Source organism: Chionomys nivalis, chromosome 13, assembly GCF_950005125.1.
Source record: "Chionomys nivalis chromosome 13, mChiNiv1.1, whole genome shotgun sequence".
In the NCBI taxonomy this organism is placed as follows: Eukaryota; Metazoa; Chordata; class Mammalia; order Rodentia; family Cricetidae; genus Chionomys; species Chionomys nivalis.
This window is the reverse complement of record NC_080098.1, coordinates 63906487-63978575: the sequence shown is the minus strand read 5'-3', so window position 1 is coordinate 63978575 and position 72089 is coordinate 63906487. Positions and strand designations below refer to the sequence as shown.

General features: G+C 42.7%; 1 protein-coding gene across 2 annotated transcripts; it reads left to right on the top strand.

The window, feature by feature from the left end:
* The first annotated feature begins 13734 nt into the window (after positions 1 to 13734).
* Ptpdc1 (protein tyrosine phosphatase domain containing 1) lies at positions 13735 to 67140 on the top strand. Of its 2 annotated transcripts, XM_057788125.1 has the most exons (10): positions 13735 to 13876; positions 30607 to 30699; positions 48869 to 49040; positions 51380 to 51460; positions 51670 to 51788; positions 53700 to 53837; positions 56478 to 57727; positions 60948 to 61133; positions 63673 to 63783; positions 65142 to 67140. In XM_057788125.1, the coding sequence occupies exons 2-10, from the start codon at positions 30693 to 30695 to the stop codon at positions 65259 to 65261; spliced, it is 2184 nt and encodes a 727-aa protein (XP_057644108.1). In that variant the 5' UTR covers positions 13735 to 13876; positions 30607 to 30692; the 3' UTR covers positions 65262 to 67140. The 2 variants fall into 2 exon arrangements, with proteins under 2 accessions (XP_057644108.1, XP_057644106.1); XM_057788123.1 differs by lacking the exons at positions 13735 to 13876; positions 30607 to 30699 and adding an exon at positions 48216 to 48441.
* Positions 67141 to 72089: the final 4949 nt, after the last annotated feature.

Here is a 72089-nt window from a genome sequence, read left to right as displayed (position 1 = left end):
CTCCACCTTAGTTTTTGGGACAGGGTGTCTCACTGAACCTGGAAGTTGCCGTTTTAGACAGATTGACTGGCTGCCAGTCTTGTCCCTCGACTTCTGGGGTTATAGATGTGTTCCATGGCACCTGGCTCTTATGTGGGTGCTGAGGATGTGAACTCAGGACCTCCCGTTACTGACTGAGTCATCTCCCAAACCCTGGAGTAGAATCTAACGTTAATCCAGTGAACACCATTTAACCTTCAGTCTGTCATTGCTTCTCATTGCCCAGACATAGTATGGAGAAGATTTGAGGGGAAGGATTTGGGTCCCCAAGTCACTGCATGGTGACCGCCCCCTCAGACCAGCAATACACACACACCAGACAAGCATGTAACTGAAACAAAAACCACGAGTTTAGCTGCAGGAGCCAGGTTTATTTGTCAAAGCTGCCAGTACTATGCTACCCACTGGTAATGAACCAGCCTTTCAAAGTTGCCAATTGAGCAACGTGGGGTGTGAGTTTAGACACCAGAGGGGATGTGAGCTTGGGGTATGACTTTAGACACATGTAAGTGTGAGGATAGGCTGACAGAAGTAGTGCTTCTGGGAGGGAGGAGGAAAGAGGGAAGAGGGATAGGAAAGCTGGAGAGAGGGGAAGAGTCAGAGACAGGTCTGAAACACACTAGGGACACAGCACGGCGATGAGTGACTTTAGGGGAGAGGTAGATGCTGCACCGCCCGCCTGGAGCAGTTCCAAGTGCTGCAGAGGACGGGACACAATGCTCACTGAGCTGAGGACAGGGAAATTAGGGCATTGAGAAGACGGGAAACTTTAGGACAAAGAAACTCGTATTTCACAGAAAGAGGTCTAGAAATTGCCGAACGACTCGTGGCTTCTTTGTCAGAGCAGTTCCTCCAAGGAGGTAGGACGGAGGGCGTTAAAGTCCGGGGACCTGATAACATGTGGCAACAGGCAGAAAGTCACAAGTTAGGGTCATGCTTAGAAGCAGCTCAAAATTTCCTAGGATATGAGTTGCTCTGGAGTCCCTTTAAAACTAAAATTATGAACCAGGTGGTGGTGGCGCACACCTTTAATTCTAGCACTTGAGAAGCAGAGGCAGGTGAATCTCTGAGTTCGTGGTCTACAGAGTGAGTTCCATGACGGCCAAGACTATACAGAGATACCCTGTCTTGAAAAACAAACAAAATAAGCAGAACAAAACAACAAAATTGGGCTGGAGAAATGGCTCAGTGGTTAAGAGCACTGACTGCTCTTCCAGAGGTCCTGAGTTCAATTCCCAGCAACCACATGGTTGCTCACAGCCATCTATAATGAGACCCAGCGCCCCCTTCTGGCATTCAGGCACACATGGAAGGAATGTTGTACACATAATAAATAAATAAATCTTTAAAAAAATTGTGACACTTACATCAAACATTGAAAGAATCAAATTGTTCTGTAGATAAACTACCTATAGCCAGCCCACTGGAATAGTCTCTAAATAATATAACAATGTTTAGAACCGAATTCCATAGAGTTTAAAGAGCCAATATCCAGTTGCAAATTACCAGGTATGCAGAGAAACAAGAAAATATGATATGTAACTGGGCCAAACAACAAGTTATTGAAAACAGATTGAAAAAAATAGCAGAGAAAATAAAATTAGCAGACAGGAACACTAAAGCAACTAATGAAAATCGTGTAAAGTAGAAAATATTGAAAAGACTCAAGCAGAACTTGTTGGGGTGAAAACTTATTTCATAAAATAGCTATCCCCCCAAAATGCTACAAAGAAGAAAAACAGGAACAAACCCCACATTTTAAAAGTAGTTCAGTAGACTTGGTCCTGCAGAAATGATCCAGTGGTCAAGAGCACTATGTCTTTCAAAGGACTAGGATTGGGTATCTTGCATCCATTTGCTGGCTCAAAACCATCAAATCCAGTTTCAGAGGTTCCAACACCCTCTTCTGGCCTTAATGGGTATTGCATACACTTAGTGTATGGATTTGCAGGCAGGCAAAACATAAAAGAAAAGTAACTCTTTAAAAGATTATTTTAAAAAACAGGAGACTCAAATCTAACTACACAGAGAATCACAGTACATGGAGGTGGTTTAAACACTCGCACTAAAAGGCAAAAATAGAAATTGCATAGATAGTTAGGCAAAACTTAACTATGTGCTTTCTATGACAAACTCTGTTGAATAAAAATCATATTTGTGGAGCATGGAGGTGTAGGCCTTGTATGAGAAGTCCTAGGTTCAATCCCAGCAAATCAAACTACATACACCAAAACACATACATAAATGAAATTAGGGATGCCACAGCAGTGCTTAGGAAGGAGCTTAGCACATTGAATGACTTTCTAGGAAAAGATAAAAACATCTGAAACCAATGCTCCGTGCTTTTATGAGCAGACTAGGAAAATAAAAAGAGAGGGAGAAAGAGAACATGAAGTCTAAACAAAGTAAAGGAAGGAAACAAGAAAGAACAGAGCAAAGGGCTGGGGATGGGGTCAGCGGGGGAGTCCTTGCAGAGACCCAGGCTTGAGCCTGAGCCCTGGAGGACAGGAATGAAGAGAGCAAAGCAACAAAACCTCGGAAGAGTGGGAATCTAGTGCTGTAGCTATCTGTTTGTGGACATTGAAACAAGTCAGGCTTCAGTTCTCCCTCAGTCAACTGTAAGGAGCACGTCCAAAGGCCCACATCGGGGGAGAGAAGGCAGCTGAGTGGCAGCTGGTATGGCAAAAGCCTAACTCACCTGCTTAAGCTACTTTGCCTTCCAAGATTGCCAGGCTGGTTTCCTGCACACCACAAGAGTTGTGATTGCTGGTTTAATTGCCAGCTTGTCATCAATGGGGGATTGGTCTAGTTGCCGTAAGTGAAGACACAGCCAGAAAGTGGGCAGCGTCATTCCTTGGTTTGGGGCTTTGGACTGTATAAAAGTGGAGAAAGGCCAGGTGGTGGTGGCGCATGCCTTTAATCCCAGCACTCGGGAGGCAGAGGCAGGTGGATCTCTGTGAGTCTGAGGCCAGCCTGGTCTACAAGAGCTAGTGCCAGGACAGGCTCCAAAGCTACAGAGAAACCCTGTCTCAAAAAACTTAAAAAAAAAAAAGTGGAGAAAGGTAGCTGAAATCTAAACGTGCATGTTTTTATTTCTTTTTGCTCTTGGCTGTAGATATGACTAGTTGATTTGGGGTTCTTGCCTTGACTTCCTGCGATGATACATAATGACCTGGAACTGAGAACTAAAATTCAACCCTTTCTCCTCAAAACTGCTTTCCGTCATAAAGCTTGCGTCTTTCCACAGCAATAGAAATGAAACTATGATATTATTTGATGAAAGATTGCTGCTACACCCACCCAACATTATGAGTAAGTTGGTAGACAATGCCATTTGATGATAGCAAGCTTTAGTCACATGGCCACCTCATGTTTTAGATTTAAGGCGTGCAGCCCCTATGGAGATCCAGCAGCAAGTCAAAAGAGTTTCCAAAAACTACGTGCTCCATAAGCCCATGATGGAGGAGGGTCTATGTGTTACTTTCATTGGTTAATAAAGAAACTGGCTTGGCCCTGATAGGACAGAAAATTAGGTAGGCGGAGTAGACAGAACAGAATTCTGGGAGAAAGAAGCAGATTCAAGCAGTTGCCATAGCTCTCCTCTCCGAGATGAAAGCAGGCTAGAATCCTTCTCGGTAAGCCACGACCTCGTGGTGTTACACAGAATAATAGAAATGGGTTAATCAAGATATGAGAGTTAGCCAAGAAGAGGCTAGATATAACAGGCCAAGCAGTGTTTAAAAGAATACAGTTTTCGTGTTGTTATTTCGGGGCATAAGCTAGCCAGGCGGCTGGGAGCCGGGTAGGACAAACAGCAGGCCTGCCCGCAGCTCCTACTACAAGCCCAGGACAGTGACTGTCCTGTGAGTGTCCTGCTTAGTGTCGGAGGCTCACAATGGTTCCACTTGGCACCAACACATCAACCACCACCATTTCTGCTGCATCACAGGCCCAGGGGCAGGTGTGAGCCCTGTTTTCGCTCTCCAAGAGATCTCTTGCTGCCAACTCAATCAGGCTTTCTATTCTGAACGACCCACACCGCCAGAGCCTGGAACACCAAGAAAGTGTTCTGCTCTGACTGCCCTTATCCAGGTCTTTCATCCGGCTATTTCAAAGTGTCTTTTCCACATTAATTAAGTGATGAATTAATCAACAAAGTCATTGCCTAATTGGCTTTCATTTCTGGAAGCTCTTTCATAAATGTCAGGAAAAAATGACATTTTCAACATTTAAAAATACATTCTGCAGCCCCAAGTGCTGAACTACAGAAGGTGACTTCCTGCTAGGCTAGATCAGAGTGAAGGGGTAGGGATGTGAGAGACAGAGGGAGGGTTTCTGGACTTGTGGCAGAATGCCACTGTTTGGAGTGGGCATCATCTGCTCTCTGGTTTGGTTCCAATAGGTACATCCAGCCGGCTGATCATGGAGGTCAGTTTCCCTGATCCTTATCTATGAAGTGGATGTACATCTAGCATTTTGGAAGAAACTAAATAATTATGAAGTAAAAACACATTATAAACTGCAAAGTGTAATATGATCCTTTCAGGATGGACATTTAACTCAGGCTAGGGAACAACTTCCTGGAAGAACCAGTGACTATGGGACATTGTTAAGGATGTACGAAGGAAAGGTGCATCTAGACAAAAGAGGAGCCTGGCAAGGGCAAGAGAGGCCATGGTTTGTCTGGCAAAGTGACCAAAGTTTGCAGGACTAGGTTTAGGGACTGAGGGAAGTGGGGCTGGGAAGAGCTCATGAGCAAGACCACGAAGCCCCTGGATACCGTTCTAAGGGATTTAGATTTGTTATGGAAAATAAAAAAAAACCTTTGAAGGGTGTGTGGCATGATCAGCTTCATATTTAGAAAGTTTGCTTGTGTGTTAGATTAGACTAGACGCAATCAAGACCAGGCAGAGGGCTTGCACAGGCTGGTATAGTGACCTCCGCAGGGGCAGAGACAGGGCAATTGGAACAAAACTGGGGAAGACCATGTTAACTCAAATGGCTCTGATGTGCAAGTCAGGTGGTCAGAAAGCAGAGAGGAAAACGACCCGCAGGGCCTTAATGACATTAAGGGATCACCAGCAGTGGCTAAATGTACTCAGTTAGAAGAGGCACTATGGGGTTAAGGGACTGAGTTCCAGAATGTTAAAACGGTTTACACTCTGCCTTGGGAGGTACCTGTGAGATAGGTAGAAGTATCTAACAGGCTTAAATATAGAGTTCTGGAGTGCTAGAGACCTCAGGTGGATAAATATAAAAGTATATTATTGAGATAATTGATTTAACACTAGTATGAAAGATACTTTATATCCAAGGGCCAGGGAGATGGCTTAATCAGTGAACTGCTTGTCACACAAACATGCGACCTGAGTTCAGATCCCCAGAACACATAAATAGTATCTGTAATCCCAGCAACATTGGGATTTCCAGGTTTTAAATAACTTCTGTTCTTTACTGTTTTCCCATGGTTGAGTAGGGATCAAGAGAGTTAACGTGGTCCAGAGGCCTTCATGACTTCATGCTGGAGACCTTAGCCTGACTCTCTGCATGGCTTTCTTCCTCATGTCCACTCTTGTCTTCCATTTGGGGCTCCTTCCCGTGCCCCAAATTACTCAGTTTTGTCTTTTCTAATTGCTTCTTTATTATGATCACAAAATGTTGGTATGCAAATCGACATCAAGAACAGAAAAGAGGTTGGCCCTTTCCCTTCTCTTGGATCTTAGTCTCTGTCTCTATGATATAAAGGTTGAACACGATTAGGGTTAGACTCCTTAGTCTAGCTTGGATTTGCAATGGATTCTCAATGATATGAATGGGGGACCAGAAACTTACAGATTTTTCTAATTAAAAGACAAGGCAAGGAATATTCTTTATTCCTACTTACCGGGCTCATTTTTATTTATTTATTTATTTATTTATTTATTTATTTATTTATTTATTTATTTATTTTTGGTTTTTCAAGACAGGGCTTCTCTGTGTAGCTTTGGAGCCTGTCCTGGAGCTTGCTTTGTAGACCAGGTTGGCCTCGAATTCATAGAGAGCCACCTGACTCTGACTCCCAGTACTGGGATTAAAGGCGCGCCCCCACTGCCCAGTTACCAGGCTCGTTTTTAGAAGAGGAAATAATGCCAGAAGCAACTACACCTACATAAAAGAGAAACTAAGGAGATTTACAAGGTTAACTGCAAAAACAATGTATTTCCTTTTAAACAAAACCATATCAGATTATTAACAAAGATAATATAGTTATGAAAAAGAAGGTATAAATTTTGACATATGTTGTTCAAAATATGGGTGCCTAAGGATGCAGGGGCTCAATGGTATTGACTGCATACTTCACACTGCTGAGATAGCCTCTAAGGCCTGTTGGTGTAATATGTGTACTGGCAGACACAAGCCACAAGATGGTGCTGTTCTCAGAAAAGAATGCAGGTGATTTAAGAAGGAAATCATACAGCTCTGTGTTGTTCAGATAGAATATCTTTCTTTGAGGAACTCGGTCCTGGATTTCTCAAGTTCTTAAGAACATCGTACATTAATGTCGTTATTCCTTTGGCCTGGAATCTTTCTCACTCTCTCCTCCATCCTTCCCCGTTCTAACCCACGATTACTTTATCACCTGGAATACCATTTTCCCCGAGGATCTCGCCTCCCTGGATTAGGTTTGTTCTCGCAGCATCACTGCCAGAACACCTAGTCCTCAGCTATTATGTATACATATATATGACATATACATACATAACATGTTTAGAGAGAGACAGAGCCTCACTATTAATGGCTCTGGCTGTCCTGGAACTCACTATGTAGACCAGGCTGACCTCGAACTCACAGAGATCCACCTGCCTCTGCCTCCGAAGTGCTGGGACCACATGCATGTGCTACCACACCCAACCACTATGCTGTACTTAAGAAACTTTTTTCATTAAAATATTTATATTTTATCTTATGCATATGGCTGTTTGGCCTACATGTGTGTTTGTGCACACCACTTTGCATGTCCGGTGCTCTCGGAGGTCACAAGAGGGTGTCAGATCACCTGAAACTGGAGTTTCAGACAATTGTGAGTCACCAAGTGGGTGCTGGGAATCAAACCCAGGTCCTCTGGAAGAGTAGCCAATACTTTTAATCACTGAACCATCTCTCCAGCCCCTACTTACAGGATTTCTGGCTTCTCAACTCATAAATAAAGAGCCACATTGATAGTTTTTGTAGTTCAAATCTACCAACCAGCCCGAGTGTGATAACCTCTGATGATGTTTGCTCCCTCCTCTGGGCTTCAGAAGTCACTTTGCGACCCCTGTTTATAAGGACGCAGACCCTGCACCCACTCTAGCAGAGACCTCAGTATGCCTAGGAGCCTCCTTCCCCACCTCACTGTCCCTTCCCTGGGAGAGCTGTTGCTGTCCCTCAGCGAGTTAGGAATCAGAAATTCTTCATTCTCAACCTCCATAGCAGGGCGTCCTGAAAGATCTGGAACTACTGAACGAGAGCCTGTGAGGCCGTCTGCTGACACTATTCGGTTATGTACCATTCATTTGCGTATTAATTTCAGGTGCATATTTTCTCTCAATCTCTAGAAATAAGGCACTGAAGATAATAATTCTTTGAGATGTTCATATGACGCATGGTGATTATATTCACCTCACTTGCCCTCCCCTCCCCCCTGATCCGCTCCCACTTTCTCTCTCCACCCAACTTCATGCTCTTTTTTTTTTAACACCTTATCAAATCCAATCTGTGATGCCCATATACACTTGGGTATGGAGACACCAACTGGAGCATGGCCAACCAATCAGAGGTCAAGCCGTAAGTGAGACGGACTGCCCCTCCCCAGAAGCTGTCAGCTGTCGTAAGTCTTCAGTGAGATGTAGGGGCTCACGAATCCCGTCCTTCTCCATGCTGGCAGGTTCGCAGGCTTGAACTTGTGCAGGTGAGCACAGCTGTGAGTTCTGTCACGTCCTGAAGACACTCCAGCTCTGGTCCTCCCCAGCCTCTGGCTCTTACAATCTTTCCGCCTCCTCTTTTGCTATGGTCCCGTGACTAAAACATGACGCCATTAAGAATCTTAGAACTGGGGAGATAGCTGAGCTGGTACAGTGTTTGCCTGCCAGCGTGAGGAACCTGAGTTCCATCCCTAGGGCTCTCATTAAAAGCAAGCAAACAAAAACAACCTGGTGGCGCACACTGGTAGAACCAGCACTGGAGAAGTGGGGACAGGTGCAGCCCTGGGGCTCACTGGCTAGCCAGCCTGGTCTAATTGGCCAGTGAGAGATCTTATCTTAAAACAACAAGAACAACATGGCAGATGGTATCTGGGGAACAGTCACTGAGGTTATCCTCTACCCTCCCCATGTGTGAGCACACACACGCGTGTATACACACACACACATACACACACACATCTCAGTATCAACTGAGCTAGAAAGGACCTAAGAAATGATATAAAAATCTTGTGAAAACTAGAACCAGAGAAAGAGAAAGACTTGCTCCAGTCCTAAGATTTAACAAGAAAAGCAAGGAGTATTTATTGGTTTTCTGAGACTGCGTAAATTATTGCAAATTTAGAGGCTTAGAACAGTGATCACTCATTAGCGCATGGTTCTTCCATCAAGGTCTGACTTAGGCAAATCAAAATGTCAGGGAGGTCATTTCCACCTGGAGGCTTCCAAGCTCATGCTGACTGCAGGATTCGCTTCCTTCCACTTGGAGGTTGAAGGTCCTGTTTTCTTGCTGGGTTTTAGGCAAGGATTGCTCTCAACTCTTCAGGGCCAGGGCAAAAATAGCAACAGACTCTCTTTTGTTCTTTGAACCCCCATCTAGCCAGAGATCTCCCTACCTTTGAAAGTTTCAGATGATTATGTCAGGCTTGCCCTGATAATTTCTTCCTCCTTCCCTCCCTTCATTCCTTTCCTTCTTTCTTTTACAAAATATATCTTTACTTATTTTTTTATATTTATTTATTATGTATACAATATTCTGTCTGCAGGCCAGAAGAGGGCACCAGAACCCATTACAGATGGCTGTGAGTCACCATGTGGTTGCTGGGAATTGAACTCAGGACCTTTGGAAGAACAAGCAATACTCTTAACCTCTGAGCCATCTCTCCAGCCTATCTTAACTTATTTTTATTGTGTGAATGTTTTGCCTGTTTTGTCTGTTTGCTGCTTGTGGGTCTGGTCCCTGTAAAGGTCAGTAAAGGGCACCAGATCCCCTGAACAGGACCTTACAAGAGTGTGAGCCACTATATGGGTGCTGGGGATCAAGCGTGGGTTCTCTGCAAGAGCAATCAGGTCTCTTAACCACTGAGCCATCTCTCCAGCCCTCTAGTCACTCTCTCTCTCTCTCTCTCTCTCTCTCTCTCTCTCTCTCTCTCTCTCTCTTTCTTGGTTTTTGGAGACAAGGTTTCTCTGCAGCTTTGGAGCCAGTCCTAGAACCAGTTCTTGTAGACCAGGCTGGTCTCGAACTCACAGAGATCCACCTGCCTCTGCCTCACGAGTGCTGGGATTAAAGGCGTGCACCACCACCGCCTGGCTTAGTTTCTCTTTCTTAACATTAATTGTGCCCTGTCACATTTACTGCCGTAGAAATGATAATGAATTCAGCCAGATTCATAGTCCCGAGGATTATGTAGGATGTAAACGTGGAAGTGGTGGGTGGGACATCTCGGGAGACGGAACCCTGCCTACTACCCAAGGGCTCTGTGGGTGTAGCGTCAGCTTTATCAGAGAGCAGCTGGACGACGCATTAATCCCCGAATTGATGTCTCATTTGTAGGATAAGAATAAATATCTCACGGGGTCTTGTAAGTGTCAGTGAGAAGATGGGTAGGAACAGGATAAAATGCAGAAACAGCAGCACGGCTGAGGAAATGAACAGCACTCCGTCTGCTGCCTTTCTTCTCAGGGGTCGGAACTGACGGCAGTCAAGGAGGTTAATGCGCTCCCTCTGGCTCATGCCTGCTCACATGATCTGTGGGTCTGGGTCTCGTCCACTTCAGAAGATAAACATCCACTTGAAATGCCCTGAGTATACTAATGATGATAGAGTAACTGAAGATCTGCTAGGTGATCTGTGGACATTTAAGATGCCATAATGGAATATTGAGAATCGACTTGGACACTGTAGTCACTCAGTTCAGGGTTTTAATCCTTCATTTCTCCCCTTATTAACCATGCCACTTTGGGTCCTTCTGTCTCTCTAAGCTTCTGCTCACGTGTAAAATGGACATGATGAGCATGGTGCTGCGTACAGTTCCAGCTGCTCCAGAGCTGAGGCTGGGGGTCAAGTAAGCCCATGAGCTACATATTAGCCTAGGCAACACTGATGGGATGGGAAACAGAGAAGGGAGGGAGAAAGGGTGAGGATAAAAAGTTAACTAGAGAGAGCATGGCAATTAAGAGGTCTTGCTCTTCTTGTAGAAGAGCAGACTGGAGTTTGGTTGCCAGGGCCCATGCCAGGCAGCCCCCAACTCCAGCTCAGGATCTGCAGCCCTCTTCCGGTGTACATATGAGTATATACACACTGGCAGGAACACAGATGCAAGTAAGCCTTTTTGAGACAGGGTTCTCTTGTAGCCCCAGCTGTTCTAGAACCCACTCCGTAGGCCAGGCTGGCCTCGAACTCAGAGTTCTACTTGCCTCTGCATCCTGTGTGCTGGGATTAAAACCATGTGCCACCACTGCCTGGCAAGAAAAATGTTTTATTGCTTTGATATTAAACATTTTATTTTGGTTTCTGTTCAATGACATAAAACTACATTGAGATGGCATTTACAGAAGCTCAGTAACAATTACATACTGAAAAATACTATATACTGAAGGGCATTTTTCCACTGGAATATAAAATCTCAGTAGATAGTATCCCAAGGTAAGCTTTAAAAGTAAAATTGCTGGGTGGTGGTGCACGCCTTTAATCCCAGCACTTGGGAGGCAGAGGCAGGTGGATCTATGAGTTCGAGGCTAGCCTGGTCTACAGAGTGAGTTCCAGGATAGCCAGGGCTGTTACACAGAAAAACCCTGTCTTGAAAAAACAAACAAGTCTCCTCCGTGCCACCAAGCATGGTGACAACTCACAAAAGCTATACCCCCAAAGTACCTGACATGATTTGCAGTCAACTCTACAGAGCAGAACGTCTGTTCTTGCCAGTAGTCCTTACTGCTTATAGAACCATGAGGGTCCTTGTGGGTCCTGTAAAAATTTTCTGATATTCACTTCCTGGGTCTTTATAAACCTCCGTCTAGGATGCTTCGATTTGTAAGAAAATTGCTGCTACACACAGCGCATTTAAACACTTCTCATCTCCTAGCCCACTGTTTTCTCTTATTCTAGCAAATAATGTGATTGGCCGACCTGGTCATTTACCCATCCATCAGCAGGGAGCACAGGGCATCATACTGCCACATAAGCCTGCACACAAGGATCCTCCCAAAAGCAAGGGAGAGAGAGAATGGATGCTAGTGGCCACAGAGTACAAACTCTGCAGGACAACGTACAAACGCTGTGACAGCATACTGCCTGCCCCTCGGTTTGCTCTCCTGTCCTCTTCCTTACACCCATGAGTCAGATATGCTATCCTTTGGTAATACCTCAGCTCGGTATTGGACTACCATCTTCTTCCTAACTAGATCCTTTCAAGTCTGCATGGAGATTTAGCTGTTATTGCTCCCTAGCAAGTCTTCTCCGACAAGTCTCTCTTCTTCCTCTCTCAAATGGATTCCTTCTCGTCTATACAACCCATATACAAACAATCTCTACATGTTCATATTATCTGTATACTTGTTGGTCTTCTCAAAGGCTAATTGTTGATTTTCTAATGTAGCATAAGTATGTAATAGGTACTGCTTATTAAAGCATAAAGGCAGTCCTGCTTCTTTTTTATTGTTTTTATTGAGCTACACTTTTTTCCCCACTCCACTTCCTTCCTTCCCTCTCCCCTTTTACCCTCCCTGTCTCCTACACTCCTGTTTCTTCTTGGAAGGCAGCTATGCTCACCACTATACCACCAACGCCGTTCCTGTTTCTTCTTAAAAACCCTAAATATAGACACTATTTGTGACCTTGGATAGTAATAAGAAACACCAAATCAATTTCAATTCTCACTTTCCATTTGACCAAAAATGTTTATTTTTCAAATACTGCATTGATAATTTAATGTGAAAAATCTTTTTTGTATTATATGTTTATATAAGACCTGTTTCCTAGGCTACAAGGTGATACATTTTTTTTCCCTTATGCTGTTTGTTGATATTTTGTTTTGTTTTTCAAGACAGGGCTTGTCTGTGTAGTCTGGCTGAACTAGAACTCACTCTGTAGACCAGGCTGGCCTTGAACTGATGGGGATCTGCCTGTCTCTGCCTCCCAAGTGCTGGGACTAAAGGTGTGTGGCACTATCGCCTGGTGTTGTTGATTCTTATTAACTTTAGACAGAGTGAACTTTGTTAACTGTGTATACAGAATTATATTCCTTAGGTTTATGTGTTTGCAACACCGTACAACTAATTCAAAGCAGACCAGTCATTTCGGACACCTAAAGCCCTCTACGTTCTAGTTTATCACCGTTCACATCCATCAGTGTCATGTGCTCCACAAACCCAGTGATGGCATGAAATAGGAAAATGTATGTCAAGAAAAATGTATGTAAAATATCCCCAGCACAGGGCACCACGGAGCAAACACTTGCCAACAAACTGGTCTGCACTGGAAAGACTGATTTCTACTGAGCTGTACGAGTTAATAGGACTTCTTGCAGAGTTTGACACCAAAGATGGAGCAGAAGCTGCCAGATGCCTATTCAGATTCATCCTTCCGTCTTTGGGTATGGGATTTTCTTCAGCACACTAAAGGGCCCAGCAAAGATATTTCTCAACTACACGAGGCCGTGTTACTGAGTCTGAGTATATGAGATCTCTAATATGGTTAAGTTATTGGGTGGGCTTTTAGCAAAGTCCTTCTTTATTAAAATAAAGGCATCGTGTTTTATTTCCCTCACCTTCCCTCCACCCAACCTCCATCCTTTCCTCAGAGAGGATAAGGGAAGACTAATTTTTTAAGGGTGACAAAGTAGAACGTTTGGATCCTTGGGTAGAGCCAATTCTCTCTCTCTCTCTCTCTCTCTCTCTCTCTCTCTCTCTCTCTCTCTCTCTCTCTCTCTCTCTCATTCAACTTCCCCTATTAGTACAGTACTAGAGCAGATATTTAAACTGTCATTGTACAAGACAATACTTCTACTATATTTCTTTTGCACATTAAAAACATCAGATGCATAATACAGGCTTTTCTTCGCTGGGAGCTGCCGCGGAGCACATGGCTCTGTCTGCGAAGCCCCAGGGCTTTCCTCCTTCCTCACCTGCGACTTTGAATGGCGCTATGGGGAGTCGCTGCCCCTATGTTGCAGGCTGGCAGCCGTTCCCCCTTAAGATCCTCCGCGCACAAGCCTAAGCGGACCGCGAGACCACACGGCCCCAGACAGGCCTCCCAGCCGCGCGCCAGGTTCGAAACCCCTCGGAGCCATCCCGCGCGTCACGGGTCGCCTCGAGCCGCCATTGGCTGGCGAGTGTCACGTGCACAGAGTGGCTCCGGCTATTGGCTGGCGGGCCGGGCGCGCGCAAGGCAGCACCGGTGATGCGGCGTCATCGGATGCCAGGCCGCCGAGTGGCCCGTGCGCGCGCCGGAGGGAGACGTTGTGTGGCGCGCCCGGCGGGGAGTCTGTCCCGCTGCTAGCGGCGCGGCGCGGCGCGGCGCGGCGCGGCGCGGCGGGGAGGCCGGGCCCGGCCTTAGACGTGCGAGACCGACCGGCCGGCTCCTGGGCTCCGAAGCCGGAGAGCGAGCGCGCCAAGAGGTTCGGAACCTGCAGCCAGTTAGGCGCCCGCCGAGCGGCCCCCAGACGGATGTCCTAAGGCGGCGGGTGATGGAGGGAGGCGTGTAGTAGGCGCATCCCTAGGGGCGGGGCGGGGTTCAGGGCCACCGGGCTGAGGGCGCCCCTCCGTCCAGCTCAGAGGGGCGACGCTCCGATGTCTCGTGAGCAGCGGGATGCCTGGGTGCTTTAGTTGAAAATCTCTTGATTAGCAAATATCCGTAACTAATTTTTCATTAAAAAAAAATACACCAAGCAAGACAGTCACAAGCTGGTATCAGACGACCACTTTGTGATCCTTAATTCAGACCTAATTCTGCTAGTAAATGAGTCCCTTGACCTTGTCCAAGTCACTTTTCTCTCTGACGTGCATTCTCAACATTGATAATGATGCCCCTGTTCGTGTGTGTGGTGTGTGTATGTGTGTGTGAAGTCTTATATAACCCAGGGTTTGTGGCCTTTCAGAGGACCACAGCATAGATACACAGCACCTGTGGTATTAAATTTTAATGGAAAAGAAAATATAATAAAGAAAGGCCCCGGGGATAGGCTGGGGGGGATTGAGAAACAGTACTTTAGGGACATAGCTGATCAAATATTCCGCAAGTGCTGTCTATGCTAATGAACACGAACTATCATTTATTGACTTAGAGCTGAAAGAACCTGAGAAGCCATTATCATGGGCATTTTAGAATTTTGTGTCCATGTAGACATCCATGTATACCCACTCCTCACCCCCACCCTGCACTCAGCACAATCTTTTTTAACAACAAAATCATTCTAGTTTTTTATTTTCGTTTTTCTCTGAGAGAATGGAAGGCTTGGGTGACTTGCCACAATCCGAGCTAGTAACTAAAAGAAATAGGATTTAAACACGAATGTATATCTCCAAACCGCTCACCCAGAATCATGTGGTTTCTAGATCCCCTGTGCGGCTGTAGCCAAGTACCTGTGACCTTTTAAACAGCATGGATACCCAGGCATTGCCGAAAACCTAGGACCAGCATGGAATTTGCCTGATATCTCATAGACGATTCCCGTTTGGTAACCCATAGTCCATTTTAGCAATAACTAATTACTCACCTGATCCCAATGCTTTCACAGGGTTGTGTCCTGGAGACTCAAATTTCCCATCTCAAGCACTGCTTCTATTTTCTCTTCAAGAGGATGGGTTTCTTCAGAAGAAAATCCTTCATTGGTGAAATCCAAGGGTTATGGTAGAGCATTGTTGAATAGCTCTCCTCTTGAAGAAAACCCTGACAATTTGAATTTGCGTTCTCACTTGTTACACGATCTCCCTTGAGTGTTACTCAATATATTTTTAAAAACAAACAACAAAAAAACAAACAAAAAACCAGGCTCAAGGTGCTTATTGTAAAGTCACTGTGAATCACAGACCCTACGAAGAAGAGTTTGAAAACCACAGTTTACCCATAAGGCCACCAGTCTAACAAGATGACGTCATGGTCTTTATATTGCTTTATCTTTGTTAGTGACGTCTCTCATACCACATAAGTTATTCACGTCCAAAAAAATTTAGAAAATTCTCAGAGATGAGCTTGAACATCACAATTCCAAATCTGAAAAACAAATTGAAATTATTCTGAGGATAAACTTCAAATCACTGTTCTCTCTCTCTCTCTCTCTCTCTCTCTCTTTCTCTCTCTTTTTTTTTTTTTTTTTTTGGTTTTTCGAGACAGGGTTTCTCTGTGGTTTTGGAGCCTGTCCTGGAACTAGCTCTTGTAGACCAGGCTGGTCTCGAACTCACAGAGATCTGCCTGCCTCTGCCTCCCAAGTGCTGGGATTAAAGGCGTGCGCCACCACCGCCCGGCCCACTGTTCTCTTAAAAGCACATTTCAACCCTTTTTCCAAACCCAAACCTGCCCCCATGTCCAAAGTTCTCTGTCCCCCCTCAGTTCTGAAGGAAGCAGTATGGAGGGAGGCTATTGCGAAGAGTGCTAGAGAGAGTTTGGGAGTGCAGATTACTCTTTGAAAGACTGAGTTCAAACCCTTTGTGCAAGTACTCAGAGCACTGTGACCCAGGTGAATGGTATCTCAGAAAATGGTAGTTATGTTAGGTAAGGACTTTCTGAGTGACACAGCCAGGTTCTGGCTGCTACAAAACACTGTCTCTGGTTTGGATTTTTCTGAAAATGGGTAAGCATGAGTCTCTAGACCAGCCTTCCCGTCTGAATGCTGTAATGTTTATATAGCAAAGGGAGCTGACCACCACAGATAAAGAGAAAACCCACAATCACAGGGAGGAAATGATGTCTGAGTTATTTCTGTTAATTATAGTTCAAGTAACATTGTTCTGCGCACACCTGTTCCACCTTGTGATTAGGACATTATCCCGACAACCAACTTGCTTCACATATATATAAATTCAGAACATTCTTTCATCAAGAAATTTTGAGTACTTACTGCATACTAGATATGATAATGGTGTAAGTGTACCTACTACAGAATTCCATAGTAAATTCCTGTGTATTTAAGAAGGACTCTGATGTTGTCTGCTTGTGGAAACAATTTGCATTTCAATTCATAGCTTTGCAAAGCCAGCCCTTGGTAGTTTTATTTATTTATTTATATTTATTTTTAATACCTGGTTCTAGAGATTTTAGGGATTAATTGCCTGTTCTTTTAAAAAAATTGTGTTGTGGCTCTGTATTTTATTTTGTTTCCAATACTGCTTCCTAAGAAGTATGAAGTATAATATAATCATATTTTGTAAATAAGATGTTTTTCTTCAAAGATAAAATATATAGTTAAACTTAGAAAACATCAGTAATCAGAAAAGAGCATAAAAAATCTATAACCCATTCTTAATCTTTTGGTATGTATTTGTCCACTCTTTTTTGTTTTGTTTTGTTTTGTTTGTTTTTGTTTTTTGAGACAGGGTTTCTCTGTGTAGCCCTGGCTGTTCTGGAACTCCTTCTGTAGACCAGGCTGGCCTGGAACTCATAGAAATCCCCCTACCTTTGCCTCCCAAGTGCCTCCTGAGTCCCACCACCACCTGACCCACTCTTCCACCTGTGATATGTAGAATTGAGAACATACTCTGTATTATATGTGTAAACTGTGTTACTGTTATTATTGCGGTATGTACGTAGAAGTGTGGGTCCACACATCATGGTGCACGTGTGATTAGAAAACAACATCTAGGAGTTGTTTCTCTCCTTCCCTGCTGGGATCCAGGGTGGAACTTAGGTTAGCAGGCTTCAGAGACAACCACTCTTACACCACTGAGCCATCTTGCCAGCCTGTGTATTATGTTTTGTGACATATTTTTAGTCTGATGAGAAATGGTAAATAAGTATGTTCTTTGCTCACATGACTCCAGTGTTTTGTTGCTAGAACTGGGACTAGAAGAATCCTGTTAATAAGTTACTGCACAGGACAAATTCAGAAGCCTAAACTGCTGACCCAGGACCAAAAACCTCTGCGGTTTTTCTTTCACTAATTTTTGTTCTATTTCCACTTTTCTAGTCCCAGGACAGCGCGAGTCTGTTGGCAGTGTCCCTGAAGGAAGACTTAGTCAGAAGTATAGTCAGCCCCGGAGTGTTCTTGCAAATGTAGTTGGTTCTGCTAGACATTCTTGAATCTGGAAGCATCCTGTTTATTTAAAAGGTGCTCCTATAGCTAAAGCTAGGAAGAGGTGGGCTTTATAAGTAGAAAAAGAAAAGCAAGGAGTGGAACCCAGATTGGTCGTTAGAGGTAGCTGCAGATTTAAGATGGGATTTTCTGTGTATGTCATTTCAGACAAACCAAATGCCTTCTGATTGGCTGCTGTTAACCTTCTGTTTGGAAGACTGGTTCTTTACAAGTTTTGTTTTTTGTTTTTTTATTTTGGTAACCTAACCGTTTGGGCTGGGCCTGGCCTAGTGGGCCTAGTACAAGAGCACACTCTAAAACATTGATTTCGTGCAGTTTTTAATCTACCACTCTCATTATGCAAATTGGATGTGTATACGTAGAATATATTATTATTTTCTTCAACCACACTTCCACGCTAAGAACCAAATCCAGGGCTTGGGGCCTGTTAGACAAGTACTCTGTCAGTGAGCCATACTCCCAGCCACTAAATATTTTAACCTATCTAATGGATGGTCTTTGAATATCTACAGATATCCAGGCCATCATGAGCTTTTGAAGAAAGGGGACTAAACTAACTTTGATAAATTATTTCAATCATCTTAACAAAATAATAAAACTAAACAAATGATACTGTATAAAATGTAGAAACATAAGGAAAGGAGCATTTTTCCCCTCCTTTTTTTGTGTGTGTGTGTGTGTGTGTGTGTGTGTGTGATTTCCCGAGTGGTTTATTGAGCACAGGTGTTGAGTATGGGGTAGTGTCAGACTGCCCCATTTCCATAGTAACCAACAGGCTTGGTTACAAGCTACAAGTTGTCCCTTCATCTGTGTGAATTAGTAATCTACATTTAAAAGGAGAACTGGCTTTTCCAAACATTAAGTAACTTTGTATCAGAGTCGTGACTTAAAAAACACAAAAGTTAAATTCACAGGTTAAAAACAGCAATCCTGACCTCTGCCCTGAGATGTCAGGTCTGAACCTCATCTAAATTATTTAAGCAGGCAGCACCCTTTTGGAGAGTAAAGGTAGGGGAGCCTGCCTGCTTCTATATAGGTATCCTCTATAGTGTCTTTGGCATTTGAGGGTTCAGCCCCAGACTGGGTACCATAACTTAGGAGGTGACACAGGGCAGGGCCAAGCCCCGCAGCCAGCGCAAATGAAGAAAAATGGCCCTACCTGCCATTTTCAAGCTCTGGCAGCTCTCAGGTGTTTCCTGCCTGTCCAGCCCCTGCTGTGGCTAGATTGCAGGTCTTGGGCCTGAGTTTATGGTTACTGCAGACCGGCTGCTGCTTAGCACCAAGCCCTTGTTCTCAGTCCTCAGTGACCTCAGTCTGGGGGTAACAGGGAAGGAGGGTTAGATCTCAGGATCAGTTGTTGCCCCTCAGCACACAGAAGAAGCCAGAGAGGTACAGACAGCATGGATGTGGTCTTGCTGGACAAAAGACAGGCAGGGCACAAGTGAGGACTGTGTCCGGCTGCTAAAGCATGGACTGCTGCATGACAAGGCCCTTTCCTGTGCACATTTATGTTTACCTTCTATTGTACATTGATTTTTCATATCTTAGCATAATAGTATGCCTTAGTAATATAGTAATATAGTATTCTGCACTATAATATAATATATATACTAAATACCAGCACATACCTTTCCCAACTCCTCTTATATGAGGTTTCCTATATGCTGATTGTCCTAATTAGATAATTTATCATTACTGTTGTCATTTCCTGAATGCTTCTCTTTTTTCTGGCTCTTTGAGTCAGTGGCCTATTTGAATGCTACCTTCTCTATGTCCTATTGAACACTATTAATGGGCTGCTGTGTCTTTCTGTCCAGTAGCTGAGTGAGTTTTAGTCATGAGAGTCTAGCTTGTAAAAGTCCTATCACGCCATCATCTTAGCCTGCCTGACTGTGCTAGGCAGGGACTGTACAGAGGCACCGACTGTAGTTCAGTATTTGCTTTCCTGTGTGCAGAAGCTGTTTAAAAACAGACGCTAAGGGCCTCAGGGGAGGGCCTTGCTTCTGTGCTCTCCGCTCGTTCCTGATGCACATGGGAAAAGTATTCTCATTTAGGGCCTTCTCTCTTATCTGATGCAAATGATTATGGGATTCAAACTATGGAAAGCAGAATGCTACTTACGATGTGTGGAATTTCAAAGGGTAATGCCCATAATGATTTAAATTGGTATAAACATATGAAGGATAATTCTACTTTTAGCCCATACCTCCCATTTCTGTATTCTTAGTGATTATTATTAAATCGTGTAGACCTTCTTGACAGATAAACTCCTCAAGTTAATGAACACAAAAATAAAATTGAACTATTTTTCTCTATATTAAAATTTAGACTTCTAAATGTTTACTTTTAGAAAATTAACTTTTCTGGGTGATATCAAATTGCAGGATAAAATATTCTTCTATTGTTTAAATTAAGATGAAAGATTGAGGAGATGGCTTTATTGTTGTAAGATTATTTTATTCTTTTGACTTTTTTGGGGGTACCACCCAGCTCCCAAATAAATCACTCCTTCGGAGTCTTATTCTTTCTTAAAGTCTCCCAGCCAGTTTTTCTTAACTTAAATCATCCCATCTACCTTTTGCTTCTGTGTTTTTTCCTTTTCTTACTTCTGTGTATCTTACTTTCACTCTTACTCCATGACTGGCTGGGTGGCTGGGTGACTGGGTGGCTGGCTGGCTGGCTGGCTGGCCTCTAATGTTCTCCTCTCCTTGTTCCCTTGTTCCTCTTTCTTTAGATTTCTCCTTCTGCTTATCCTCTCTAGCTGCCAGCCCCACCATCCTTGCTCCTGTTTTGCTTTTGGTCATTCAGCGCTTTATTAGACCATCAGGTGTTTTAAGGCAAAGAATCACAGCTTTACAGAGTCAAACAAATGCAGTATAAACAAAAGTCACACATCTTAAAATTGTATTCCCCAGCACTTTGTAGGTAAAGAACTTTAGTAATCTTGGTGCTCCTACAGCAGGAGGGGAGGTGGAGATAAGCAAATCATGGTAGCTCACAGATCGGCTAATCTGGCATAATTTAGCAGTAAACAAAAGACTGTCTCAAACAAGGTAGAAGGCAAGGAACTTTACTTGAGTTCGTCTTCTGACTTCCACTCATGATTTTTGTGGTGCCTATTAAGGGCTCAAGTATTTATAAGATTGAATTGGTTTATGTGTGCCTGTATCATGGTCTTTTCTCTCTGAACATGTGCTAGTTTGTGTCTGCCCCTTTTGATCTATGGTTGTGTATGTGCTGTTCTCATACTTTGGAAAAATATACCTGCACAATGACATAATTTTATGTTATCTAAAGTTGAAAAAGTGCAGAGTGGCCTGCCTTTATTCCAGTGTGTGAGGGGTTGTGGCTGCTGTCCAGTGATGGCAGTGTTGCACTGCTATTCTGTCCCCGGCCTGTGCAGCCCAGTCATCAGGAGTGCTCTCATTGGGCCTCCGTTCCTTTGGCATTCTTGTCTGCTAGAGTTTTGAGCCCTTCTCTTCTTTGTAGCACTACAAGATGATCTGGGATCATCTTCTGCTCTAGCCCTAAAACAAGTCATCTCAACAAGGGTCCCTTTGTTGGAGAATGGTATTAGGAACCAGGTTTGCTCTGATGTGCTCATCACAGTTTCACTGCTTTCAGGTAACTGTCTGCAGAGTTATAAAATATATGTATACATACTAACTTGTATAAATGTAGATGCCTGTATAGTACTGATCTCCTCTTATTTGTGGTCTTGCTTTCCATGCCTTCAGTTATCTAGTTAACCATAGTTTGAAAATATGAAGTGGAAAATTCCAGAAATAAAGTATTGTAAGCTTTAGATTGCATTCCATTCTTAACGACATGCAATCTTGCACCCTTCCACACTCTCCTGCCCTGGACATGAGTCATCCCTTTGTCCAGTGTACCCATGCTGTGACTGCTACCCACTTATTAGTCACTATTCATAGGCTGTCACAATGCTTGTGTTCACTTATATAGCAATACTTGCGTACTTTGTGTAGCAGTCTAATGACTGTATCACAGTTCCTGTGTCCTTCACCTCACTTCATTCAATCATGTAGGCATTGTATCATCTCACATAGTAGATTGAATATAAGAAGACATTTTGAGACAGCTACTTAACTAACTTAATATACTTAGCAGCATATTGTTAAATTATATTTTATTAGCTATTGATAATCTTTTATTCTGCCTATTTTTTTTACAGTAGTCTATAGTAAATGTGTATGTATTAAAAAGAGCAGTGGGCATCTGTAGTTGTTACTGTGCATGGTTTCAGGCATTCACTGAGGAGCCTTGAGACACATCCTTACAGTAAGGTGGGACTGTTCTATTAAGCTTACCAGGAATTCCCCACAGTGGGCCAGACTAATGCAGACATGATCCACTTCTTCCTGTTTACCTGGAACTTCTAGTCCATAGTCTCTGTTGCTGCTACATCTCTTCACCGATATTTCCTATCTCGGTGTACATGAACCATATGGGACTGCTAACTTGACCTCCATAAGAAACACAGCCTCACCATGGCGCTAAGAGACAAAATAGTTTCCTGGTCCTGAAAATAATCCTGTGTCGTAACTCAGCTTCCGTCCTGAAAACCCTGGCAGAAACTGTCTACTTTTCTGTCCACATAGTTTTTGTCTTTTCCAGAAAGTCTATAAATGTATTTATATGATGTATAGCTTTCTCAGACTAGAGTTTCCACTTAGCACAGTCCCAGAACACATGTAGGATGAGAGACAGCTCTCTTGTGGATCTACCCATGTTCCACTTAGCACAGTCCCAGAACACATGTAGAGATGAGAGACAGCTCTCTTGTGGATCTACCCATGTTCCACTTAGCACGGTCCCAGAACACACGTAGGATGAGAGACAGCTCTCTTGTGGATCTACCCATGTTCCACTTAGCACGGTCCCAGAACACATGTAGGATGAGAGACAGCTCTCTTGTGGATCTGCCCATGTTGCTCAGATGAACAACTCTTCCATTTTGGTCACAGAACAGCATTCCTAGTACGATGTGACATCGTGGCTGCCCTGGCTTTGTGTCGTCATAAACAATGACATAAGCAGTGACATCGCAGCTGCCCTGGCTTTGTGTCGTCATAGGCAGTGCTGCTGTGATGGCTCACGGGCAGGTGCTGATGGAGTCTTCACATCAGCTGGGAACAGGGTTTCTGGACCATGCGCAGCTCTGTTAGGCACTGCTGAGCGCTCCTCATTTTATTTCACCACCAGTAAAGGAGTGTTCTAATTACTCTCAATATTTGCCAGCGTTTGATGGAGTTATTGCTGAGCTGATTTGTACACTTTAACTTTTATATTGTCATTATACTGTGTGCACATGTGCACGCCATGGCATGTATGCAGAGGCAGAGGATAACTAGAAGTCCGTCTCCTTCCATGCGTCAGCTCTGATTGGATGTGTTGTCAGGCTTATGCAGCATGTGCTTCTGTCTGCCAAGCCATGTCGACAGCCAGGACCTTTTGTTTGTTTGTTTCTCACTTTAACCATGCTAATGTTTAGTTGTATATCATGATTTATTTTTCCCCTCCCCTATATGGAGTGTACTACCAAATACTTGTCTAAATGTTCCTGATGTAAACAATCATTATACTGCAACTTGATTTTACCTTTTAACTTGTTACAACCAAATTTCCAGGTCATTATGTATCAGTCTGATTAAAAATGTAACTTACTTGTATTCTGTGAGTATTGCATGCAATACTTTTAAAAAAAAGTTTTTAAATTATTTTTTAAAACACAATCTTTTCTCATTTTACATACCAATCCCAGTTCCCACTCCCTCCATCTTCTCCATACTCCTCCTCCCATCCCCACATCCACTCCTCAAAGAGGGTAAGGCTTCCCATGGAGAATCAACAAAGTCTAGCATACTTTGAGGCAGGACCAGTGTCCTCCCCTCTATATCTAGGCTAAGCAAGGTATCCCTCCAAAGAGAATAGACTTCAAAAAGCCAGTTTCAAGCAGTAGGGATAAATCCTGGTCCCACTGCCAGTGGCTGCACAGTCTACCCCAGCCATATAACTGTCACCCACATTCAGAGGGCCTGTGCTGGTTATCCCGCTGTTCCCACTAGCTCAGGTAAGCTGTTTCACTGGGTATCCCCATCATGATCTTGACCCCTTTGCTCATATTATTGCTCCTCCCTTTCTTCGACTGATCTTTTGGCTTTTCTGTGGGTCTCTGCATCTGCTTCCATCAGTTGCTGGAGAAAGGTTCTATGATGGCAAGGTAGTCATCAGTCTGACTACAGGGCAAGGCCAGTTTGGGCACTCTCTCCACTATTGCTTAGGGTCTTAGCTGGGGTCATCATTGTGGATTCCTGGGAATTTCCCTAGTGCCAGATTTCTTGCTAGCCCCATTGTGGCCCCCTCAATCAAGATATCTCTTTCCTTGCTCTCCCTCTCTGTCCTTCCCCCATCTTGACCATCCCATTCCCTCATGTTCTCCTTTCTCCTCTTTTTCTCCCTTCCTCCTCCCATTTGCTCTCCCTTCTCCCCCGACCCCTACACTCCTAATTTTCTCAGGATGTCTTGTCTATTTCCTCTCCCCAGGGGGATCCATGTATGCTTCTCTTTAGGGTTCTCCTTGTTACCTAGCTTTTCTGGGGTTGTGGACTATAGGCTGGTTATCCTTTGCTTTACATCTATCTGCCTGCCTTGCCCTTCCAAGTGCTGGGATTGAAGGTATGTGCCACCGCCGCTGGCTTGAGTACCATTTTTTTTTTATGAATTATAAGTCATTAACTTCTTCATGGTTGCATTCTGGACTGAACTCCTCTGCTTGACATGTGTTGTTCCTTCATGTTCATATGCTTTCTGTCCTCCAGCTACCTTGTGAAGATAGTTGGCCTACTCCTGCTCCTTGTTCTGTGTGCTTGCTTTTAAGAAAAGGTTTATATTTATCTTCGTGTGTGTGTGTGTGTGCACGTGTGTACCTGCCTGCCAGTCAGTCTGTGTCTTTTAGTTTGTCACATGTGTGCAGGTGCTTGTGGAAGCCAGAAGAGGGCATTGGATTCTCGGAAACTGTAGCTACAGGCAGCTGTGAGCTACTGATGGAGCAGGGAACTGAACTTGGGTTAGTGGGAAGAGCAGAAGGCTCTGTGGCCCCCAGAGTGTGCTTATTCTCTTGAAAATTTCTGCAACCCTTTACCTTGTTCTGGAAGAAGGAAAGGCTAGTAAATGAGCTCAGCTTAAACCAGATGTCCTGTGTGTCCTGCTGTGGAAGGTCTAACTCATTCTGGGAATCCCTAGGAGCACATTCCTGACATGTTTTAAGTCACTTGAAATGCATTTCACATATTCCCTTGTCAAGAATTAAATGGGTAAAAAGTCTCCGTATCCTTTCTAGTCTAGAAATGAGCAGTCAGAAGAAAAGCAAATAACAAAGCATGCTGAGCTTTTCATGATGAACAGTAGGTGATTGAAAAAAGCTGAAAAGTCACAACGTGTGTGAAGATATGCATATATAGATATATAGTTAAGTGTTATAGTATCATATATCAAAATATATTAAAAGGGATATCTGAATAATGAACATGATAGCAATTCACATAATGATGTTCAAAGAGACATGGTATCTGGTACTTGACCAAAAAAGTAGCCCATGTTTTGAGCAGTCTGGTTTTATTGACATCAGTCTGATAGCAATTTCCTAATTTCAGGCAATTTGGTTTAAGATAGAAACTCAATAAGAACATTAATACCCAAATCTCACCCAGGAATATTAGCCAGCTTCCTGATTTAGTTGAAGATATGGGGCTTCTCAGTATATTTCATGATATTATGAGAATTGGCTTAGAAACTGTAAAATATGTTTAATGTTGACAGCTGAAGAAAGCCAGGCAGCAGTCCTCCGTGACAAACTCTTTAAATGTAAATCTGTTAGGTGTGTGTAGACTTCTTGCCTGCTACAGTGGTTCTGAATATGTGAGCACCACGGAGCCAGTTAGAGGCTCTCAGCTCCTGACCTTCTGAGTCTGAAGTGAGGGTGGATGCAAGCATTGGGTTTTTATAACATTTAACCAGTTTCTTTTTACTTATGATACTAGAAACTGTGTAAGACAAATGCTGAACCATAGTCCCCAGCCCAGCAGCTCATTCTGATGTGTGCTGAGCTGGGAGTTGTCTGTCTTGATGATCTCAGAAGTGTTTGTGCCTTAATTTGAGATTGGCTCCGACCTGGAGGATAACTTGCCAGGTGCAGATACTAGCAGGAAAAGGGAGTGTGGAACAGCTTCAGCTATGGCTACCAGTTTACCTCATTTGTCTTGTCCTGAAGTATTGTCTGCAGAGTATGACTTGAGCAGCATAGTTCTTTAAAGGGTGAAATAGGGTTTCTGGAGTGTTATTTTTCTGTGCTGTGTGACTTGCCGCCTGGGAGCCTTGCAGTCTTCCCTAAGGTGTAGTTAAAGTGTGAGATCACAGAAGCCAGTGAAGTTAGTAGCAAACTGCCAGATAGATTGTCTTTTTAAGATGGCCTTCAGGGGGCTTGAGAAATGGCTCAGAGGTTGAGAGCATTGCCTGCTCTTCCAAAGGTCCTGAGTTCAATTCCCAGCAACCACATGGTGGCTCACAACCATCTGTAATGAGGTCTGGTGCCCTCTTCTGGCCTGCAGGCATACACACAGACAGAATATTGTATACGTAATAAATAAATAAATATATATATATATAAAAAAAAGGTGGCCTTCAGCCCCCTCTCTGAGGACTGTAGATAGGGCTGTTTTCATAGTGCCTGAGCCTACCCAGACCTAGGTAAACCTTTACTCAGCCCTACAAGATAAGGAGAAATGAGTAAAATATGTAATTTGGCATTTAGTGTGGGGGCAGATCCTAGCAAGGAGGAAATATGGGCTGAAACTGAGAGGAAAGCAGATCCAGTCCCTCGAGGAATTAGAACACAAATTTGTCAGATAAAAGATTTACAAGAAATTAGAAACTTGAATATGTTCAGGAAAGCATCATAAAACATCTTGTATTTGCATTGTTCTGCCACACAATTATATGCTTTCAGGGCCACTGAGACAAGTAAGGCGTGGTTATACAGTTCCTGCTTTATAGATGGAAAATGGAGATTCAAGTAGTGGAGCGTGTTCCCATTACTGGATGTTCACTGTGCACTCACCTAATCCTGAGTCCTTGTTATGTGCTAGGTTCCAGCGTAGGTTCTAGAAATTCGGATGTTGGCAAAGCAGATCCTCCTCAGAAAATGTATTTCTATGAGTTTACATTATAGAAGAGGAAAAGCAGACAATAAACAGGATAAATTATTAGTATTCTAGAGTATTTTTTTACCATGATCCTATTGAGAAATATTGTAATTTGGGATGATTTAAATTTTAAGGTGGCTGTGTGAAGGGTTTTTGGAAATAGAGTGACATGCTAGGCATGGTAGCATATGCTTGTGATACTAGTATTTGGGAGATGGAGCTAGAGGGTCAGGAGTTCAAGGTCACTGTCAGCTCTATGAGAGTTACAATTAGGAGTTGCCTTGGGTCTCAGAAGAGACTTTAGACTTAGATATTAAGCAGTGTTGAGAATATGAAAGATTATGGGAACTTTTGATGTTGGACTAAATACATTTTGAGTTATGATATGGTCAGCAACCTAGGGGGTGGCGCAGGGAGTGGACTATGGTGGTTTGAATGAGAACGTCCTGCATAGACTCAGATGTTTGAATCCTAGGTCCCCAGCTGTTCTGTCTACTCCACCTATCTAAATCCTGCCCTATCAAAAAGCCAAGGCAATTTCTTTATTAACTAATGAAAGTAACAAATAGACAGTTGACCCTCCTCCATCACTTCCATTTGAGCACCATAATATTTATGTGACTTGAATAAATTCATTTACATTCTTGAGCATCTGTGATTGTTGTCTAGAATCTTACCATACTGACTGACAGTGTAGCCCATAAGAGTGAACACAGACCTCACACATCAGAATGACAAGAGTGTAATATGTGAGTGTTGTGCTCCTCCAGAACTCAGACACCTTGGAAGTGGGAACAAGAAGGGATCTGCCCTTCCTCAGGTACCCAGGGTCATCCTGATGCATTCCCAAGTGGAGTGCTTGAGCTGGAAGCATGAAGGAAAGGTTATAGCACTTGCTCAGTGCAAAGTCTCTCGAAGAAATATGCAAAACACCATTGCCTCCACAGCACAGAAGAGAGCTGAGGTTCCTGAGTGTCTCCCAGCCTGGTCTCTGTGAAGTGAACTGATTATGAAGTAGAAAATTACTTCCTGACTGTTGTGACCGTGTGAGTAATAGTTTGGCGCTGTACTCAAGTTTTAAGTAGTAGGTACTAATTAGTGAAATGTGTGACTAATTCCAACAGTTGAGTCATGTGGGGGGGGGCGGGTTAGGGATGAAAAAACTGTGGGACAGAGTGAGCAAAACCTTTGTCATTGAGTCAGGAAGTTACATAAGAGTAAAATGTCAGGATTAAAATCGAAACTCTCCTGTCCTGCAGCTAGGCACACGAGTAGGTGAGCTGTGAATGGAGCTGGCGTGTTCTTAAGACTTCTTGGAAGCTCAGCTGTCACCATTAGCAGGACAATTAGACAGGTAATGCTGAGAGCCGCTGACAGACTATTTTAAGGAAGGAGCAAAATGACGATAGCCTAGGAAGGGAATGGAAAAAAATTACAGTATTGATTTGCAAAGTGAAATACCAAGCATCTCCTTTGTGTCAGGCATTGCTTTAGACACGTTTACACATGCACGCACACACAGTCTTTCTCTTCCTTACAACCTCTGAAAGTACACACATAATCATTCTGCAACAGAAATCAAAGCTCAGACTAGTTCATATAGATGGCAATTGAATAAGATTTAAACACAGAACTCTGACTCGATAGTATATTTAAATCTTGATATTTTTGATCAGCAATTATGCATAACTATACTGTATTTCTATGCAAAGAAGCATACAGTAGATAATATTTCAGAGATCTCAGATTTGAGTTTCAGAGATGAGTGGAGAGACTTCTGCTCCTAACACATAAATAAGGCAGATGTGTATTCTTAACTAAAATATTGGACAACTTTATAAAAAATGATTGGAAAGCAGGCAGCCCATGGCTTTGTCTCTTAGAGATGTAAACATGGTGACTTTAAGGTTGCACCAGCTGCCTCCCTGGGGACAGTTCCAGACTTGGGCTTAGAGAGGGACCAGGTCTTCCCAGAGATACATAGAGGGCTGACTCAGTGGAGCCAAAGTAGCTAGGATTTGCATAGTTAAGGTCTCCCAGAGAGGGGAGGGACACCCCACCCGAGAAGGTCTTCAGCTTTGCTGAACTGCAGTTTGGTGAGTACTGATCTGTATAAACCATCTGAGACCAGGAAAATACAAGTTGGGGAACTTGCCCCAAGTAGTTCTGCTCTGTCAGCTAGAATGGGAAGGCCTCTGGACACCTGGGGGCAAACCTATAGAAAAGGTTAGCCTTAGCAGTACATCTAAACTAGCCCAAAGCCAAGGCCAAGAAGGGGCAGCCCCAACAAACATTTCAAAGAAAAGTTCCTTTTTAGGAATAATAAATTCTTTAATAAGAAAAAGTCAAGATCTGTTGGAAAACTAACCAGGATTTCTTTGAGGAAGGTGGATGAGAAGGGACTCAAAGTGGGAAAACAAGGAGGAAGATTACAGGTGTTTGGGCGGCAAGGAAAGCTTAAATTTGTAAAGCAGTGAAACTCAGGCACCAGATTCCCAGGTAAGGGCAGATTGAGAAAGGATTCTGCATAGTGTACTGTAGGCTTATCAGATACAAGCAGAACTGACTTTCTGTTGTCAGACATTGAAGGCTGTATACTCTGTTTCTTGCATTGACTTATTATTTCATATCTCAGACCTGTGAGAATTGACAGTATAACTCCCATAATTAGACAGGCTTTCTATTCTTGTACACTATTTGTTTGTTCTGGTGGAGGCTTTTTGCAGTGAGAGGGTTTGAACCCAGCCTCCAGCGTGCTAGGCTAGTGCACTGAACCAAACTGTATCCCCAGCCTTGATCCCCTGTATCAAAAGAGCTGTGCACTGCCAGAACTCAGCTTGTAGTGCTGCACAGCAGGCAAGAGTGTTGGTTGGTTTGTTGGTTGGTTGGGGATTTTTGCTCATTTTGAGATAGTGCCTCATTTCATAGCCTCAAATTTGAGATCCTCCTCTCTGGCCTCCCTTGTGTGGTTGGCTCTTTTCGACACCACACATGTAACCACGATGACAGCCAGAGACATGTAACTAGCACCCTGAATATATGGAGAATGGAGATTGTGCTTAAGAAGTCACTATGATGGAAAATATTGCATTCTAAAAGGCAAGAACACCCCCTTCTTCCTGCTAGAATATTTTCTCTTCCCAAGGAATCAAAATGTACCCAAGTGTGTGACTGTGAGTAAAAAAAACTGGGCACAGAAATCAGATATGGGCAGTTTTTCATTTTCATTTTTGTGTGAATTTTCAGTATAAATTCAGGAACATAAAACATTAAGTCTAATTGTGACAAAGAAAAGCTTTCAGCAGTTTAACATAACAATTGTAAGCAGAAATGTAAGAATTTCTCTACGATACCAGTATCTAGGTTTGTCTTTAGTTGTTTTGGTATCTGTGTGATGTGTGTGCTCTGAGAGTGCAGACGTGTGCATGTCAGGGCACATGGGGAGGGCAAAGGACAACCTTGGCTAGAAAAAGTTATTACAGTAGCCTTTTTTTTTTTTTTTTTTGAGTCAGGGTCTATATACCCCTGGCTGTCCTAGAACTTACAGAATTCCAGAACTCAGACTGGCTTCAAACTCACAGAGATCTGCCTGCCTCTGCCTCCCCAGTGCTGGAATTAAAGGTGTGCACCACCACCCAACTTTAGTTTACCCTTCTTTGTACTAAGTTTTCCAATAGTACATCTGGGGATGTGGGTCAGTAGTGGAGTACTGAGTTCAGTCACACAGAGAAGGAAGAGAAGAAGAAAGGGCCACATAGTTAATGGCTGCCACATTGGGCAGCAGGTGTCTGACATGATTAGTTTAGCAATAAACATTTTTTCAAAAAATTTGATTAGTTCAGCAATAATCTTTTTTTTTTTTTTTTCATTTTCCAGCAGACAACTATGGCTGCAGGAGTCTTGCCGCAGAATGAAAAGCCATTTCCACTTTGGTGAATAACAGTGGGTATGCCGCTGCAAACATGGATGGTAATAATCTCTTTAGTGTACTTTGTGTCTCTGTGGAAATTAATGCTTAATAAAAGTGATTATGTGAAAGTATCTGAAAGAAAAAGCTCTATTCTTCGCTTGAGGCCCAGGTCCAGGTGTTTTCCGTGACCTTTTCTTTCTGTTTGGCCTGGTAGAGTTCCTTTACAAACCCTGGACAATGCTCTTGGCCTTTTGAAGTAGAAATGTTAGAAGCAGTGCGTGTCTGCCGATTGTTATCTTAAACCGAGATTGCACGTTTGTTCCTACCCTCAAATGCCTACTGCGAACCAGCCGTTTGTTTCTTCTCCCTTCAGTGCATGCAAGAGCCACTTGCAAAGCATTCAGCAGTGCTCAGGCCCACTCTGCCGGGCTTTTGTGTGGATTTCCCTGTGCTGCCCAGGCAAGAAGGCCAAAACCTACACTCCTATTGCTGTACCTGCCTCTCGTCCGTCTGCGGTTCTGAGGCAGGAAATGGATGACGTGATTCCACTCTGGCCTTGTCAGTTGTGCTAGGCAGCTTTCCATGACTGTGGCAAAATACCCAGAAAAAATCAGTTTGGGGGTCAGTGAGATGATGGCTCCCTAGGTAAAGGCACTTGCACCCAGGCCTGGGTACCTCAATTTGACCCCAGAACCAACTCCTGCAAATTTGAGCTCCATATTTCTGTACTCACGGAACATAAATAAATATTATATTAATAAAATTATAATTAATTCAAAAGAAAAAAATGGTTATTTGGCTCATGGTTTCAAAGGTTTCAGTCCATGGCCAGCTGGCCTATTCCATTTGAGCCTGTATGAGGTCAAACATCATGACAGAAATATATGGCAGAGGAAACTGCTCACTGGTTTGGGAGCAAGGACAGGAGAGGTCAGAGTCCCAGCATTTCTGTTACAGGCATGCTCACAGTGACTGATGTTCACTAGCACCCGCCTCTTAAAGGTTCCACTGTCCTTCAGTAGCATCACAGACTGATGACCAGGTTTTGAGCATAGGAGCCTGTGAGGGGCATTTAAGATTTCAGCCACAATGTGGGCCTTGATGCCATCACAAGTGATAGCCAGAAGAAATGTTGAGCATTTTCTTGGCAATATCTTGCAGGATTTTCTAACCATAAAAGTTCATTTTCATGCTGTTGAATAATGGACTTTGTAGGATTTCTTCTCACAGTGTGGCTGAGATGATAGGAAAGTAAAGGAGGAAGCTCTGACTGCAGCTGTTGCCTTCAGTGCTTGCTGGGAACAGTCAGCTCTCAGCTCCTTGTGTTCTTACTGGAATCTGTCCATCCTAGGAGGGCCCTCTCTCACATCGAGAGGAACAGTGTTTCCCATGGCTAAAGCCCAAAGCCTTGTAGGTCCTCCATCTGTCCGCTGTGTCTGGCTTTAGAGGAGTTAACCCTGGTAACTGCCGAGTGTTTGTGGACACTGTCTGCGCCAGTCCTCTTCCCTGCATCACCTCAGGCAGCAAATGGAACAGTCACACAAGCCTCCTTCCTTCTTCCTTTCTTTATCACAGTTACCTTCTAGTGGATTTTTTTTTTTCTGGAGAGGTTCTGTTAGCTTTGATAGGGTAAACTCATTACCCAGGAGAAAAGTAGGGCTCCACCTACTGAATCCAGTCATCCAGGTTTCAGGGACACCTGAACCCTCTGCACTTTCCCGAATGCTCCAGGGAGGGAGATCATTTTGATCAATAAAGAAGCTGATGTTTTTAAGTTTTTCAAATGTTTTAATTGAATAATTTATTAATATTTTTCTCATATAAGTACAGCTAATTTTAATCCCAGTAATCAGGAGGCAAAGGCAGGCAGATCTCTGTGAGTTTGAGGCCAGCCTGGTCTACATAGTGAGTTCCAGGACAAACTTAAAAAAACTACAGAGAAACCCTGTCTTGAAAAACCAAAAAATAAATAAATTAATTAATTAATTAATAAAGAAAAAAACAAACTTAACGTTTGAAAAAAACTAGCTTTCTGGTGAGACAAACCTAGATTTATGTCTTGGTTGTAGCACTTATAAACAACAATTCTGAACAGTGCCACTCTCATTAGGGAAAACTCCTAAATCACAGAAGTACAAAGAGTAAGATAGAGGGGTTCACATCCCCCATGTCACCCCTCACATGCACAGTTCCCAGCTGACAGTTATGTCACTCACTTCCTCTGCACTCACAGTGGGTGTGTATCCCTTTGTTTAGTAAATACATCACTACTCATGGTATCATCAGCTTTCTAAATAGTGTTCAGAATTCTCACTATCTCATACCTATGTCCCATAAATGTATTTACTTACCATTTGTATCAGGATCCAAAAGGTGTCACTATGTTGTCACTTTTTGTTAGGCATATTAAATCTGTTTTAATCTTGAATTTCACTTATGTATTTTTATTAATAGTCTATTGATTAAGGAAATTGGGGTTTTGACTTTATAGAGTTTGCTACAATTTTGCCTATTATGTCTATTAGATATTTCTTATTCTTATGAATAATATAGACAAATCAGAATGAGTTTTTAATTGACTAGAATGTTACATGAATAGTGCAATAGTCCTCCATTAGATTTCCATATTCTTCTTTCTTGTGATGCTTTGAAAAACAAAAGAACTATGTGAGTCTTAGAAGTTGGATGAAAAGCATACACGAAGAGGCTGGGGGATGGCTCTGTTGATAGAGTACTTGCCGTGCAAGCACTGAGGACCCGAATTCAATCTCCAGTTCCCAAGTTTAAAAGAAAAAAAGCCAGATGTAGTGATTCAGAGTTGTAGTTCCAGCACCAGAGAGGAAGAGGCAGGGACATCCTGGCTCTCGTTGACTGGCTAGCCTAAGCCTAGCTTAGCTTAAATGGTGAGCTTCAGGTCAGGGAGAGACCCTGACTCAAAGAGGTAGAAGACACGCCTAAGAATGACACTTGAGGTGGTCCTCCAGCCTGTATCGCATGTACAAACAGACAAATATACACACTCACGTGAGGTATAGGCATACATACAGTCTTCTGCTCACCTATAGATCCCATTCAAGTTTTGTCAGCGGTTCCTGTAATATCCTTTAATACCGTTAATAGCAAAAGGTCTTCTTTTTCTTTTCTTCCTTTTTTATTTCCCTTGAGACAAGGTCTTGCCATTTAACCCTGGCTTGTCTCAAACTCTCTGTTTCTCAAGCTGTCCTTAAAACTCATGTTGACCCTCCTGCCTCAATCTCTCAAGTGCTTGATTATAGGCATTCTCCATAATATCCTGGCCTTGTAATGATTTTAAGTCTCTTTCAAAGACCTTAGGCCTTTTCTAATGACCTTATTTGTTTACCATCATGGCTGAATTATTTTGTATCATGCATCCAGGTCTGGAATGTCTGCTCTCTATTAATGGTACCTCTGAAGTTATAGTTTTGTTAGAAACCTCACAGAAGTGATCCTCAGGTCACCCAAGATGTCATGTTGTTCTATCACTGGGAATTTTAAGTTTGATCATATCAGTAAACTGGTATCTGCTGAGATTTACCCAGTATAAATTATTGTCACTCTCTCCATTCATAGTTAATATTTCATAGAAAGACGCTTTGAAGCCGTGTAACGTCCTGTTCCTGTCACCTTTGACTCAGTAGTGTTGCAGCACCTGCTGGTGTTTCTCCCTGAGTCGTTACTGTGATAGACGACTGTGTTTGTGAGGGGCATTCTATGTACGGAACAATCTTCACTTCTTTGTGTGTTCAGTTATTTCAGTGTGGATTCGTATTTTGTTCAATGGAATCTGGTCCTCCTATTTGTCTTGATGTTTCAGCTTTTCTATGTTCTCTGCCATTCCTGAGACACTAGCTCATTTTCTTCCATTTCTGCTCTAACTTTGAAAGCTGATATTTCTCCAAGAAGTCAAACTCATTTTAGTGGGTAATGGCTCTTTTTAAAAACCCAAATCTGGGGTGGGAGAGATAGCTCATCAGTTAAAAGCACTTGATGCTCTTCCAGAGGACATGAATTGAGTTCCCAGAAGCCACATCAATAGACTTTTAACGACCTGTAACTCCAACTCAAAGGGATCTAATGCCCTCATATGGCCTCTGGAGGCACTTGCGCGCGCGCACGCGCGCGCGCACACACACACACACACACACACACACATAATTTAAAATAAAATAAATCCACCCCCCCCAAATCTGGGTATGCCCACTGCAGTTGCCCCATGTTGAGGTTCCCAAACCACTTCAGGCAAAGTTAAGGAACACACACACTCAAAATCACAGTACACATACCAATTTTATATCATATTTAAGTGCTCTGTGTATATATGTGTGTATATATATAACTTTATATATATATATATATATTTGACATTGTTGCCTTCATGTTCAATCCAATATATGCTATCATTCTAGTTTTTTCCCATTTTTGTAATTCACTTCTCCAAGAATGAGAAACCTGCTCTTATCTTCACTTTGCTTATTTATTCCTTCTTTTCTAAGTCTCTCAGCCCTGCCCACACCACCTGTCTCAGCTGATTTTCCTACACAGGGCTATAATCCCCCAGGTCACAATTTTCCCTACTGTGATTCTGAACTCTGCTGGATAACTCTTGTTTAGGTCTACCTAGTTGATTTTTCTCTTTGATGATATATTTTAAATTGAGATGTTAAGAATTGTATATCCACACACAACAGAACTAGTTTCCTTTAATAGTGGCATCATGGTATTATTGGTCAGGGTTTTGGCCTTGCTACCAGGTGCTGAGCAGTTCATCTACAAGGTGAGGTCTCCATGTATTTCCCAAGACTTCTGGCGACAGCTTATTTTCCTGTTTCTGTAACTCTTCCATCTGGGAGAAGTTATCAAAATAAAGGCCACAGTCTGTGATCCTTTTTTTTTTTTTATCTAGCACAGCTCCCTTGAGTTTCATCCAGGCCATGTGTATTTCAGTAGTATATTCCTTCTTATTTCTGAAACATGCCATAGTGTGTTTATTCATTGACTTCCAGAAACGTTGTTTCAGTTTTGGGCTATTATAAACAAAGCTGCTCTGAATATACATGTGTAAGCTTTGTGTGAAGATGAGTCTCTATGAGATAAATGCTTGAAAAACTTCCCTCTTAGGCCATCTGATAGTTCTATTTTAATTTTATATGCAATTAGTAAACTTTTTTTCAAAATGGCTATATTATTTTACTTTTTAAAACTGTGTATACATGCATATGTGTATGAATATGATGTGTGTGATGTATGCACATGTGTGTGCTGGTGCACACAGAGGCCACAGGAGGAAGCCAAGGGTCCTGCACTATCATTCTGCCTTATTCCCCCGAGGTCTAATATCTTACTGAAAATGGACCTAGGCTGATGAGGAGCAAGCCCCAGAAAGCTTCCTCTCTCTGCCACTCACCCCATCACACTGCTAGGTTACAGGCTTTAAGGTTCTGTGGCTTTTAACTAAGTTCCTCATGTTTGCATCACAAGTACCCCAGGCCCCATTTTACTTTCTTCTAAATAAATTATTATGGTTTATAATATTTTTATTCTTTGGGGATTTCATTTTTTTATGCATACAATGTATTTTGATCATGCTCTCCATTTCTCCCTCTGATTCCTCTCAATCAAAAGTGCTTAATATATTTTACAATTATTTGTTTTGTATGTATATGTGTGTGCATGTATGTGCATCATGCCAATGCACATGTATGGAGATCAGAGGACAACATGCTTAAGTCAGTTCTTTCTTCCTGTTATGTGGTCCCAGGATGGTACTAAGTTTGTCAGGCATGGCAATGACTTGTCTTTACGCACTGAGTTATCTTGGGTGCCCCATTTTACTTTTTTTTTTTTTTTTAGCAATGTATAAGAGTCCAAGTTCTGTTTCTTCATCAGTTTTAGGTATTGTCATTATTTAGCTGTTCTAGCCAGTGGAGAATGATATTTCTTTGTGGTATTTTGTTTTTTACGGTGCTGGGGAACAAATGTAGGCTCTTGTGCATGCTATGTGAGCACTTCTCACTGGACTATAGCTCCAGTCCCTCTTTATTTGTATTTCTCTATTGCAAATTGCATTTAGCTTTGGGCCAGTAAAGAACTGAGGGAAACTAATACATCTTGGCTAATGACTGTAACTATCATTTCTGTGCTTCTCTGTTGCGTGTACATTCTCCTTTGCTTAAGTCTGTGATATCTTTTATCCCCTTCCTAACTCAATTGTTAGCTTAAAAGAAAACAGCTTAAGGGAGGAATGGTTCTGTTTTTTTTTTTTTTTTTTTTTAGATTTTTCGAGACAGGGTTTCTCCGTAGCTTTTTTTGGTTCCTGTTCTGGAACTAGCTCTTGTAGACCAGGCTGGCCTCGAACTCACAGAGATCCGCCTGCCTCTGCCTCCCGAGTGCTGGAATTAAAGGCGTGCGCCACCACCGCCCAGCGGAATGGTTCATTTTAATTGATGGTTTCAGAGGATTCTGTTCGTGGTGGCTTGGTCCCAGGTACTTGGACAGAACATTACATGGGGCGAATGTGTGGCAGAGGGGAGCTGTTCTTCTCTTACTGCACCGGAAGGCAGAGGACAGAGAGCAGATTAAGAGCCCAGTATTACAGAGGCACAGCCGAAGGACCTGCTTCCTCCAGCGAGGCCAGCCTTCCAGCATTTTCACAACTCCCGAGATATGGCCACCAGCTGCAGACCAAGTGTTGAAAACATGGCGCCTCCCCTTGGCCCTTATACCGCGCTTGTCATGTGCTCGTTTCCTATAACCACAGCTCTCGTTCCTCATGCCCTGGTTTGTGTGTGTGTCGTCTCTCTTTTCTGTCTCATTGATCTGTCTGTCTCACCTCCAAGCAGAGCCGTCCTGCTGTGATGACTATAGAGGACTCTTTCCACTTAATTTTCTTTTTAAATATCATTGTAGCTATGACCTGTGACTTCCAGTAAATTTTAAATAAGCTTGTATATGTCAACAACAACAACAAAAAACTGGCAGGAGTTTGTTAAGAATTAAATTATATAAATGAAATCAAGGAGATTGCCATCTTTACTATACTGATTCAAACATAAGCATATGTCTCTACATATTTTTAATATTATTTTTATCAGAATTTTAAATCTTTCAACACATAGAATCTTACATTTTTAAAGAAGTTTATACTTGAGTGATTTTATCTGGAGCGTTTGTGTATAACGTTATGTCACAGTATCAGAAGGTTGGACACATGGACAGGTACCAGGTTAAAGTGATAGCTCATCCATTTGTGTGTGTCGGCTTCTCCAGAAGTTTATCAGTTACATCAATTAATTTTTCCATAAAGCCAGTAGAAAGCTGCCACCATTTTTCTGTTTTAAAGTTTGTTTGTTTGTTTTTAATTTCTGCCCTTGTTCTTACCCTTCCAATGCTTGCTCTGTGTTTTTGTTTCTCATACCTTTCTTGTGACTGTGGTTGGATTGATTTGAGATCATTCCTCTTTAAAGTGGAATAAATTTCTTTTATTACTGTCCCATGTAATTCAGTATGTTCCATTTTCATTTTGATTCAATTCTGTGTTATGTAATTTCCTTTGAGACGTTCTCTTTAATCCATAAATTAATTTATAGCTTTGATATTTAATTTCTAAGTCTTTAGAATTTTTTTCCTGTTGTCTGTTAGTGATTTCTAGTTCAATTCCTTTTTTGTTGAAAGAACATTCAAAGCTTCCAGTTCTTTTAAAAATTAATGCCAAGGCATGTTATAATTATAGTTCTTATTGAATAATTTCAATGTTGCATATCTGTTGATCATTTCCTCTCATTCAAGTTGTGATTTTCTTAATTCTTGGTGTGACAAATGATCTGTTACAGATTTTTGGACCCTGCTTTTTGTTTTTTCTTACTTTTCCGCGGTCTCCTTATGGACAGTCAGCTACAGCTTCCTGTGAGAGGTGTCTGCGCGGCCTCCCGAGGCGTGTGGCTGGGGTGGAAGTGCGCCTTTCCTCTGCTCTGTTGACACCTTCATGGTAGAAGTGGGCAGTGCCTTGCATGGTCAGGTTGCCTTTGAATCGTGTAAGATTAGCTCCTTGAGAAATCTAGGGTAGATGGGAGGTGAGTCATGCTTTGTTGAGTTGTGGTTGAACCTCATTTCCCTGCTGTGCCTTGAGAGTCAGTTTCTCACCTCCCACCCTTATTTTCTAATGGATGCCAAGTAGAACTGGGGGCTCAGCTCCCCACTGGACCCCACTAACACCAGGTGATAGGAAAGGGAATGTAGAGCAGCTTATATCACACCTTTCTTCTCATTGACAGGAAGTCAAGGTGGAGGAGGCTCAGGTTCCCTGGGCTCCACTGACACTGGAGACAGCAGTGTGAACTAGCCCAGCCCTGCTTCTTTCTTCATTGTTCAGTCTTGTTTCTACCAGGAGAATGTGTACGTTTGTCTCCCTAGTAGGCCTCACCAAGACCAAAGTTTGGGCAAAGTAGAGTACTTACCAATCATAATTTGCACTGCTTTCTTTAGTCTTCTTGATGCTAGGTGAAGATGGAGGCTCGGCTGAGGAACTGGTGATAAGGAGGGGATGGCAAGCCTGTTATTGACTAGCTGTGCATCAGGCTCCCATCAGGACTTGCTGCAGCGAAATGAGTGTAGACCGCAAGGCACTGCTTGCCAGAAGAATTGCCGCATTGTCTGCTTGTGCTTGATAAGGATGGGAAAACATCTCTATCCAGCCTATCACTTTAACCCCAGCAGGCAACTCAAAGTGCTGCATCCTTCTTTCAAACAGGATGCAGCAAACTAGCTCTCTGATGAATCCTCTGTGCCACTCTGGTAGATTTGCTCTCCTTTGTCCTTCTGACACACCTGATTGGGCTGAGTCCTTTTCTGCAGGGTCGGGATGTTGGGGGATAGGCAGCTTTCTGTTTATTCCCTCTGAAACTGGAGTAAAAGAAACTATAGCAGTCATCACCTCCTCCACCGCTTTCTCTTTCTCCTTAGCAACCCCAAGAACTACCAGTCAACTTTCTGTTTCCACACATCTCCTCTTTCTGAACATTTTGTTTTAAACAGAATCATACAATATGTGGTCTAGTGATTTACTAATATCACTTGACTTGATGGTTTTCAGAGTTCATTTGTTCTGTGTGTGTCAGTATGTATGATCTCCAGTTGCATAGATAATAACTGTATTTTAAATGTACCAGATGATAAGTGTTTGGGTTGCTGCATCCTTTGGCTGTTCTGAGTGCTGATTGTACAGAGCTGTGTGTAGACTGTCTTCACTTACTTGGATTTCTAACTAGGAGGAAAGCCTGGTTTATAAGGTCACTTCCTTTACTCACAGAAGGACCTGCTAGACTGTTTTCCAGAGAGGTTGTTCAATCTTAAATTCCCATGGGCAGTGAGGGAGGGCTCCTGTCTGTCTATTATCATAAACACTTGGAGCTTATCTGACAATTATAGCCATCCTGGAAGGTGTGAAGAGATGTTTCGTTGTGGTTTTTATAAACATTTTCCTAATGACTGGTAGTGTTAAACATTCTTTTCATCTATTTATTGGTCATTTCTGTATCTGTTTGGGATGTCACTTGCTATTAAGAATTATTACTATAGAATTGACATATCAAAACTTCACCATTGTAAAGAAGGCATTGGATGTTATTGTAAGCACAAGGCTGGGCAGTGTGCACCACTGCGTTAACCCAGAGCATTCGGTCAGACCACAAAGGAATCTCATAGTGCCCAGAAGCCGATTCCCAGTCCGCTGTCTCCCTGGTCCCTGAAATCACTTACCTTTCTACCCCTATAGATTTGCCAGTGGATTTTTTTATTTTAGCATAACTAAATACAGTGTCTTCAACCTCATTTAAGTAAAGTAGTACTTGATCCTTTTTATTGCTGGGTAATATCCTATTACATGGATAGAACAGTTTATTAATCCTTTTGAGTTGAAAGACACTTGGGTTATTTCTGCTTTGGCTTCTATGAATAAATGTTGTTATGAATATTTGTGTACATATTTTTCTGTGGGTATATTTTTTATTGTTCTTGAGCACAAACCTTGGAGTGTAATTAAGAGTTCATATGGTAATTGTATGTTTAACATTTTGAAGAATTGTAGCCACTAAATAAATGTTTTTGATTTGCATTTTCCTACTGGCTAATGATATTGAATGTCTTTTCAAATACATGTTCTTTCTCTTTCTTTCTCTTCCTGGGAGAAATGCCTATTCAGATTCTTGGTCCATTTTGAAACTGGGTTGGTCTTTGTGTTGTTGAGTTGTGTCTGTTGTAAGAGTTCTCTGGACTCCAGTTTATTAAATTCTCCTTCTGTTCTTGCTCTTTCTCATTTTTTCCCTTGTAAGTCTTGATTTCTCACTCACTTCAAGTGCTTCCGTGCTTGTTACATAAATCACATTTCTCTGTTTTATGACCAACAATAAATACAATCACATGTATGTTATTTTATATAGTCCTTTTAAACTAACAAAAAAAAAGGGAAGAGCAAACATTTACACTATGTGATGTGCTTTGTCTTTTATGTCTTACTAACCTTTAATTTACCAGTGCCCCTTCTTATTACTGGCTTGGGTAACATGCTTTCAACACAAAGAACTTCGTCTGGACCCTCCTAAATGGGCCTGCCACACGACAACTTCTGTTTCTGTTGATCTCAGACTGTCTATATTTCTACTTCATTTTGAAAGATGATTTTTTTTTTTGAGACAGGATTTCTCTGTGTAACAGCCCTAGCTGCCCTGGAACTCGCTCTTGTAGACCAGGCTAGCCTCGAACTCACAGAGATCCACCTACCTCTGCCTCCCGAGTGCTGGGATTAAAGGCGTGCGCCACCACCACCCAGGTGAAAGATATTATAAGATTTTTAACTTAAGTGTTTTATTTTCAGCAATTTGAATATGTGTCCCTCTAATTGAGGCTTCCATTGTTCCTAGTAAGAAATTAGGTATTAGTTTTATTGGGATTTTCTTGTAGGCAAGAAGTAAAATATTTATCTTGAGAAGTCTTACACACCCTATCTGGATGTGGAGCCGTGGCTTTACCATGGGGCCTGTTGAGCTCCTTTGGTGTGCTGTGTGTTTATTCACGCCGTCATGGCTCCTGGGATGTGTGAAGCCATCATTTCTCCATTCTTTTTTTCTCTTCTCCTATTTTTCTTAGTTTCTTGGTATATTCTTTGTATACATGTTGCTGACCACATTTTATGAAGACTTTCATTTTTCTTATTTCCTTATTTTCTCTGTTCTTCAATGTATATACTTTCTGTCTTCAAGTTCTCTAATTTCTGGGTTTATGTCTGCTGTTGAGTTTCACAGTATATATTCTGTCATTTCTCTACTTCTGCTCTTCTGAATTTTGATTGGCTTATTTTACTACTTCCCCATGTGTGACTTTCATGCCTTTCCTGAGATAGGCCGACACTACGAATGAAGTAGAGTCTGGCCTTGGTCCTCTCAGCATGCTCACTGGGGGTAGAAAAGACTGGTGAGGAGCCGAATAGATGCAAAGACTGGCTGAGCTTGTGAGTAGAGGACAGACTTGTCAGATGCCAGCGCAGTCTAACCTGACCTGCAGATTCAGCACAATCCCTGTTAAAATCCCCTAGGCATAGAAAAGAAAAGTCTACCCACTTTTTAAGAAGAATTTCAAAGACCTCCAAAATAATATTGAAAAATAATGAAAAAGAGTCATTTCCTAATTTTAAATCTTTTGTACAAGGCTATATTAATCAAAATAAAAACAATTATATAGTGTAATAGAATGAAGAGCCCAGAAAGAATCCCTGCGTGTATGATTATCTTTATGTCTGTGTATTCATACATGGAGGTCAGAGGCCAATTGACACACCATCAGGCTTGGTGTGGCAAGTACCTTTACCAACTGAGCATCGCCCAGTCTGTTTTACTTGGTTGTGGTGCAGATTAAACCCAGGACCTCAAGTATGTTAGGCAAATACTCTGCCACTCCCCAGTCCTCAAATGATTTTCAAAAAGTATACCGAGACTGTTTATCAGGGCAATGGCATATTTTCAGCAAAGGGTAACAGAAACACAGGCTCATTCACTGCAAAGGAATGATGTTGGCCGTCCTTATGCTGCATACAAGCATTAACCCAAAAGCCATGTTTTTACGTAACAGAATCAGAAAGCTATTTCAGTTTTTGTTTTTGAGATAGGGTTTTTCTGTGTAGCCCTGGCTGTCCTGGAACTTACTCTGTAGAAAAGGCTGGCCTTGAACTCAGAGATTCACCTGCCTCTGCCTCCCAAATGCTGAGGTTAAAGGTGTACACCACCACTGCCCAGCTATATGGAAATATTTTAGTATGAGTAATTTCTTGAAAAACCATATTTTCCACAGACACTCACCAGATGAAGAGGTTTTTACATAACAAGCCCTGCTCCTTGAGCGTCCCTCTCCTTCATTATGTACAGTCACAAGAACCAGTTCGCCTGTTGCATCTCACTCACCCCTAAAAGCTATCCTGTTTTTCCTCCTCTGACAATACATGATCTAAATAAGCACCCAGAAAAGATGTTCCGTTTCCTTTTTCATTTTCTTCAAAATTACAGGAAACTGCCCTCAGTATCTGTCTTACTCCTCTCTCTACTTCCAAACATGCATTAGAAAAAGAAAACCTCACTTGGGAGGCAGAGGCAGGCGGATCACTGTGAGTTCGAGACCAGCCTGGTCTACAAGAGCTAGTTCCAGGACAGGCTCCAAAACCACAGAGAAACCCTGTCTCGAAAAAAGCAAAAAAAAAAAGAAAACCTGAGGCCGGGGTGTGGTAACACACACCTTTAATCCCAGTACTCAGGAAACAAAGGCAGGTGGATCGCTATGAGTTTGAGGCCAGCCTGGTCAAAAAAATAAGTTCCAGAACAGCCAGAGCTACACAAAGAAAACCTGTCTCCAAAAAGGAAAAGAAGATCCACTTCAAGAAAACTCAGGGAAGCAATACTAGATATATATAATGTACAGGACCACTTGTGCCTCTGGGCTCCTCCCACAGCCTCTGAATGAGAGTGTGGAGAAATTGCTGTGCCGGGGCCTCAGCTAAGGGGCCGCTGCCTGTTTGCAGCAAGGCAGAACCAAGCTTAAGAGTAATAAGCAGTAAAATGAGCTATTTTATACAGAATGCAAAAGTACACATTCTCTTGATAAGCACAATGAGCAACAAGCTGAGTAAGTGCTACCAAGTGAGTACGGTCTTTTCTTCTTTAGCTGTTCCCGTAGGTGGTTCAAATCCCAAGCATCCAGTGCCAGGCCTGGTTCTCCGAGGACTGATCATCTCCTTATGTTCAGGGTTTTAGACAAACCTCTAAGATGTCCAGGGGAAATGGTAGTTACCTGCTCACGTTCTTAGGTCCACAGGAGCACATCCAGGAGCGTGGCTGTGGTGCTGACTTCCCAAGCTCTGTTCTCCTTTCCGAGACAGGCCCACTTCCTACAAAGCAGCCACTGTTGAGCTGTTAGTTCAGGATGTTTGCTGATGCTGGGTCGGATCTGTTTCTCAATAAGCGTTAATTCTAATTCATCCTCAACAACAACAGAACAAACAAAAAACATTCCTTGAACTTCCAGAACATTCCAGAACCTCTCATATTCCTGCTGCATGTGATGGTTTCTAGACCTCTCGCTATGATTTGTCTGAGGCCCTTCTCTTCCTGTCACAGACAGATGCTGACGATAGCAGCCATCTCTGTCGCTTGTTCAGTCTCAGGTCCGCTCTGCCGTCTGACGCTGGTGTCCACTGAAATTGTTGTTACTGAGGTCGCTGATGACCCATTTGAAGTAGACTCTACAGTTCTCTTCTTTGCCGAGCAGTACATAACACACACCCTGGGTTTTAATTGTTTGGCATCTTTCAGAGATTTGTTTTCATTTTGAAGCAGTCTGAAACTTGGGAGGTGGGGAGCTGTAACATAAAGATGTTTTCCTTGAATTACTTGGGTGTGAACTGCAGACATGACTCTCCGTTACCCTCACAAAGACGTTCTCCCCACTCCACACGTCAGCAAATTAGACCGAGCTATTGCAGCCTTCCCTCCACTCTCCAGCTCCACTTGAGCTTCGCAGATTACCCCAGAAGGGTTGCTGGCAGTCCAAGGGCCAAGCTCTGGGTCCACACAGTATTTACTCTCCTGTCTCTTTCACATGTTTCATGGTAGGACACACTCCAAATTTCCTTGACTTTGATGACCTCAGTATTTTTGAAGAAGACAAACAAGTTATGCTGCTAAATTCTCTCAATCTGAGTTTGTCTGTTTCATCAGGATTACAGTCAACAAACCGTAGTACTTATTGCTAGAAAAATTGAACTTGCAAACCAATGTCTGCTTGTCATATGTGTTTATTACTACCCTGTTACTTTCCACAAGGACTGCTTGGGCTGTCAGAGTTGAAGAATGAATATATGGATAACCATACCGACTATGTATCAACACTTGTACTTACTTATGTTTGTATGTGTGTGTGTGTACATACACACCTACACACACACACAAAATCCTAGTTCTATTCATTCCAATCCAGTCCCAATCCCTGAATCCTGAGTGGAGTTGCTGAACAGGTTCCCTCTTTCTGTCAATTTATAGTTGATTTTTAAACATGTAAAGACTCAACTAAATAAAACTTTGCACTTTGAATATTAATTTTACTCATGAATCATATCTTCCCCAAAAGTTTACTAAAGCAAAATATCAAAATAAAGGTCTTGGTCTTCAAAAGTTTAGTATCTTATTTTTAAAATAAAAGCTGTTGATAATACCCTAAATATCCAACACCTAGGGGATTAGAGAAATTTTTATGGTGTATTAGCTAAATGAGCTTTCATAGTCATTGTGCTTCATTAAATGCAAATTTAAGATGAAAGCAAAATGGAAGATGTACCTGTCTTGATTGGAAAGATCAGGAAAAATGTATGTGCACTGGGACTGTAAATACTTAAAAGGCTGGGAGTGATGGTCTGCTTAATTCCAGTACTCAGGAGGCAGACAGAGGAATCCTTGTGCATTCCAGTCCAGCCTGGTCTACATATTGAGTTCTATGTCAGGAAGGACTACACACAGTCTCTAAGTAAGAAAATAAATAAACCTGGAAAACCCATAAATACGTGAACACATTGGAGAAGGAAACCAAGCTAGCATGTCGGATGGAGACTAAAGGCTGTATGCCAGTTGTAAAGCCCTCTATGATATAAATAAAACTTACATTCTTACTTAATTTTTTTGTGTTTTTGGATATTTTGCCTGCATGTATTACTTTGCACTACATGCATGCCTGGTGCTCATGGATACCAGAAGAGGTCATCAGATCCCCTGGATTGTGAGTTATTATGTAGGTACTGAAAATTGAACCTGGGTCCTCTGGAAGAGCAGCCAGTCCTTTTTACTGCTGAGCCATGCCTCCATCCCTAAAGTTTATTTTTGAAAGAGGATTGGCTGTGAATTGAGCACTTGGCCAAGGTGTAGTTTTTGAGGATTCCTTCAAATGAGCAGGGAAGCAAAGGGTCGGGTACCTGTCTCTCGTGGGGAGGTGAGTGCAGTTCCAGTTTGTCTGCCAGGTGGATGCAGGATGTATCCTTGGAGGCAGGTGGGGGAGGGGGCTACATTTGCCTACCCAGTCTGTTTTTGCTCCAGGCCACCCTCCCTTAGGCCCTGACACAGGCTTACTGCACTAACATGTCCAGTCAGCTCAGCCATGTGCTGTCTCTGTGTCTGAGGTTAGCCCAGTTCTCAGGATTTCACAGCAGAAATCACTCAAACCGTCCCTTTCTTAGTCCCACATCAGATGACTTTGGGGTTTTAGCACAGTCAGGAGCAGAGCCACTTTTGAGTGTGTCCCCCCCCCCCCAGACATCCTTCAATGCAGCCTCCGTTTTCCGGACGCACTCACTGACTGGCACCTCCTCCCTGTTGCCTTAAATATCTGCGCCTGCCTCAGAGCTTGCGGGTTTCTCTTACCACCTGTGCATGGGCTCTGTGTGAGCCAGCAGAAAGATGTGCTGGCCACTTGAGCTGGACTCCCAGCACCACGTTGGTGCCACAGCAGTCCACCACTTGGCATGTTCCCCATCCACAGCTGCTGTCTTCATGAGGCCACAGTGAGCTTCCCATGCTGGTCTCTTTCAGATTCTCCATGTGCTGCCAACCCGAAGTCTTCTCAGGCTCTGTCACCAGAGTCGCAAACACGCAGCTCGTAGGGCCTCCTGCTTTTAGGTCCCTCCTTGCTCGCTTGCGGTATCCCTTATGCTCCCCTCTCCTGCAAACCCTTGTGGGTCTGCCCTGCAGCATTCCAAGGGTCCAGTGGGCTTTGTCTAGAATATTTCTCAGGCCATTCTTCCAGGCAGAGTAACTGCTTTCTGAATTGGTGTGTGTGTAGGGGACCTTTTCCGTTTCTGTATGATACTACAGATAAAGTAGCAAGTGAAGCGTCGAGCTAGGCTTCTCTGTCCTTGTCTTATCTCACAAAAGTACATGATGCCAGGGATATGACGGTGGAAACTGAACAGCAGAGCTTAGAGCCTGATCTATAGCAGTAGTTATGTTTCCGTCCGCACACCCCTGAAATACCATTTGTGCAGAGAGTGCAGGAAAGAAAGCGCGGGCACAGCCTGACATTAGTGAGGGAGGAGGCGGACAATAAGTGCTTTGCAGTTGTTGAGTTTTTGTTTTCTTTATAGCCTTTATTCTCAAACTGCCACCTCCCCCTCAGCCAGTTCCTTTAAAAATGTGATACTTTAGAGAATTTTATTCAAATGCCTCCGCTGAGACTTAGAAGCTGTTTTCCTCCCATAGCAACGGAAGGCAGAGGATTGATTGTAGTTGTGAACTTTGGGAAGGCACGGCTGCTCATAGTTAACCTTGCTTGCAGCTCAATTGTTCCCAACAGCGTATAACCAAGATTGGGGCTTCATTTCTGAAAGTCAAAATACAAAGCTGTCTTCTTAGCTCTAGAATGTCTTTCTTTGTTCCATTCAAGTGTTTCTTTGGTAGTTCTATCAAGAAAATATAAGAAGGTACTTGGTTCTGACAAATCGAAAAATCTAATGTTGTAGGATCTAGCATATACTGCTGAATTACAATAAACCTTTTTTCCTGTCCTGTTCCAAAGAAAAGTAGAATTTTATTTTAAAATACCTGGAGACCTGCTATGAAAGGCATAACAAAAATTAAGCTTTTAATTTTTGTGTGTGGAAGGCAATGCCATAAAAGCATTTTAAAACTCATAACGGTATTTTGGAAGTAATTCTTTGAGGAGTCAGATCTTTAAGTGTATTTGAGAAACAAAATAATCTAGACATAAGGACAATCTACTTTAAATACATAGTATTCTTCCCTGTATTTGAACAATTTGTCCAAAACACAATTGGTTCGTGTAGGATTTTTGCCTGTTCACATGTAAGTGGGAATCAGTAGTTTCTTTGTTGGTCGCTATGGAAACCAATCAGCCTATCCTGAAAAGCTCTTAGATCATACAGAGTGATGCCTGTGTCTCAGTGTAGCTCCTCACTGAGCAAGCCAGAGCTGGCTTCTGCCTGCCTCCAGCTCTTGCTTGCCCGGAGCCAGTGAGTGCCATGCAGGTGCAGGACCCATCCCGGAGGCCCTCAGCGGTGCACTTCCTCAGTGCCTTCCTGCAGGGCCGCCGGCACTCCACTTCTGACCCGGTCCTGAGGCTACAGCAAGCCCGGCGTGGCTCTGGCTCTGCCACCAAGCTGCTGTCCTCCTCTTCTGTCCAAGTGATGGTGGCTGTGTCTTCTGTCAGCCATACGGAGGGGAATCCAACTTTTCCCGAGAGAAAAAGTAAAACTCTTTCTTATAATTTTCTACCCTTTGTATCTAAGTGTAAGGAGTGGGAATAGGCTCTTGTGTCTGTACTTTTAGAGTGTTGACAGGTGACTCTGGGTATGCTTTTGACTCTGCTCAGGCTAAGACCAAATAGATGTATAAGAGGAGATAAAATGATGGCATGGTGTGTGGTGGTTTTGTTGTTGTTTCAAGTATAGTTTTAGACAAAATTCACCCTCTTGAAAAAGATGAGCTTTTGCTTTTTCTTCTCTTTACCAGTATAGTATATAGAAATTATTGCATGTGAAAGCTTTTTAATATTATATGAAGGGATTTAAACTGGCTCACATCTACAATCCTGAGGCAAAATGCAATTGTTTCCCATGTTACTATTCTACTGGGAGGATAGAAGTTTGAACCTTACTTTTTTTGTATATTCTAGAAAATTCAGAACGCCCAACACCAAAGTACACAAAGGTGGGAGAACGTTTACGGCATGTCATCCCTGGACACATGGCATGTTCCATGGCATGTGGTGGGAGAGCATGTAAGTATGAGAACCCAGCACGCTGGAGTGAGCAGGAGCAAGCCATAAAGGGAGTGTACTCCTCCTGGTAAGTATGGCTCTGGGTCTTGCACATCTCTGTAGGATGAAGGAAGCAGGAATGCATGAGAGGATGCATGATACAGGCAAGCAATATGAAGGATTCAGGGGACCCTGCAACCATCCCTGGGTTTACCAGTAGGCCGCCTGTGGGATACTGACCTACTCAACCTTAGTTTCTCATCTGTAAAATGGAAATAATTAAATTCAAAGTCTTTATATTAAGTGAAATGTTATTCAAAAAATTTCTTTTTTATTTATTGATTTTTATTGAGCTCTACATGTTTCTCTGCTCCTCTCCCTTCCCCTCTTCAACCCTCCCCCCCTGACGTCCCCATGCTCCCAATTTACTCAGGAGATCTTGTCTTTTTCCTAAATTAATAGATAATTAGATAGTTCTTAAATTTCAGAAATTGGTGAAAACAGTAAAAATGTTCAGCTATACGTTTGAGAAAATTACATGTGTAGTACTCGGGTTTGTGCAGTTCAGCATTCACATCTGAATGTGAATTTATCTGTTATTATAAAATATACTCTAGTGTTCCTTGAAGAAGAGGCACAGGCTGCCAGTTCAGCAGGCAGCCCATATGATGCTGGCGTGGTTTCTTCTATTTAAGCACAGTTAATTCTACACTTAAGTCATCCTGCCTTTCTTAGTAGCAATGAGCTAGTCAGGTATGCACTCTGGTCTCAAAAATATGGATAATCAGATCATATTTGAGCTGGGCATAGTGGTGACTGCCTTTATTCCTAGCACACAGGGAGCAGAGGTAGACAGATCTCTGTGGGTTCAAGGCTAGCTTGGTTTACATAGTGAGTTCCAGGACAGTCAGGGCTATACAGAGAGACATTGTCTCAAAAAGCTCAAAAAACAAAATCATATTTGGAACACTCTTAGAATTTACTGTTTAAAAAGAGCTTTGCTCATTAATTATACAGCAAGAACCCATTTTTAAGATCAGATGTTTGTAGACTGCTTATTTGACTTGCTGTCTCTACTTTTTTATGTTGAATTTTTGGTACACCTGTGGTGACACAGCCTGAGGCACTGTTGTAAGTGTTCTGTATGAGTCATGTGCAGCCTGATGACAGTAATGGCCATGAGGACACCCTCCTGAGTCAGAGTCGGGCGAGCAAATGTCCGGCGGAGCACAGCTCACACGAACGCTTTGCTCACGTGTCAGCTCTCCATGTGAGCCTGTCCCCGTCCCTGCCCTCTCACACCAGGTTCCATCTCAGTCTTTGGGAGTCCATGTGAGGCTCTACACATTGCTGCAGAAGGGGGAGTTGTCTTTCAGATACTGACCTGCTGGTTTCGTGTCTCTGCTTCTCCTCTGAGATTCATGAGTCACAACTTGCAATGGACTACCTTACACATCTTTCACCTTCTACTTGATGACACATTTGAACAAAACAGTAAAGCTGGAGGTCTAATAAGAGCGACAGGCTTTTTGTGGCCTTTTTTATGGCCAGCTGTTCAATCACTCAGTCTGCTTTGTTCATAGATACATTCATAAGCATTTAATTGTAGGACAAGGCACCTTTGCTGCTAGATGCTTTCAAATCATCACTAATATTCATAAAACCTTATGAGTTGTTAATGCCATTTTTTTTTTTTTTTTTTTGGTTTTTCGAGACAGGGTTTCTCTGTGGTTTTGGAGCCTGTCCTGGAACTAGCTCTTGTAGACCAGGCTGGTCTCGAACTCACAGAGATCCGCCTGCCTCTGCCTCCCAAGTGCTGGGATTAAAGGCGTGCGCCACCACCGCCCGGCTGTTAATGCCATTTTATCGATAGCCCAGATAGATGAATTAATTTGCTTCACAGATAGAAAGCAGAAAAGCAAAAGAGCATTTGAAGTCAGGCCCAACTGACTCTGAACCGCCACCTTCCTTCTTTGCTAAATTACAGCATCTCAGTATTTATTTATAGCCACAGGCCAGGACTTGTGCTCTGTTTGTACATCTACATCATCCTGAATTCTCACCCCAACCCTGTGTGTGTCTGGTCTTATTCCCCGTTTCACACCTCAGGTAACAGCCTCCTAGTTGTCCTCCATTTAGCTGACTGACCACTGTGTCGCAAGGTGAAGTGCCCTTCCTGTCCACTAGAATCTCTCTAGAGTCCTTGGAGATCTTTTGTCAGAATCCATAGATGACTTAGGTCTTGAAACCCACCCCTCCAGGGGGTTTAAGGAGCTACAAGGTTTCTTGGAGTTCTAATTGTGATGCAGAATTGAAGGCAGATTTGTGTAAGAATATAGAAGTTGTTATGATAGGGAAAAAGTTGCTGATTCTATCAGGTGGAATGCCCTGAGTTTTGCGCATCTCAGCAGTCCATACTATCTTCAGGGTCACTGACAGTATCCTGGCCATGGCTCGCCCGTCCTCTGAGCTGCTGGAGAAGTATCACATCATCGAGCAGTTCCTCGGGTAAGTACCGCAGCCTTCACAGCTGTAGTGAATACGCTAGGCACGCTTTTCTTTCATTGGTTATGGCATCAAGGGACTTTGCTTAAAAAACAGGCTATGAAGAGCTGATTTTAAGAAAAGTTTGAGAGCAATTAATAATGTCTTACCAATGCTGAAATCGTTTCTCATGACTCCAGGTCCTTATAACTGATTTCTCGTTTTCTTTGAAGTCATGGCATAAAAACAATCATCAACCTTCAGCGCCCTGGTGAGCATGCCAGCTGTGGGAACTCGCTGGAACAAGAAAGTGGTTTCACGTACCTTCCTGAAGCCTTCATGGAGGCCGGCAGTAAGTCCCCTTCCACCCTTGTCAAGGACAGTACTTAGATTTGTCTCCCGGGCTCTTAGGTTAAAGAGGTAATGCTTATCAATAGAATCTACACAGTGGTGGGCTTCTGATTTCACTCTAAATGATGCTACTGTTCTTTGATGTTGCAGTTGTGAGTAGTACAGGGTTTCTTTTTCCTCTAAGAGGGGTTGGGAGGAAACGCTGCAGCAAAAGGCTTCTGTTTAGTTAGAGCCTGTACCTGTCAGACATGATGGCCTCATTATCTCTTTACAGTAGTTGTGTGACTCCGCTTAGGCTTAGAGAGTTATCTGCTTCTCTGAGATCACAAAGCTTAGAAAGTCCAGTGAGGATTGGAAGTTGAATAATTTTTGGCCCCATAAGAATATGTCCTTGTGGCCAGCCCAGAGCTCCTCACAGGAGCTTTGGAGGAGAGTCCACTCAGCGGGGTTGTTGAAAGCAGGCTGATCCAGATGAGCATGTGGGCTGGGAACGTGTACTTAGGAGGCTTATGTCTAGCCAGCTCTAGATAGAGAGATTGAGATAGAGGTAGGAATAGAGATATACAACCATTAACCTTTTAGAGAATTTATATTCTTAAACAAGAATACATGTTATTTACCTCCACCTTAATTTTTAATTCTATTCTAATTCTTTCCATCTGCACTAAAGCAGAAAATATATTAGATAATAAAGAATGTACTTTTAAGAAAAGTTAAACTTACTGGAAATATAAAAATCCTGTTACATGGGCATGGTGGCTCACACCTTTAATCCCAGCACTTAGGAAGGCAGAGGCAGATGCGTTCAAGACTATCCCAGTTTGCATATCAAGCTCCAGGAGAGCCAGGGCTACACTGTGAGTCCCTGCCTCAAGAAATAAAAACAAATAAAAAAGCCTATTATTGTAAGCCTGCTTCTTTTTGTTGTTGTTGTTTGTTTTGTTTTATTTTATTTTGATGTTCTCATTTATTAGGGTTTTCCCTTCTTTCCTTGAATTTGGTTTTTTAAATTAATTAATTTTTTACATACCAATCCCATTTCCCCCTCCCTCCTCCTCCTGCTGCCTCCCTCCCACCACCCCACCTTCAATCCACTCCTCAGAGAGGTTAAGGCCTCCCCTGGGAAGTCAACTAAGTCCAGTCCCCTCTTTGAGACAGGACCAAGATCCTCCCCTCATGCCTGGGCTGAGCAAGGTATATCTCCATAGAGAATGGGCTCTGCAAAGGCAGTTCATGCATTGGAGTTAGATCCTGGTCCCATTTCCAGTGGCCCTATAGACTGCCCAAGCCACACCACTGTCACCCGTATTCAGGGGGCCTATTTGGTCCTATGCAAGCTCTCCAGTTGTCAGCCAGGAGTCAGTGATCTTCCATAAGTTCAGGTCAGCTGATTTTATGGGTTTCCCCATCATGGTCTTGACCCCTTTGTTTATATTATCACTCTGTGTCTGGAGCTCAACCCAGTGCTTAGTTGTGGATCTCTGCATCTGCTTCCATCTGTTTCTGAAAGACATTCTAGCTTCTCTGGGGTTGTGGTCTGTGGACTGGTTATCCTTTGCTTTATGTCTGGTATCCACCTATGAGTGAGTACACACTATATTTGTCTTTCTGGGTCTGGTTTACCTCATTTGGAATGTTTTTTTCTAGTTCTGCTCATTTGCACGCAAATTTCAAGATGTCATTGTTTTTTGCTGCTGAATAGTACTCCATTGTGTAAATCGACCACATTTTCTGTATCCATTCTTAGGTTGAGGGGCATCTAGGTTGTTTTCAGGTTCTGGCTTTTACAAATAATGTAAGCCTGCTTCTTGAGTGAAATCTCGGCGCCTTGTAACTCATTTTCTTCAACTGTCCTTGCAAGTATTTTTAATGCATATTAATTTTGTTTTTCTTTTTCTCTTCCATTGTCTAGTTTATTTCTACAACTTCGGATGGAAGGATTATGGCGTAGCATCCCTCACTGCCATCTTAGATATGGTAAAAGTGATGACATTTGCCTTACAGGAAGGAAAAGTAGCTGTCCATTGCCACGCAGGACTTGGGCGAACAGGTGAATTCTAGAGAATCAAATTACTGGTGTGTGGGCATATTTAGATATGTAGGAATGAGATTTCCTATTTCTAAAGATAAATAGTTTTTAGAATTATAACAAAGATTTGGAATTAAATTAAAGAAATAAAAGATATTTGAAGCGTCTTAAGCCTGTATAATAACCATGAATTGAAACCAAGTGGTAGTGATGCACGCCTTTAATCCCAGCACTCAGGGAGGCAGATGCAGGCGGATCTCTGTGAGTTTGAGCCAGCCTGGTCTACAGAGTGAGTTTCAGGACAGCCAGGGCTACACAGAGAAACCCTGTCTCAAAAACCCTAATAGTAGTAGTAGTAATAATAATAATATTGAATCGATAAGAGTATTCTGAATAATTTAGAGTTGAAAACTCATGTTTTCATGTTTAAGCATGTTTCTAAAACTGCTTAATTGATCTGCTTATTGAAATGGAGCACCTCATGTTAATAGTGTTTTTTAAATACTGTTTTCTCTCCTTTTTTAAAAAAGATTTATTTATTTATTATGTATACAGTGTTCTGTCTGTCTGTATGTTTGCTGGCCCAAAGAGGGTACCAGATCTCATTACAGATGGTTGTGAGCCACCATGTGGTTGCTGGGAATTAAACTCAGGACCTCAGGAAGAGGAGTCAGTGCTCTTAATCTCTGAGCCATCTCTCCAGTCCCCTTTTCTCTCCTTTTTTGTTTTGTTTTTTGAGACAAGATTTTTTATGTAACCTTGTCTGACCTGGCTGGTCTTGAACTCACAGATATCCACCTGCCTCTGCTTCTCAAGTACTGGGATTAAAGGCGTGCGCCACCACCACCAAGCAAAATGTCGTTTTTCTTAAAGACTTTTGTGTCTGTGCATGTTTACCTGCATGTGTGTCTGTGCACCACATGCAGGCTGGTGCCCATGGAGGTCAAAGGAGGGTGTCTGATTCCCCTGGGACTGGAGCCACAGACCCTTGTGAATACCATGTAGCTGTTAGGAACCAAACCGGCATCTTCCAAGAGCAATAAGTACTCTTAACCACCCTGCCATATCTCCAGCCCCCAAAATATTTTTCTTAGCTAAAGAGGAACTAGAATAGCAAGCCCTGTTCACCTGCCATGCTCTGAGTATTTTGTATTTGCTCTCCTGTGAAGTTGTTAGCAACAGTTGGGGTTGAATGAACTGCAGCTTAGAAAAAATTAAGTCATCTGCTACATTTAATGAGTGGCAGGCTCAGTGTTCCATTCATGCCTGTCTGGCTCCATCTTTCATGTCTTCTCTACTTTGGGATTCATAAGAATTGTGTACTTGAAGAAGACTATTTGTATGTAAAGTTCTATGTGAAAGTCAGTGGCTTTATACAAACACTCAGCAAACTTTATTAACTGCTGATCTGATAGTAAAAATAAAAGGTATGGGGTCAATAGTTTGATTGTCATGTGATTTAGTCAGACAAAACCATCCCAGTGTATATGGGATTCCATATAGGAGCACCCAGGTTAGAATTGAACTCATGTAAATATTAGCAACTCTTAGGATAAAGCCAAAATGTCTTTGTTCCTGGACATTGCATGGTATAGCTCTGCAGATATTCATCTTTATACCAAAGATCTGCTGTGTCCCCATGAAAGACCTATATTGTATTCACTGCAAACCAGAGGACATGCCGTTCTCAGAGGTTCTGATTTTCATGTGTAATTAGATGTTCACAAATCTAGGACTTGTGTGGGTGTCTTTGATTTGCCTTTGTTAGCTATTGTATTATAATTAATTGATTGAGTTCTTACCAATAAGTAACTAATGAAAAGTTAATCATGATACTATTGCAGCTGACATCCTTCATAGTATTTGCTTATGCAACAGAGTTATAGCCTGGTGCGGAGAAAAGCACGTATTAGTGTAGACATGGTTTGGAAGAATTGTCGGTCAGAGAAGTGAATCTGTGAACATAGATAATCCCAAAGCAAAACCTTCCCAATCTGGGGGAAGGCTCAACAAGAACATCCTGTCAGTGGATGCCAGAGATGTCAGAGCAGGAAGTTCAAGGGCAGAGTGGGTGGTGGATTGGATGTAAACGTCAAGAACTGTTGCCCCTGAATGCAGAAGCACAGTTTGGCTTCCTTCCATGCCAGAATTAGCCAGGAGGAGACTGTGCCAGACCCTTAGCTTACTTCTGAAGCCCTTCTCACTTGAGCATCCCGCCACCCGCCAGCTGTGTGCTAGCTCCTCTCTGGGGTGCAAAGCTGACTCAGTCACAGGAAGGAACTGCCACAGAGATGAGGAGAAGTCTTTGCAGTAACAAATGCTGGAGGGGTTGGGATTTAGCTCAGGTGGCAGAGTGCTTGCCTAGAATACAGGAGGTCCTGGGTCTGATACCCAGGTCTTCATAACACCAGTCTGGTGGTGTTACACTTGTAATACTAGCACTTGGACGGTGGAGGCCAGAGAGTCATTCTTGCCTATATACAGAGTTCGAGGCCAGCCTACATGAGTCCCTGTATTAAAAAAAAAGCAATAAAAAACTGGCAGATGTCATTACTATCTTTCAAATATGCTTTCTTAACATATGATTTATATGATTCTTAAGTTTAAATCATCAAAGACTGACACATAACCAAGCCTTTTCTCATCTTCTTTCCTGTGTAGGTGTTCTAATAGCATGTTACTTAGTTTTTGCAACAAGAATGACCGCTGACCAAGCAATTATATTTGTGCGAGCAAAACGCCCCAATTCCATACAGACCAGAGGGCAGCTGCTTTGTGTACGGGAGTTCACTCAGTTTCTGGCTCCACTCCGAAATATTTTCTCTTGCTGTGATCCCAAAGCACATGCCGTTACCCTAGCCCAGTACCTGATTCGCCAGCGTCATCTGCTTCATGGTTATGAGGCACGACTTCTAAAATATGTGCCAAAGATCATCCACCTAGTTTGCAAGCTACTGCTTGACTTGGCTGAGAACAGGCCAGTCGTCATGAAGAGCATGATAGAAGGACCTGGACTCTCTGCTGAAATTGAAAAGACTGTGTCAGAGATGGTTACGATGCAACTGGATCAAGAGTTACTGGGGCAGAGCAGTGACGCACCTGACCTGTTTCACGCCCCTACAGTGGCGGCCGAGTTCGAGGATCGGGATGTGAGCCTTTCTAATGAGCATGACCTTGACCCCCTCTGGAAGAGGAGGAATGCTGAGAGTCTTCAGCCCCTGACACATCTGAAAAGGCAGCTCAGCTACAGTGACTCAGACTTAAAAAGGGCCAAAGCTATCCTGGAGCAAGGGGAAACACCTTGGACAGTACCTGCCCAGGACTTGCTAGACCACAGCCTCCAGCATCAGAAGCATATCAGCCATTGTTACACGTCACCGACTCCAGAGCTAGGTTTAAATAAGGAAGCGCTGGTTCACAGTACATTTTCTTTCTGGACTCATTCAAAGTGTGGAGGCTTAGAAGGACTCAAGGATGAGGGATCACCACTTTTCTGTAGGAAGGACATTCCAAAGGAAGTACAGCGGAGCAGAACCTTCTCTGTGGGTGTTTCCTGTTCACACAATCCTGGAGAACCAGTGCCACCCAACTTCGCAAGTATCCCTACGGGTCCAGAGCAAGTCACTCACTGTCTGGGTGAAGCTCCTGGTGGTTGGGTTCCAGGCTCTGTTCAGGGGGAAGGGAGGACTCCCTGCAATCCTCTAAACCATGGCTCCTCCAGTCCTAAGGCACAGTTCCCACATGGACAGAAAATCCAAGACAGCACATACCTGTCGGAAGCAATGCCACATGCTGGTTTGCAGTCTGAACTGAGTGCTGAAGCAAGGAGAATATTGGCAGCCAAAGCCCTTGCAAATTTAAATGAGTTTGTGGAAAAGGAGGAAGTGAAAAGGAAAGTGGAAATGTGGCAGGTATTTGTATTTCATTTAAATATATATGTACTTATATATTTATATGGAGTGTATGCATATATATATATGTCTATATTCTACACACACACGTAGAAATGGTTTTGTCAGACCAAAAGTATGTGACCCATTTTTCCAAACTTCTTTATTACAGAAATGAGAAGCTAGGAACTTGAGGTTCCCCAAGTACGATGTGAAGCTGATGTAGAAATGACCCAGGGTGTTTGTAGTTCTAGTTAGATTCTGTGTTCAAGACTATATCTAGTGTGCTGCTTGCTCCATACATGATGTTAATGTTGGTAGCTTTCTCCTAGGGGCAGTCAAGTCCACAGAAGATGATGTTAGGACCTGGTCTGCAGTGTTTTTCTGACTGAGGGACTGGAACAGGGAACCACATTTGGGAACCACTGGCCAAGTGGTAAAAATAAAGTTACTTCCCAAAGCTTCTTGGTACAAGTGGTGAGTCAGGCCTGCCTTCCTGGCCTGCTCTCTCACAGATTTGCTGGCCTCATCCTAATGATGTCACTTGAGGCTTAGAGATAGTAAATGAGAATGAGCCCAGTGATCTGTTATATCTGAGAGGAGGACTCGAAAACCCATTTCTCAGCTCTTATTTAGAATGTGAAGTTTTATATTTTAACTCCTTTTTTTGTGTGTGTGTGCATTTTACTCTTCGTAGGAAAGCAGTCTTCGGTTGTACTTCCTCTCCTGGGATGAGCACCTTGTCTAGAGAAAAGATGGGTCCCTAGAAACTCAGTTAGCAGAAACAGGAAACCAGCCCCAACATGGAACTGACCTGGGCTTTTTGATTCAGAGAAATCCTGAATTGGCAGCCATACTCTTCTGTGGATTACTTGAAAGATTTTATTTTATATTATAATTTTGTGTATTAGGGGGTTGTGTACGGTGGCATGGAGGTGCCCTCAGAGTAGAAGAGACTGTCTGATATCCCTGGAGCTGATGATGTGAGTGCTGGGAACTGAACTCAGGTCCTCTGGAAGCACACACTCTTAGCCGTGAGCCATCTCTTCAGGTCTCTGGAAGCACACACTCTTAGCCGTGAGCCATCTCTTCAGGTTGCGCTATTAAAGTAATTGCTACTCTTCCATGTGCCACGATGTCTAGAACCAAGGACCTGAAACTTCTATAAGCTAGGGTGTCTTCAGAGGTAGGAGCTTATGTGTGGAGCTCTTAAACAACTTACAGTGTGCAACAGAAGAGAGAAATGAATTAGAGTATTTACCTAATTAAATACTCAAATATTGTTTTCCTTCTAAATAAATTTTCTTTATTCCCCACTATAAACCGAAAAAAAAAATAACCCTGTCATTTAGACAGCAGATATTTCTCATGCAGTATTCTATGCTGAGAGCTAACAAGTAAGAGGACCCTAGTGCTAAGAATGTCACGGTGCCACTCCCAGGTCAGCCCTGCATGTCCCTCAGCCAAGTACCCACACGAGCTGAGAAGATGCAGGTTTGGGTCAGGTGCTGTCAGCTATACTTTTAATCAAGCTCTCAAGCCAAGAGAGATCAAATCTTTACAAATTCAAGGCCAGCCTGGTCTACATAGGGAGTTTGAGAACAGCCAGGGCTACAGAGAGAGCTTGCCTCAGACAACAACAAAAATGGGCAGGTTTCATTTGAGGTAGGCTATTTCAACATGTAACATGTATAAAGAGCATTTTCTGGAACCACAAACCTTTTACTTCTTACCTTCTTAGTTTTATTTTAGGACTGTGAGTAAGACTGTACTCTGGGAAAAGCAGTGCAGTGCTGTGTGTGCCTATACTAAGCTGTTTTGTGAGCATGCCTTGTGCTTTTCACAGAGCCCCTAGATGCAGGTGGTCTGTTTAGGAACTCAGAGTCACAGGTGAGGGCTAAGAACTCCAGAGGTCAAGTGGCTTATGCGAGGCTGTGGTTCATGTGGCAGTACGTACAGGCAAGCTCTCCTCACAGCTCTGCCTCACTGGGAAGCTTCCTGGTGCAATGCTCATTTCACTAAGACAGTTTTTGTTCTGCCCAGTTATCTCCGCATATAGCCCTGATATTAAATAAAAGCTCTCCTTTTCTGTACACAATATGTGAGATAGGCAGGAATATAGATCATTCCAGGTATGAGCTTATTTATATGATAGAGAGAAGCTAGCACTGGAGGGTTCCGAGGCCATGGCCCACGCAGTAAGGAAGTCAGTGGAATGCCTCCCTGCTGGCTGCCAGCTTTGAGCTCTGCACAGTTGCTGTATCCATCTTAGTGTTCATTTGCGGGGCGCCTTCCTGTTGGGTGCTATGAGCACTGGAAATAAGTCCCGTGTTCTAAGTCTGTTACCATTTCTACCACTTTGTGATACAGGCTACAAGATTTACTAGGTAACCAAATGCATATTAACAACTACTGTGTTTTTGACTATTGAAAAGTTTTATTTGATTTACCAAAACATAAATCTGATCCCTGTCAGAAATTTCTTAACTCTTCTTTGTAAGGTGAAGCCTTAAATTTTCATGTGAGGCTGGCAGTTTGAGTCATTAGAGATGACTCCTCCAAGTCCCTAGACTCACATGATAGATGGAGAAGAGCAGCTGTACAGGGCTGTTCTGACCTCCGCACACACACGCATGCGCAGGCACATACACGAATACACTCACCTGTCTGCAGATATCTGGGAGTGTTCGCAAGGCTTCCCACTTGTTTTTACCCTCCCAGATCTCAGGCTGCCAGGCTTATTACTTCATCTGTAGGATTCTCTGTAGGATTCTAAAAGGCACTTTCAGAAAAACACTCCACATTTGCCAACTTTCATGCAATTGTGTGTGTGTGTGTGTGTGTGTGTGTGTGTGCACGTTTAAAGGCTTAGCTGAGGCCGCAGGCTAACTTATAAATGTTCCCCTAGTTTTAATCTATGATTTTACTTCATTTGCAGCCTGAATCTCTGTTCTGTTTATCAAATGCCTGAGGAAGAAGACTGCCTCTTGACTGCATCTGTGGCCTCTGAACCGGAGTCAGGGCTGCACGCGTCAGGGGCTCTTCTCTCCGTAGTTAGCCTGCTCTGTTTGTGACAGGGGTGAGATAAGCCAGGCACCCCACCTAGAGGTGCAGGCCCTGAAGAAGGCCCACATTGCACACCAGAGCCCAGCCTCACTCTTAAGTCACTTGTGGATCCTCCAGTAAGGCTCCATACACCTCTCTTTCCCCTGGCCATCTCTCTCTCCCTCTTCCTTTGCAGAAAGAATTGAATTCCCGGGAGGGAGCCTGGGAAAGAATATGTGGTGAGAGAGACCCTTTCATCTTGTGCAGTTTGATGTGGTCTTGGGTGGAGCAACTGAAAGAGCCTGTAATCACCAAAGAGGATGTGGACATGTTGGTTGACAGACAAGCAGATGCTGGTGATGCCCTCTTTTTACTAGAGAAGGTAAAGTAGCTATTGGGCCAGCTAATAAGTTAATTAAGGCCCTCACACGTGTGCAAAAAAAATGAAAATATTATTTTGGTCTATTTTAGTTTTTTTTTTTTTTCTTTTTCCCCCTTAATTTTGTATAAATGGTCTGGCTTCTGTGTTTATGTGAATGCCGTGCTCGCAGAGGACACAAGAGGGCATCCCATCCCCCTTGAACTGAAGTTACAGACCCTTGTGAACCACCTGCTGTGGGTTCTGGGAACTGAACTCAGGTCCTCTGCAAGAGGAGCACATGTTCCTAACCACTGAGTCATCTCTCCAGTTCCCCATTTTTTTAGTAGTTTTTCTAAAATAAGAGAAATTGGGGCTGGAGATGTAGCTCAGTGGTAGAGAAATAGCCTAATGTGTACAAGCCCTGTGTTTGATCTACAGCATTGTAGACACAGAGAAATTGATACACAACATAGACATTTAGAAAATACAGAAATGGCAGCGAGTACTTGTAATCCCAGCATTCAGGAGTCACATCTCTCCGAGTCTGATGACAATCTGGTCTACATAGTGAGTTCTAGGCCAGCCAGGGCTACATAGTGGGACTCTGTCCCAACAAACAAACCAAAACAAACTGTATGATTTTTTTCATGAATGGGTGACCATCTCAGTAACTATAATGAGCTTGTTTGGCTCTTACATGGGTTACATTATAACTAAACACCTTCTCTTCAAGGTGTCTGTTTCTGCTTACTGTGAGTATGTGTCTATAAAAACTAAAATGCAGATTGAAATTTATACTCCTTGCAATTTTTTAAAGATGTATGTGTGCATATGTCTATATAGCTTGTATGTGTGTGTATGTCTATATAACTTATATATGTATAAAATAGAAAAGAGTATCAGGAGGCTATACACTGGTTCTGGTGTTTGCCATCAGGGATGTAGGAAGAGAGGGAAACTGCTTTTCATTGTAGCTCCTACCATACAGTTTAGCATTTTTAACCACATAAAAATAGAAGTGTTTTAGTTCAAAATAGGCTTTGCTTTTGTTTTGGGGAACAATGCTGGCTGTTAGCCCACCATGCCACAGCGTAAGCATCTCATTGTCTCCAAGTCTTCAGCAAATATGTGACTGTGTCTGCTCACACAAGCTACTGTCACAGTATGTCCACGAACACACATGAAGGTATATCCCCTCACACATGGATATCAAGATATAAAACAGAGAGACAGACGCTGTGTGGTGTAACTGCTTGCTTGCTTACATGTGTGGGCACACATTTGTGCGTGTATGTGAAGGCCTAAAATTGATGTCAGCTGTCTTCTTCCATCTCTCTACCTTCCTGGTAGCCAGCATGTTCTCGGAATCCCATCTCTGCCTCCCTGTCTGTTCACACCAGGCCTGCCGTGCCCACCAGGCTTTTTCCCTGGGTCTAGAGATCTGAATTCCAGTCATCAGACTTTCACAGCAAGCACTTTTCCTCAGCCATCTTCCCAGCCCTATGTACACCTTTTAAGATAAGATTTTTCCCAGTGTCTAGAATTCTTAGGATATTTTCTCAGTCGTTAAATGTCAGCGATCAAACAGGAAGCGATAGGAAAGAGATTAGCCTTGTTGGCAGCTGTGGACAACCCTGTCAGGAAGTAATAGCTACTTCCACCCTGTTCATCTTGACAGTGCTTAGAACGAAGGGCCCCTTTTATAGACAAGGCAAGGTAGAGCAGCTTGCCCCAAGTTTCCGGCAGGTGTTCTCGCAGGGTTCCAACTTGGATCCTACGGGCGAGACTCACGCACTGAGGCGCATCAAGCCTTCAAGCCTTCTGCTTTACTGCGCCCATTCCAACTCCTGGTACAATTATTTTGCGCCAAGGATTTTTACTTTTATAAACATCTTTGTAACAATAATCTGTCTTCACAGGCTTTTCTGTATTTCAGATTATTCCCTTAGAATAGATTTCTAGAGGAAATGTTGGTGGTTGGCCTCAGTGAGTCCCATCTACATACATACATACATGGTGATGGAGTTTTTTCCTTTGCTAGGGTAGAAGATCCCTAGCATTCTAGTCAGCAGACCCTTCCTACAGCATCTACCCTACAGCTGCCTCCTTACATCTCTGTCGCCACTGGGGGGCTCCGTCTGCCCACCTCCCCAGACAGTATCTGCAGTGAGCTGGGCGCATGCCCGGTACTGACTGCCTAGTGCCCAAGTGAGCTGTGCACTCAACTGCAGCATCAGCTGACCAAGCTGAAGTGATTATAACCAGAAACAGTAGGAAAGAAAGGTCTATTCTGAGCACTGCAGGAGAATCATGTGGTTTAAAACCATACACCAAACTTGAGATAAATCAACTAGCTCTGACCCATTTCATGAAGTTTCCGTGCCATATTAATATATACAGTAAACACCTGGCTGAGTGCTTGATACACAACCTTTAAAACTAAGTACTAAGCCATAGAGCTGCATAGCCAGAAGCTTCCTCTATAATTATTTGAGCTGATTTCTTGAGATATTTTCAAATTAATTTTTTTATTTTTTTATATCTGGAAAAAATGAAACAGGGTCAGTACCAGACCATCCTGTGTGTGTTGCATTGTATAGTGAGCCTGCAGACACTTCCTGTGGAGGTGGAGGAAGCGTGCCTTGCACATGCCGTCAAAGCTTTCACCAAGGTGAGTCCTGTGTCCCCCACGCCGGTCACACCAGCTTCGTAAGCCAGGACTTCTCAGGTAAGACTCCGAGCTCTTTTCCTTAATGCGCATGTGTTTTATAAGAAGTCAGGGAGTTTCCTAACAGTGGTGTCAGGACAAAGCTGAACTGCCAGGTCATTGAAGGGCAGTGTCGGAACAAAGAGCTTTTATAGAGCCAAAGAGAGAAACAGCTGAGTATTCAGCAAGTATTTTAAATCTTGTTCCTCATAGGAGTCGGGTATTTGCTTGTCCAGCCAGTTCCCCCTTGTGTTTAAATAAGAATTGTCTAAGCAGAATAGTTAGGTCAGTACCCACAAAAACATTAAATGCATGGTTCCAGGAGTTTAATTCTGACCCGTGAGCCTTGGGAATGCTGCACCCGGACACTGAAAATCAAGTAGCGCAGTGTCCTGGATCCCTCTTTGTGTAAAGACGAGCAATTTGTGGTGGTGAGATGCTGCGCCCAAGATCTTGGACCTACCTTACTCTGGGGACAGTGCAGGGACTGCTCTAGTTCCCTGTCTGTCAGCATCACTCCTCGGCAGAGAATGACAGGCATGGCAGAGGCCCCAGGTGTGTACACAATGCGTTTCCAGGAGAGAGGGGACCCTCAATCTCACTGAGGTTTTTTTGTGTACACAACACTTGCAGGTGCCAGATTTCATTTAAACTCACAGAATCTTAAGGCGGTAGGTTTGGGGTTTTATATTTTCACATAAGGAAATTGAAGCCCATGTACCAGTGGCTCTCAGTCTGACCCCTTTGGGGGTCCCACTACGACTCATAACAGTGGCCAAATTACAGTTATGAAGTAGCAATGAAGTAATGTCATGGGTGGCGGTTACCACAACATGAGGAGCTGAAATAAAAGGTCTCAGCATTAGGAAGGTTGAGAACTGCCATCACAGACACTACATGAAAGATGGAGATACACAGGGACAGGTGGAAAGCCAGACAGTGAGGTCTTCAGACTGCAGTCCAGAGTGGCCCTAGGGCTTCTGAACACCATACAGAGCAGCTGGATAAGAGACTTCTGTTGCAACATGAGTGACTCTGAGCTTCTGCTCACTGCTCACTTCTGTACTGGCCAGCTGTGTGGATTGTAATCTCGGCACTGGAGTGCAGGTTTGAGTTCTCGCTCTCAGGTTTGATTGATGAGATCGATGGCTCTAACATAGCCGTTTGGGGAAAGAAATCCATCCTGTGCGGTTCTAACTGCATGCGTTTCTCTCTAAGTCTTTGTTGCTGTATTTGCTGAGTCCTTCCTTCCTTCCTTTGCAAACAGAAACTGGTTAAATTGTTGCCACAGTGTCTTAAATAGAAATGTTCTTTGTCACTAGGTTAATTTTGACTCTGAAAATGGACCAGTAGTTTACAACACCCTGAAGAAGATATTTAAGCACACATTGGAAGAGAAAAGAAAAATGGCAAAAGACAGCCCTAGGCCTGGCCTCGCCTGAAGCTCCCGTCTCTGGACAAGTATCCGTCCTAAGGGTCCGTCCCACCTAAGGGCGGCACTTCTGCTCCCATGTGGACGTGGCATGCTGGCACTGCCCTTCCTTGCCAGACTTTGTTGTCAGCGCTGTGTCTCTTGTGCTGAGAGTAGTGGTTCCTTTTTAGAGTAGTTATTTATTTTAAAATATCCTTGAGCTGTGTCTTGAAAACTTGCCATAAAGTTGGTGCCACTTTATTTACTGAATTAATATAGTTGTATTGACATTTTATGCATATTTGTGTCCTTACTCTTTTTGACATTTTGAAGGAAAAAAAAATAACTCTTCCTTCCAAAACAGTTATTTTCTTAACAGAACTCTTCCTGGAGTTTCTACCAAATAGATCATTTTAGCAGTAAAACCTTACTATATATCCCCCCCACAAGGCATATATGTGTTCCCTCCTTCAGAACTATGACCTAAGAAAGTCACCAAGTGTCTTAAAATGTTTTATATTTGTTACTAAGTAGGCTATTAATACATTTTAAAGAATTTTTAAAAACTTTGAAGTTTTTTTTGTTTTCTTTTCTCTTTTTACAGATGTGGCAAAGCCTTTCAAAGTCTGTTATTTTTCAATGATCCAACGATTCAATTTTCTTTAATAGACTGACTGGAGAGGTTGGGACTTGGTACTTGTGGAAAGTAGCCCTGCTCTTTGTCAGGCGTCCAGACACCCTCTCCCTTGGCTGCCCAAGGAGGGAGCAGCTCTCAACCCAGAAGCCTTATTTCACTTCCCCAGCCTGCTGCTCAGCCAGTTCGCTTCTTTTCAGAGAAGTGGGATCAGAAGCGACCACTGGGGGCAGTTGCTAAGGAGGAGAACTGGCCTTTGTCCTCCCAGGAACTGTGCAGAAGGGACTGCAGTTCTGGGAGAAGGCTCCTCGCCAACCCTGCTCTCTTGTGGCACTGTGACCATTCTGCACAGACCTGGAGCTCAGACCTGGAGCAAGTCAAGCAAGCCACTGTCTGCCCCAGTAGTGCTGGCATTGCTGCCTGTCCCCCCCCAGCCCACTGTCTGCCCCAGGAGTAGTGGCATTGCTGCCTGTGCACCCCCCACCCCTGCCCTTTTATAAGCCCATTTGCCCCGGCCTCTGATACTAGCTGCAGTTTTGCTGTGAGGATTATAATTTTTAAATTGAATTTGACCCCAAGTTGCATTCACCTTAACTGGCTTCAAATGAGAACAGATGATTGTTTAAACTTGTTCCTTTAATCTATTAATCAACAATTGAAGCCTAACTTACTTAAATTAATACCCAGGAGCAGCAAAACCCATTGCCATAAAGAGAATCAGACCAATTCAAACTAAAGAAGTAACTCTTTGCATCTCAGAATTTTAGGAAAGACACAAGACTGAATTAGAACAACTGAAATTTCCCTAATTCGTGCCTTGCTGAATTATACTCTAGTATATCAGAAACCGTTTTAATCATTATTCTTACAACTCTGATGGCAAAGGCTAAGTGCAGGCCTCTTCACCCTGAAGTGTCTTCTGGGGAAATAAAATATAATAGTTGTTAATAAACTGGCTTACCCAGTGTAGAGATACCTTTTCAAGTGCCTAGCTAGCAGCAGGAAATACCTTCATTCTGTCTCTTTGGTACATTCTGAAATCTGGAGTTCAAAGAGTGTTTGTCTTCATCTCTGTCAGCCTCGAATGGGCAAGCAACACCATGGAACTTCACCACCCTCCCTTCTCAAAGCCAGCTGCGCCTGTGCATCTGGAGCGCTTGTCGTAAGTTCTAGAACAGTCATGTGATCACGCCACTGCATGTCAGAGAATCCAAATATACCAGCCTGAGAAGACACAATCAGGCTCTGTACGGGTGTTGTGTTTATTTGAATAAAGATGAAAAGAACAACCGCTGCCCTGTCTTGTACTTCTTTACTGTAGTGGCCCTGGCCATTGTGCACACTCTGGCGATGCTGGTAAGCCTTTGCTGGGAACTGATTTACTAGCTGAGTTAGCTAGCCATGCTCACCTTCTGTTGGAGAGACCAGGTGGGAGAGTGGCTTCTATAAGGAATGGTTTAAAACAAAATCCAGGTGGACAAGATTCTAGCCTTCCTCTTCTATTTTTTTTAAATTGTTTTTATTGAGCTATATATTTTTTCCCTCTCTCCCTCTCCTCCCCTCCTACTCTCCCCCATGGTCCCCATGCTCCCAATTTACTCAGGAGATCTTGTCTTTTTCTACTTCCCATGTACATTAGATCCATGTATGTCTCTCTTAGGGTTCTCTTTGTTGTCTAGGTTCTCTGGGATTGTGAATTGTAGGATTTTTTTCCTTTTCTGTCTAAAAGCCACTTACGAGTGCATACATGTGATATTTGTCTTTCTGAATCTGGGTTAACTCATTCAATATGATGTTTTCTAGATCCATCTACTTGCCCAAAAATTTCAAGATGTCCTTGTCTTTTATTGCTGTGTAGTACTCCATTGTGTAAATGTACCACATTTTCCTTATCCATTCTTCAGTCAAGGGGCATTTAAGTTGTTTCCAGGTTCTGGCTATGACAAACAATGATGCTATGAACATAGTTGAGCACATGTCCTTGTGGTACAATTGAGCATCCTTTGGGTATATACCCAAAGATGGTATTACTGGGTCTCAAGGTAGGTTATTTCCTAATTTTCTGAGAAATTACCATACTGAAATCCAAAGGGGCTGTACCAGTTTGCACTCCCACCAGAAATGCAGAAATGTTCCGTTTATCCACATCCTCTCCAGCATAAGTTGGCATCAGTGTTTTTGATCTTGGCCATTCTTACAGGTGTAAGATGGAATATCAGAGTTGTTTTGATTTGCATTTTTCTGATGGTTAAAGATGTTGAGCACTGGGGCTGGAGAGATGGCTCAGAGGTTAAGAGCACTAGCTGCTCTTCCAAAGGTCCTGAGTTCAATTCCCAGCAACCACATGGTGGCTCACAACCATCTGTCATGAGGTCTGGCACTGTATCCTGGAAAGTGTATATATAATAAATAAATAAATTAAAAAAAAAGATGTTGAGCATTTCTTTAAATGTCTTTCAGTCATTTTAGATTACTCTATTGAGAGTTCTCTGTTTAGGTCTGTATCCCATTTTTTTATTGGATTATTTGTTTTTTTGATGACCAATTTCTTGAGTTCTTTGTATATTTTGGCAATCAGACCTCTGTCTGATGTAGGGTTAGTGAAGCTCTTGTCCCATTCTATAGGCTGTCATTTTGTATTGTTGACCGTGTCCTTTGCTTAACAGAAGCTTCTCAGTTTCAGGAGGTTCCACTTATTAATTGTTTCTCTCAGTGTCTGTGCTGCTGGGGTTATATTTAGGAAGTGGTCTCCTGTGCCAATGCATTCAAGTGTACTTCCCACTTTCTCTTCTGTGAGATTCACTGTGGTCGGTTTTATGTTGAGGTCTTTGATCCATTTAGACTTGAGTTTTGTGCATGGTGGTAGATATGGATCTATTTTCATTCTTTTACATATTAATACCCAGTTATGCCAGCACTATTTGTTGAATATATTTTCTTTTTTTCCATTTGATATTTTTTGCTTCTTTGTCGAAAATCGGGTGTTCATAGGTGTGTGAATTGTTATCTGGGTCTTTGTTTCAGTTCCATTGGTCCTTCTGCCTGTTTTTATGCCAATACCAGGCTGTTTTCAGTACTGTAGTTCTGTAGTAGAGTTTGAAGTCAGGGATTGTGATGCCTCCAGAAGGTCCTTTATTGTACAGGATTGTTTTGGCTCTCCTGGGTTTTTTGTTTTTCCATATGAAGTTGAATATTGTTCTTTCGAGGTCTGTGAAGACTTTTACTGAGATTTTGATGGGCATTGCATTGAATTGGTAAATTACTTTTGGTAAGATTGCCATTTTTACTATGTTAATTCTACCTACCCAAGAGCATGGAAGATCTTTCCACTTTCTGGTGTCTTCTTCAGTTTCTTTCTTCAAAGATTTAAAGTTATTCTCATACAGGTCTTCCACTTGTTTGGTTAGAGTTACTGCAAGATATTTTATGGCATTCATGGCTATTCTGAAGGGTGATGTTTCTCTGGTTTCTTTCTCAGCACATTTATCATCTGTGTAAAGGAGGGATACTGATATTTTCAAGTTAATCTTGTATCCTGATACATTACTGAAGGTGTTTATGAGTTGTAGAAGTTCCTTGGTAGAATTTTTGGGATCACTTATGTAAACTATCATATCATCAGCAAACAGAGTTTGACTTCTTTTCCGATTTGTATTCTCCTTCTGTTGTCTTATTGCTCTAGCTAGGGCCTCAAGAACTATATTGAATAGATATGGACAGAGTGGGCAACCTTGTCTTGTTCCTGGTTTCAGTGGGATCGCTGTGAGTTTCTCTCCTTTTAGTTTGATGTTGGCTTGCCGTATATTGCCTTTATTATGTTTAGGTATGTTTCTTGTATGCCTGCTCTCTCCAAGACCTTTATCATGAAGGGATGTTATATTTTGTCAAAGGCTTTATCATCATCTAATGAGATGATCTTGTGGGTTTTTTTCAGTTTGTTTATATGGTGAACAAGATATATCAATGACAAATTTTCATGTCGAACCATCCCTGGGATGAAGTTGACTTGGTCATGGTGGATGATTTTTCTGATGAGTTCTTGGATTCGATTTGCCAGTATTTTATTGAGTATTTCTGCATCAGTGTTCATGAGGGAGATTGGTCTGTAATTCTCTTTCTTAGTAATCTCTTTTTGTGGCTTAAGTATCAGGGTAATTGTAGCCTCATAAAAAGAATTTGGCAATGTTCCTTCTGTTTCTATTGTGTGGAACAATTTGAGGAGTATTGGTATTAGTTCTTCTTTGAAAATCTTGTAGAATTCTGAGCTGAAACCATCTGGCCCTAGGCTTTTTTTGGCTGGGAGACTTTTGATGACACTGTTTGACTGTATCTATTTCTTCAACAGTTATAGGTCTATTTAATTTACTTATCTGGTCTTGATTTAATTTTGGTAAGTGATATTTATCCAGAAAGTTGTCAATTTCCTTTAGGTTTTCCAATTTTGTGGAATATAGAATTTCAAAATATGACCTTATGATTCTCTGGATTTCCTCCCTGTCTGTTGTTATGTCCCCCTTTTCATTTCTGATTTTGTTGATTTGGATAGTCTCTCTTTGCCTTTTGGTTAGTTTGGATAAAAGTTTGTCTATTTTATTGATTTCTCGAAGAACCAACTCTTTGTCTCATTGATTCTTTGTATTGTTTTCTTTGTTTCTATTTTGTTGATTTCAGCTCTCAATTTGATTATTCCCTGCTATCTACTCAGTCTTCCTGGGTAAGTTTGCTTCTTTTTGTTCTCTAGTTTTCAAATGTTCTGTTAACTCACTAGTGTGGGTTTTTTTTTTCCAGCTTCTTTATGTAGTCATGTAGTCCTATGAACTTTCTCTTAACACTGCTTTCATTGTGTCCCATAAATTTGGGTATGTTGTGTTAGCCCTCCATTTCCTAATAAAGAAAGGGTTCTTTCCAGCAAAGGGATGATATTTTCACACATTGGAGAAGTTTTAGGGTTGCATTGGAAGCAGTTTCATGAAGTTTTATCATTTTAAAGAACAAAGAAATTCGTAAATCAAGGTAAGTTTAAAACACACTGGTGGGTACATCAGAGTCAAATTCAACAAGATGGGGGAGATTTTCTTTTATTTATCATGTATGCAGTGCTCTGCCTGCATGTGTGCCTACAGGCCAGAAGAGGGCACCAGATCCTATTATAGATGGTTGTGAGCCACCACATGGTGGCTGGGAATTGAACTTAGGACCTCTGGAAGACCTGTCAGTGCTCTTAACCTCTGAACCATCTTTTCTATAGGCCTAAGATACTATCTGATGATATTCTTAGCTTCTGGGCTGGTGCATGCTCATAGTCTGCTAAGTTAATGGTTTTCAAAAAGGCTTTTACCTATTGGTCATAAGACTTAAGTTTCAACAGGGATAAGGAATGGCTGTTTTTGAGAGCCAGAACTTAGCCCAAGATAAAGAAATTAACTCCTGGACCGTGACATTCCAATCTCCACAGTACCACAGTACCACAGTACTTTAGTTCTGTTTGTCAGTCTTGCAGATACAGCTTCTTTCCAGGAATTCTCCTTCACACCTCCCAAATGCCAAGATTACAGGTGTGTAACATTGTGCCTGCTGTATGCGCTGCTGGGGATCAAACCTAGGGCTGTGTGCATGCTAGGCAAGGGCCTCTCTCCCTCTCCCCCCCCCCTCTCTCTCTGTGTGCAATTATGCACTTGAGAACATACAGAGACAAGAAAAGGCTTCAGATCCCCTGGAGGTCGAGAACATGGGTGCTGAAATCAAACTCGGGTTCTCTACAAGAGCAGTACACATTCTCAACTGCTGAACCATCTCTTCAGCCCTCCACCCTTTGATTTCTTGTGAATTTTTCTCATTTTCTTCTTAAGTCAGGGACTGGGGAAATGCTCAGTGATTAAAGCACTTGTCATATAAGCATGAGGACCAGAGTTCAAGTCCCCTAATCCCATATAAATTCAGGATGGGCATGCTTTCAGTACTCAGAAGGTAGAGACAAGACCCATCCAACCAAGCTAGCTAGCCAAACTTGCTGTATCTGCTAGCTCTGGGATTCCTTGAGAGATGTTTCCTCATCAGAGAAATAATAAAAATTTTAAAAAAGAAAGAAAAACAACACCCAGGCCTTTGATTTCAGATTCACGTGGAGGGGCCATTTCTGTAGAAAAGAAATGGTCAAATTGGTCATTCAGTGTGGTTCAACCTAATATTAAATGTCCCTGTGGCTGGCAGGGGTATTCCCTGGGC

Coding starts and splice junctions, on each gene's coding strand:
- Ptpdc1 (XM_057788123.1), top strand. CDS start 48,216: ATGCAGGTGCAGGACCCATCCCGGAGGCCCTCAGCGGTGCACTTCCTC. Junction 51,461..51,669: donor ATCATCGAGCAGTTCCTCGG/GTAAGTACCGCA, acceptor TTTTCTTTGAAG/TCATGGCATAAAAACAATCA. Junction 53,838..56,477: donor CGCAGGACTTGGGCGAACAG/GTGAATTCTAGA, acceptor TTTCCTGTGTAG/GTGTTCTAATAGCATGTTAC.